Source organism: Hyperoodon ampullatus (assembly GCF_949752795.1).
Source record: "Hyperoodon ampullatus genome assembly, chromosome: 19".
NCBI classification, from domain to species: Eukaryota; Metazoa; Chordata; class Mammalia; order Artiodactyla; family Ziphiidae; genus Hyperoodon; species Hyperoodon ampullatus.
The window spans coordinates 23,578,980-23,651,068 of NC_136932.1; the positions used below are offsets into that span (position 1 = coordinate 23,578,980).

The 72,089-nt window shown below is 41.5% G+C and overlaps 1 protein-coding gene across 1 annotated transcript; it reads right to left on the reverse strand.

Moving 5' to 3' along the window:
- Positions 1-12,276: 12,276 nt before the first annotated feature.
- On the reverse strand, positions 12,277-47,985 carry MAP2K6 (mitogen-activated protein kinase kinase 6; the record flags this gene model as incomplete). Its single annotated transcript, XM_079725748.1, has 11 exons — positions 47,921-47,985; positions 36,921-36,969; positions 36,230-36,343; positions 34,764-34,883; positions 33,829-33,945; positions 33,104-33,155; positions 30,048-30,175; positions 28,818-28,895; positions 27,238-27,377; positions 19,042-19,087; positions 12,277-12,354 (listed from the first exon to the last, which is right to left on the reverse strand). Exons 3-11 carry the CDS (start codon positions 36,266-36,268, stop codon positions 12,277-12,279), a joined length of 798 nt encoding a protein of 265 aa, XP_079581874.1. The 5' UTR covers positions 36,269-36,343; positions 36,921-36,969; positions 47,921-47,985.
- Between the last annotated feature and the right edge of the window lie 24,104 nt (positions 47,986-72,089).

A 72,089-nucleotide genomic window follows, 5' to 3' on the forward strand; every position in this document is an offset into this window, starting at 1 on the left:
TTGACATTGTCACTGTCTTCTCCATCTTCATCACGTTATTCGAGTCAGTTTATAGATTGACCCGACATGGAAAACAACACCCCTGGAGTGAAGCCTTACACACGAGCACAAACCTCCAGAGACAGATACAGTGTCTGCAGCCCGTTCCTCAGCAGCAGTAGGAAACCGAAGAGTATCCTGAGATAGGAAATCAGTGTCAGCTCTTCATCCACAGAGGAATCCAAGTGTGACCTAATCTCCCGATTTCATTTTCCTTTGAAAATTCTCATTTTCCTTGAGGTGGTGGGAGGGAGGCCAGAGCGGTCGCCATACAAGCCACGTAATAATCACGTGGTTCGACACCTCAGCCATTTCCTTGGTCAAAAACACAGATTGAAAGAACTGTTTCGCGGCACATCAGAACCTTGTTCTTCGTTTACTGTGCTCTCAGATCAGAAAGGGTGGGGGGGATTATAAAGTTATGCTTTGTGCACGATAGTCTGATTGGAAATTTCACCACTGAATAACCTATGTCAGAGAAAATTACGCCCACCTTTGGCAATTATTATAATTCCTTGTTTACTGACTGCTAGGGGCCAACCATCCAGGCTATGAAGTATGCCCACCAACGGCATTTACATGAAAAGATGAATTTCTCAAGAATAAGGACCTAGGACAGGTGGCTTCTCCCAATATTAAAAACAACCATGACCTCTTTAAAGCCACTTTATCCCTCAATCCAGGATATTTCTGTTAACTCTATTAAAACTTAACCTAGGGCCTCCCTGGTGGCGCAGTGGTTGAGAGTCCGCCTGCCGATGCAGGGGATACGGGTTCGTGCCCCGGTCTGGGAGGATCCCATATGCCGCGGAGCGGCTGGGCCCGTGAGCCATGGCTGCTGAGCCTGCGCATCCGGAGCCTGTGCTCCGCAACGGGAGAGGCCACAACAGTGAGAGGCCCGCATACCACAAAAAAAAAAAAAAAAAAAAAAAAAAAAAAAAAAAAAAAAACTTAACCTACATCAACGCTAATACTTGCATCTACCTCAAGTCCTGCGCGTTAGCTTCCGGGAACGAACTTTTTGGCCAGCCCAGTGTTTCCTTGGTTTCGAGATTTTGAGATAACATCACCAATTACAATAAGCGGTAGTTTAAACGAAAACAACAACAACAATGCACACAACCTGGGTAACAGGAAAGCTAGGCTAAAATGAAAATGCCTGCCTCCCCGCCAAAGCTAACAAGGGAGAGACAACAAAAGGTACACGTCCCCTCAAAACAGGTGTTTTTAAATACAATACTGAAGCTTTGGCTGGAAGTTATCAATTGATATTCATAATTCCCCTTGCCCTATACAATGGTTTAGGAAGGTTTTCCCCTTAAGGAAGCTGCCGCACACATTTCCATGTAGAAGAACACACACAGAGTTAAGGATAGACCCCCAAGTTCTTCTACCTTCTTCTGCTCACAAGCAAAAAGTCCCCAAGGCCAAAACACAGATGTAACATGCACCTCAAAGGCATGGAAACATTCTACCCACAGTCTTCAGAGGTCTTTACTGTATAAACTTATAATGAATTCCATACTTTACAGCCCAGCCCACCTCAGCCATAAAGAAAAGATATGGCAATCCACAAAGAAGAGATGAATTTCACCAGGAAAGGTAGCAGTGTGCTCTACATGGCAGGAAAGATGAAAGAATCCACAAAATGGGAGTCAGTCTTCTATTTCACACTCTCCAGAGACACAGAGCCAGAGACGGGTTTCGAAAGATAGGGGTGAAAACCTCTCCGATCTCCTTTCAGAATATATCAGGTTCCAGGAAGAGATAGCAGGGCCTCCTAACTAGCATCTAGAATTACTTCCTTCTAGCATCAAGGGATTGTAAAGACCAGGCATGTTTCCACTTGCCCAACAGCTGTCTTTACAATAAACATGGCTTAAAACCAAAGTTGGGGTGCAACACAGGAAAACAATCAATCATATATACAAATAAAAAAGGTCTCTCATAAAATTCACACAAGGTAAGAAAAAGCTGGGTTTTTTTTTTTCCATACGAAGACCAGATTAATAAATGAAAGCAGCATTTTCAGCAGTAAAACTGAAGCACAAAGGAAGCTGGGGAACCCCACTTATCAAACTAAAGTTCTTGTAAAGTTCAGTTCCATATAGTAGGTATATATCTAGCATCTCATCAATATTTTCACAAAATATATAGAAAAATGTTCATGTATTTAAATAAACAATTTGAACTATTGATATACCCCAACCCCTCTTTCAGTTTTAAATGACCCCATGTGATGATTCTGTAGCGTAGGAAATATGTCCCAATTGTGGAAGTTAATTACAGAAGGAAAACATTTTTCCTCTAAAAATACCTATTTTATTAAAGCATCACTTCATCATTCCAGTTCATAGAGAAAAATCACTCCACTCAGAAAATAAATTTGAGACTAGAGAATAAAACAAACACATGGGTAAGGTGATGGATAAATTGTCTGAATTTTCTTAATCGCACCTCCTCGGGTGGCTTTCACACAGAGATTGGCTGCGAATGCGACAAATTGTTGCCAAATGTAACTTTTTGACACAAATAGTTGTTCTGAAATGGCTGCTATGGAACCCCAGCTGTTAAATTTGGTTTGATGGCAAAGGTACCACTGTCAGAATTCACCGCAGATTTTTGATGAGTGTGCAGAAGGCACCTGATAACGATCCGTTTGATGTCTGAATGTTCCCTTGCGTTCCATTCATGACAGATACACTGTCTCAGTTTCCAGCTCCCAAGGGCCACCCTGGGACCCACTCCTGTTCTCCACCTGTGCAGCCTTTGTAAAACCCAGCAGTGGTGGCCTTCAGCTTGAGCCTCAGAACGCACCCTTCTCCGTGCTAACACTGTCCAAAGAGCTTTATTTTTTTCCTTTGTGTCAGTAAACAAAAATGACAGTTCCCGCCTCAGCAAATGGAGAAATTTAGAAATTCCACTGCCCATCAAGATCCCAGTGACAACACTTCCTTGTCACTGAGATCAGGTTACTCTAAACCACTTTACAGTAATAACCAACTTAAGGATCTATATGCATTGCCATCACAGATCAACGTCTGCGTTTTCTTTCAAATGATTCACACTTAAAAATGAAAATACATGACCCTCTCTTGCCCTTCTGCTTCCAAGCCCTGTTAGCATACTCAAGACAGCAAACATCAGGGACACACAGATATTGTTGAAGACAGCTCCCAGATTCTTGGGCTGTTTGTGGTCCTCGATGGGTCATTTCATCCTAAGTTCCCAAGACTTTAATAGCCACAGAGACTTCCAGTTAAAGGGAACAATATTGATAGCCAAATATTCTGATTGGAGTTTGACAGGGGTTTCAGATAGGCAAGGTTGACCTTTATCACACTCTCTTCCCTCCCCCTTCGACAAGAGACCCCTTCCCCCCCAGAAGCACCAATGAATATAGTCTGGAAACAACTTCTGTGCCCTTAACTCTTACCTCCCCGAGAATTGAACATACAATAGGCCATGTGAGATCAGAAGAAAAGAAAATAGAACAACCACTTCTTCCACACTGCTTCAGAAAATTCAAACTAGCTTTGAGTGTTTTTTTTTTTAATTATAAATTCTAGCTCTTCTGGTGAAGACCTGTAGTGTATTTCTATGAACATTCACAGTTCTCTGCATTGTGAAAAAAGTATGCTCATCAGATAACCTTTGGCGTCCACCTTGCTTAAAAATGTTTGCCCCCGGAACTAAACGTTAGGAGGCTCGGTTTTGTGTTCATTTTTCTTTACCGAGAAGGCAGCTGATAGATGGGTTGCATACTCTCAAAATGCTTTATCACCCCTCTAATCATGTACCTTTTTTTCTGGGTGCCATCAGTTTAAATGGTCTCTGTAGAATCAGTAACACTAGGGAAACAAGAGAAAATTCTCTGATATCCAAATCTATGCCACTCTCTGAATCCTCTTATAGTTCAGTATTTTGAAGAAAAAAAAATAATAAAGGCTTGGCTTTTTGATGGATTTTCCCATAGGAGATCATCTTTATAGTATTACTGAAAATAAATTAAGGGATATATCTGTCTGCTTCTCTTATCAGCTTGCTCTTCCATGGGGGTGCCAGCCCTTTGCATTTATCTTTTCTTCGAGCCCCCAAGCACAATTTCACATCACTGTTCAGCCTTAAACTACAAAGTCCAATGACAATCCCCTAGGGCAGTGGCTTGACTTGCTCTGTTGAAATAGCTTGCAGGCTCCAACACAAACACTGGTAGTGACCAAATGATGCTAATTGTTAATTTCTGGCTACAGTAGAATATGACTTCGGAGGAAGACATATCCAACCCAGCTGCTCTTCTTTAAAGGCCAAATGGAAGTTTTATTATAAGGCCTTATACTGTGAACGAGAGCTTTGCTACAAGTTCTCTTAGCTGTCCCTTACCATTTCACAGTCTGAGAACAATAGAGTCCGTGTAGGCAAGACCAATGCAAAACTGCTGATTCTGACTTTTGATATATGAAAATGGTTGGATCATTTCCTTTCCACGGAAATGTTAAGTCAGCCCAGTTCATCTGTAACCGGCAGAGGAATAGCAAGCAAATGCACTCAAGAAAAACAGAAAAGACCCTAATAGCCTGGCCGAAGCCACAAACCCTGGGGATTACTTAGGAAGTTCCATTTTGTTTTGTTTTTTTCCTATATTAAGACACAAGTAAGTGCCTAAACTGCCCCGTGCTTTCCCTGAACTCAGTCTCCAAGTCATAAGAGCATTAGCCTCATTCCTCGAAAGAGACCTTGAAACCCAGAAATGCAAAAGTGTAACCTGGGCAAAACTCATGTGTGTCGAGATTAACTGTGCACAGAGACATATGTCCATACTGACAACTGTAAGAAAGAAATACAATGCAAATCTCCCAAAATCTAACTGTAAACTCCCAAGAATAAAGGGCTTGATATCCTAGTTCACATGACAAATACAAGCGATGTCAAGATACTGACAGTCCAAGGGAACAAGGCTGGATATTTTTAAATTCTGTTAACACATGTTTGTGTTATGAGGTGCTATCGGCTTCTTTTTAAAGAAAAGAATCCCTATCACAAAGTCCTTGACCTTGCTTTATGTTTTTTCTGAGGCCCAGTTCTCTTCCCTCAGATACAAAAAAGACTTTTAGAGAAATGTTGCTTGCAAAAGGAGTTTGGGTCAGGAACTGAAAAGGTAAACCCCAGCTGAAGTCTTGATTCCAAATGGCTCCATTAGAAAACCTGCAATGGTAGAATGATACTTGTAGAGCTGTAAACACAGACTCTCTAAACCTCAGAAAAATGACACATCTTCTTTGCAGACACCAGGAGCAGGTGGTGAGTGATGTATTTGGTGGCAATATGCTTCCCCCAGAAGGATAGTTTCATTTTGAAGGCTCTGGAATTCAGGTTTTATTTCCCTAGGTGAAGAGAAAACATTCTTTTAGGTAAATTGCCAGATCAAATACTTAAATATGCTCTCTTAAGGAGTTTCCAGGTATCATTTTAAGTGTACTTTATGTTTGCCTGATGATGTAGCAGGAAAAAAAAAAAGTGTTTCTGAATAGTAAAGAGACTATAGCTTTAAGGAAGATGTGTTGCCCTGGAAGAAGAAAATAGAGACAGCTTAGGTAACTGGCAGGCTGTTATTTGTATAGCATTCTGTACAGCAAAGAGGATAATTACTGACAGAAGCAAAGCAAATTATACAGTTGTTACAGTCCCATGGAGAAAACAGAGCTTTCACCAAGGGCTGTGGAGCCCAGAGATTCAAGCAAGGCTGGCAACCCAAGACAGTCACATCGGAAAGGAGGCATCCAGCATAGACCCCTTAAAAAAGGAGTAAGGTAAAGCGGTCTTCTCTCTCCAAGCCCAGGGACAGCACTCAAGGGGTAGGTCTGCGTCCCCTATAGCTCTAAGTCTACCTGAGAACAAGTATTTTGACCCCAAACTATTCTTTATCACTCTCTTCAAAGACAGCCAAACAGATAAGGTGGATGAATTGGAAGATTTTAACAATTCTATCTACCTTCTACTTCTGAGGTTAAAGTGGCCTCCCAACTTCTCAAATCCTGATGCAGTTCAGGAAGAAGGAAAACCGAATGATTTGTGTCTGGGTTCATGATTCTCCGTGGACATGAATCACACCACAAAGAGAAACAAAATGCAAAGCTAAGAGACAAGAATGCAGTGAACGTCTAGGAGAAGTGTGCCTTTATTTCCATGTTACGAAGTTATTGCATAGAAATGCAAAAGGTGGATACTCAATTTAATCTGAAGAAAATTGTCCCATTGGCTTCCAGAGCAGAATACTTACCTGAGGAAATTAAGAGGCAATTTTCATGGGATTGAACAGTCCCCATCTTTTCAGAATTCATTTTCCTATGTCCATCTTCCTAATCTGCCTCAACAGCAGTTGAGCTAAATACTCACTAAATGGAAGAACTCTATACATAGAATTAATCAATTGCAGTTTTGTATTTGATGGTCTAGAACAGGTTATGGAAAACCATGGCCTGGCCCACTGCCTGATTTTGTAAATAAAGTTTTATTGGAACACGGCACTGTGCTCATCCATTTACATATTGTTTATGGATGCTTTCACTCTCTGACAGCAGACTTGAATCGTTGCAACAGAGACTGCGTGGCACACAAATCCAGAAATATTTACTATCTGGCCCTTTATACAGAAAAAGTTTGCCAACCCCTGGTCTAGGGTGTCACCGTCCACATTCTACAGAGCAAGAAGTTATTGATCATATGGGATTGTACTCTGTTCCCCCCTCCCACAACGAAAAATGTTTGCACAACTATGTACAGTGTACATTTTTCTAGGGAAAATGTCCTAGCTTTCAACAGAGTCTCAAAGCAATCCAGAGTACCCCACTTAAAGCCAAACAAAACCAAAGAATATCCTTAGCACATTAAACAGTGCTACACACACACACACACACACACACACACACACACACACCTAGATAAGAGGAACATGGACCTTCTACAGTAAAATACCTTTTGTCTATTCTATCAGGTTTGGTAACTTCCTCTTCCTAGATTTTACTCTGGCATTTTTCCATCTGAATATGTAAATCATCAGGGGTTGGATTGAAAACTGCACCTTCTACTTGCTAATAAAAATGGAAGATTCCCTTAAGCTAGGAAATCTCCCTTTAAGCTATAGATAGACATTAAGAAGGCAAAATCCCCAGCACAGTAGAGGTTTAATTCATTTTACTAGATGTGACCACCAGCTTCAATGAATTTTATGAAAAGAAGAATAATCCTTCAAGGTCAGAGGGCGCTACATAGCTAAAAAAGCATTGGGGTTGGGAAATTAAGAAGTAGGTATCCACTGCACTTTCAGGCCAAAGATAAGGTGTTTTGTTCGACACCTTTGGGAGAAACAGAGTAGTTTCCCTGAGCAGAGCTGGTGAAGCCTCTTGGTCAACAAAAGCATTTTTAGAGTTAAACTACAAAAACATTCGCCCCTCTCTGCCTCCTTTGTGATTCTGTTCCAAAGACACTAAATCAACTGCATTCGCAGAAAACAGTGCCTCTTTAGCCTCAAGGCTGACCTCCTCCAATGCTGGGGCAAAGGAATGTTTCACTTTCTAGACCATGACATCAGGGTCTCAGGGCTGAGGAACAGCAAAGAAGGGTAGGGCCTCAATTAAAAACCTAATCAATGAGAGGCAAGCAACAACAATAATGAGACACAAAAGTGAAGTCGTACAGAGGACCGAGTAACCAAGAGTTGCGGTTTCAGGGTCACGAACTGTAGACAGAGCAAAAAAAAAAAAATCAGTAAAACATACATCTGTGGTTCCCAAACTGTGTGCTGAGACACCCTGAGACTCCACAGAAAACTCCTAGAGACACGAGATATCGTAACTTTTCAAGGGAACCACAGTGGCATCTGTAGGACATCCTGCAAACTACAGTTAAGTTGTGTAGACCTAGTATGGGAGAATGTGCACAGGTTATATGCAAATATTATACCATTTTATAAAAGGGACTTGAGCATCCATGGATTTTTGTATCCATGGGGTGTCCTGGAACCAATCCCCCAAGGGTACCAGGGACAACTGTGTAAGTCCTCCAACTTTGCTCTTTTACTTCAAAACTGTTTTAGCTATTAGAGATCTTTTGTGCTTCTATATAAATTTTAGAATCAGCTTGTCAATTTATATATTTTTAAAACCTGCTGGAATTTTTATTGAGAGTGCATTGATTCTATAAATCACTTTGGAAAGAACTGATATGAAAACAGTATCTTCCAACGCAGGAACATAATATTTCGTTCCATTTATTTAGGTCTCCTTCATTTCTCTCTGAAACATTGTACAGTTTTCACTGTCAGGTGTTGTGTCTGTTTTGCTAAATCTGTCCCTGAGCATTTTGAGGTTTTTGATGCTCCTGTAAATGGTACTGTTTATCGTCATTTCAATTACCAACTTCTCCTTGCTAGTTTAATAAACTGTTTTAACATGAAAAAAAAAAGTTTTGTGGACCTAACGACTTAATAAATGGAACTGTTAAGTATTTCTTCTGGCCTAGGGCACCGTGGAAAAAGTTACTAAGACAATCAATGACACCCTGCACAGAGGGTGTTTGGGAATCGCTGGCACGTACACTTTGGGGTTATGCATGGCGGAGATACGAGCGAGGTAAAAGGCGAGCAGTTCTGAGCTGTACGCACACTTACTCATTTTCCGTCTCAGACTGTGTAAGCAAGAGAGAAGCGGCTTATGTAACCAACTTGTTCTGATTACATCAGTGTGAGCAAACACAGACGCTAGAAGAACGGACGGTTCTTCTACATTGCGGCTGATAGGAGTTGCCAGGTGGGAAATAGGGGACTATCTGATATTTTATCATGAAATACACACATCTATGTGATTTCCTTCTCCTTTAGTCACCACTGGGGAGGCTCTGCACTTATTCCAGGGAGGTTGACTTTGCTTCAAAACGAACACGTGCTTTTTTGAGAAATCTACATTTGAAATTATCTTCAGAGCCAATGCATGGTCTTTTAAAAAGACATTTAAAAGTTTTCAATGGTAAAACTCCAGCTCTGAGGGCAAATTTGACTTCTAGAAGTTGCCAAGCACAGCTTGGTGCTAAGTCTGATACACAAGGTGGGGAAAACAAAGAGGAAAATGCCTGGTAAGGATTTTTGTAAAAACAAACAACTGAAGAGTAATTATAAAATGATGATTCCACATGTAACACGTATGGGGGAGGAAGTGGATTCTGAAGCCTTTTCTGAAAGAGAAGTGGCCAAGATATTTAGTAGCATTATTCACATAAATAATCCTGAAAGTGTTTCCTCTGAAGGGCGATCCTTACTGATACACACACATCAACGGCAATTCTCCTAAAAGTCATTCACATTACTTTTTTGGCATACCTCTGAAGCCAACAATATATAGAGAAATGGATATTTTTATCAACATAAAGACAGTATATAATGTGGGTAATTATATCACACCAAATCAAATACATTTGTGGAAAAAAGAGCATGATCTCTTTTATAGAGATATATTGACTTTCTGATACACTGATAATTATAGGCAAGGCTAATATTCAGATGGTCCATGCTGATAGCACATGAAATATTTTGAGTATCATCCCTGGACAGGGATTTCTTCTCTCTCTCTCTCTCTCCACACGCACACACACACACACACACACACACACACACACGTATGTATGTACAGGAGACTCCCAACTTACATCAACTTAAATATGGTTTATGCATCTCTATATTTATTTTAAAATTAGTTGTTTAGAACTTATAACACAGTTCTAAAAAAAGTCTTAAACTTCAGACTTGTAAGGCTATCAGGCCATTCTACTTTAGGTATCTTAGTACATAAGATACCTAATCACCATGTAGAACATCGTTTCTATGGGGAAAAGGTATCCCAAATTTCAAATCAGTATTCCATCTCTCTCCTTAGGGGGTAGTTGACCATGTTGTCAACCCTGCTGCACATCAGAATCACAGTTGTGGCCTGTAAAAAATGCCAGCTCCCAGGTCCTACCCTGACCAGTTCAGTGAGACTCCCTGGGGCCTTGGCATTAACCACGTTCCCAAGCTCCCAGTGATGCCAGCGTGCACCAGGGTTGAGAACCACTGACTAACTCCTCTCCCCGGGTGTGCTTGTTTTGCGAGTCCAGGCCCTGGGCTCACAGACTGGAGAGGGGTACACATGAGACACACAGTTAGTTAAGAAAATTTCAAAGTAGGAATCACAATGAACAAGAGGTAAAAGTAATCTGACCCAGACCAGATAGATGTCTTGCTTTACATATTTCACCAAAAACTGTCATGAAATGGCCTCAGATTTTTTTCTGCTACTTTCTTTTCTCAGAAGATGAATGAATACAGTTGTGATTTTTTTCTCTGGGTCTCAAAGAGAGAAACTTCCAGACTTAGAAAGAAGGGTAGGAAAGTGAATGGCAATAATAACTGGGATAATACCCTTTTTTTCTGGCTGGAAAAAGATGAAGACCCGGGTAGCATCAAAGCAGATGAATTTGATGTTTATCAAATAGGTATGTCTTGGAACTGAAGATGAAGAAGTGTATGGATGAGCCATACCCTCTCTGGGCATGAGCTGGATGCCAAGAACAAGGGAAACATGCAAAGAGAGAAAAAGATATGATTGCACTTCAAAATCTAAAAGGGAAAAAAGCGGAGTATTCAAGGGAGCAGTCTTCTCCCCATATTTGTGAACTGGAGGCAAAGAAAGGAACAGAGTGTGTTCTTTTTTCTTTTAATAAAAATCCTCTGCCCTTGTGCTGCAAGAGTAGCTTTGTATTAACACAGTGTCCAAAAGCAATGCTTCCTGGTGGTTATCAGTTGTATTTTCCCTGTGGGCCACTTCACTCTTTGACCTTTGAGGAACCTCAAGCCCTAAATCAGAGAACCCATGGGTGTATCTGGCCATGAGAAAGAGCTTTTGTTGCTTCGTCAACCTGTTAGGAAACCACCATGGAGCTGGCCTCCCACCGTGGAGCAATCCACTGCTGAAGAAGGACGTGCCTTGAACTCAGCCTGTGGAAATGTGGCCTCTACTTCCAGGAATTCATTCATCCCTTCCCATTATCTTCTCACCTTATCAGAGAATGACTCACTGCCTTTAATTTTCTTCTACTGCAGCCCTTGCATTTATAGTAAGGCTTCTTCATTGAACAGAAAGCAAAACCAAAAAAAAAAAAGCAAGAGTACAGTAAAGGCAATCCTTGGGGCTTATACATTGTAGGAGGGGGAAAAGCAGAGGAAGGCACTGATTCTCTGTGTGGTTTGACTTATTTCCCCGTAGGACTGACAAACGTCCTCCTTAGATGTTATTTATAGACATTAGACGTTATTTATAAGAGCCATTTGGCAGAATTTGTGACATCAAACACAAACACGCATGCGTGCACACGCGTAGAAGGATAGACAGATGATAGAAAATCACATCACAAATCACATTCCATTAAAAGTGTAACACAAATGTCAAGAGAACCAAATCTGTGACTCTTTGAGCTGTGATAAAAGTGATTTTATGTTTTCCAAAGTTGGGAAAAGAGTATGACCAGGATACCTTGCCACTTCACCAGAATATGTGGTTATTACCCAGGATGGAGCAGAAATTTAGGAACAAGGCAGCAGCCACAACAGCTGGGACAGATACTTCACAAGAGCTCCTGGTGGATACTTTTATAATACTCTTAAAGATGCACACTAAATAACTTCTTCTGGACCACAGACACGACTGAACTTAAAAAATGAAAAAGCCTATAAATACTGCCAACCCAATCTTGTCTTTTGTCTCTCCCTCCTTGCATAAAATGGAATCTTTTCAACCAAGCGCTTAAACATAAATATTAAAATAATAAGTGGGACAAACCACAGATCTACTTACAATTTCATCACCACTGTAGCACCTTTTTACCAGGGCCAATGCATTCATTTTGTAAAGAACAAGAGAAGTCTGAAAAGCCTAAGGACTCATATGATACATCATTAAATATTTAATCACCTTTTTAAGTCCTAAGCCTTTATCATATTTCTTCCATCTAGACAGTTCATTCTATACTATAGATTCCAAGGCCCCCTTTGGAGGGGGGAAAAAAAAGGAAATGGGGAGAAAAAAAACCTTCTGAGAGGCAGGGTTAAATTATCTCAAAGATGAGTTTCTATTGGCGCTTTAGTGAACTTGCTTCACCCTGTTAAACCCACCAATCCACAGGAGGGTCAACTGATGGAGTCCATTGTTTTTAGTCTCCAAGAATCGATTTTACAAAAGATGCCACGTCTGTCGCTTTGGATTCGTGTAGGGTGAAAAATGGATGTTGCTGGTAGAGAAAAGAAAAATACCTGATATTAATACCTGTCACTGACAGTGCATGAGATCACCAAATTAACAGATCTGGTTAGTCAACAAGTTAAGTACCCCTATCAGGGCTAAACTGGACTCTTCCTACCCCCTCCCAAACCAAGTACACATTTAGTGATGCAAACTTTTTTTTTAATTGGAGTATAATTGCTTTACAATGTTGTGTTAGTTTCTGTTGTACAATGAAGTGAATCAGCTCTGTGTATACATATATCCCCTCCCTCTTGGACCTCCCCCCTCCCAATCCCACCCTTCTAGGTCACCACAGAGCAGCGAGCTGAGCTCCCTGTGCTCTACCGCAGCTTCCCACTAGCTATGTATTTTACACACGGTAGTGTATTTATGTCAAACCTAATCTCCCAATTCATCCCACCGTCCCCTATGCAAACTTTTTAAAGATATTGCTTAGCTGCTCCTCCTCCCATTTTGGTATATATTTCCATGACAGTGTATCCACTGCTTTAAAATATACACATGTAACTAGCCATATACATCCATCCCGGGTAAAATACAAGGAAGAGCAAAGATGGTCCAAGGCTCCGAGTTACAAATAACCCTGTCCCTTACAAAGTAATTTTTAGACAGATACAGCAGTAAAATAATTAGACATTTCAGAGGCTTATGTACATTCAGTTCTCAAGAAGTGGGTGGCAGAGTGAGAAACCCATTTTTAAAATACCAGGCGAGCTGGTTTGGACTGAAACAGTTAACAGTGCTACTTTTTAAGCCACATCTACAAGTGATACATATGTCTCTCCATGATGATTTGATCCATTTGGAAAATAATGTAGGCTGCCCAACTCGAGGTATGGGCAGAGAAAGTTCAACTTGGAATTTAAAAACTGAAAAGCAGGGCTTCACTGGTGGCGCAGTGGTTGAGAGTCTGCCTGCCGATGCAGGGGACACAGGTTCGTGCCCCGGTCCGGTAAGATCCCACATGCCACGGAGCGGCTGGGCCCGTAAGCCATGGCCGCTGAGCCTGCGCGTCCGGAGCCTGTGCTCCGCAACAGGAGAGGCCATAACAGTAAGAGGCCTGCGTACCAAAAAAAAAAAAAAAACTGAAAAGCAAAAAACTGCAGCTCCAATTAAGTAAACTTGACATCAAGTCTTGTTGTTTGCTGGGGGAATAAGCACGGTCCAACACAGGAAGCCACACATTTCAAAACAATTCTGAAGGAAACGAAGCCATTTGCTCTGCAGCAGGGCAGTCCTCCCCAAATTGCTCAATTTTGTTACAGGAAGTGCCTGGCTGTCACACTGGAACCTTACACCTCTAGTTAGAAGTAGATACATCAGCTCATGATCCACAGTTCTCCCAGTGGAAACAGAACAAACCGAACAAACCAAAAAGGACAATTCCTTCAGGTAGAACCTAGTGCCACATGCCCCCGAGCTCGGAGGGCCCTCTCCCTGATTGTCTGGGGGTATTGTTCTCAAGGACTACTTGAATAGCTAAATATGAGTATTTTTGCACGCAGACATTTAGATGACTCACTCGGTTTCCCCTGACTTTGAGGATTTTAGTTTACAACCTTCATGTTGCCTAGCTGTAGGTTTTCTAATTATGTTTGTTTTAAACCTGACAGCAGAGGGCTGGATGAGTCAGCCCTGTGGGAAACTGAATGTCCACCCATGGAAGTTTTAGAAAACAATGCAAATGGGAAAGGAACAAAGAAATAAAGCCCCAAAGAAGGTTGGTGGTCACCATTAAGTATCGTGACTGAATAAAAAAAAGAGGTTTTTCTGCCTTTGCCCATCTGAAGATACAGGTTGGGTGCTGCTCCAGAGTTTCATATCCATGGTATTAACTGAAGCTCTAGGTGCTGGGCCCTTCCTCTTGAGCTCCTTGGATAAATAAATAGAAGCATTACTTTTGATTACTAACCACTTACACAGCACACTTACCAAGTGTTTTACCATCATGCTTATTAGCTTTCCCACATCATCTTGACACTTAGAGATCATTTTATGTCCTTTAAAGCTTTTTACTATCAAAACAGGACACGTCATGCCTGGGATTGTCTCAGCGGCTGCTTTCAATGCCTGCCAGTCCTGTCCTACCTCTGGTTCTGCTGGTGGTTATTAGCTCAGTGTCCATAGCCCGGGTCTGTGATTGAATTCAATAACCTGACCTGGAGCCTTAAAAAGTAAAAAAATCCTCAGGCATCTTTCAGTTTATTCTCAGGCTGGGAAAATGCTGTGAGAGCCAGAGGGCAGGGGCAGGGGAAAGCTGGCGGGCAAGCGAAAATGGAAAGTGTGGCTCGTCTTCTTGTGTGGGTTTTGAGGCTGTAAAAGGTTGGGAGGGAACCAGTCCCTTCTATAAGCAATCAGCTAAGAATAGCAAGGACAGCAACCAGGAGACAGCGAAGGGGCACCGTGGAATCATCCCCAGACCATAGGCCCAGGCTGAGGTTCTCCAAAGAGGGGCCAGGTACAGGAAGGGAGGACTTGAACATACTGCCGGGAGCATCGCTCCCATCACCAAGGGTCTCCAGATCCCCTGCAGACACCTCGTCCCTCAAGACGATGGTTTTCTCTGTGTTTGGTCGTACTCGTTTAACACTGTGATTCAATCTAGGACTTCCCAGGACATTCAGAGAACATAACCACCTCACTGGGCAGTCACCTGGTTTTCACTTCTGGTGGTTATCATCTAGGACAGGGGTCAACAATTGATGGACCAGCGGCCATGTCTAGCTCACTGCCTATTTCTGAAATAAAGTTTTATTGGAACGCAGCCACACCCCTTTGTTTACCTATTGAATATGGCAGCTCTCACACTGAAACAACAGAGTCAAGTTGTTGTGACAGCCCACAAAGCCTAAAATATTTACTGTCTAATCCTTGACAAAAACACTGGCTGGTCCCCTACCCCAGAAGAACAATTCCTACTGAGTCATGTTCCCCCATGGACATTTGAGAGAATAAGCAAATGAAATGATCTTAAAGCATGTCCACTCCTCAATCCAAACAGGGAGCAAAATATATGGAATTTCTATAAGAGGTACATGTCTGGGTTGGGGCCTTAATTATACTGTTCTTCACCTGGAAAAAAGGAGTTTTTTTTTTTTTTCCTTTCTACCTCTTCACCAACTCCCACAACCTAAACGATAGCCTCTCAGCATGTGTTTTCCCAAAGCTACAGTCAAAGAGTTTGGACTCAGATTTTCCATTGAAAAACCTCAATTCCACAGAAAAGCAAGGAGCAGTTATGGCCTTAAAAGGCAAGTCCATTTTCAGGACCACAAAGATGAATGCCATAAAAGGCGGGGAGTGGGGGAGGGGAGACCCACATGATCTTACAACATTAATATGTAGACCATAATAGACCATAGTGTTAGAATAAATGGGAAAAGTAGAATTCAGCATCAGCTACCAATGGATATTAAGCTAGGACTCAGCATTTTTTCTCAAGGGTGTTCCATTGAAACCTCTGATAAGAAGTCACTTGGAAGGGGGAAAAAAATGTCATGTATTTTAAATCGCCAGACATATACAGAAAATATTCTTTTATCTAAAAAGACTGACAAACAAGGCAACTTTAAAATAGGAGTACAGGCTCCATAGGACCCCACAGGAATCGCTCTGTGCCTATTGCCCTTTATGTGAAATTAATTTTAAAATACTCTGGGGGTTGCAGAAGAATACCAAAAAAGAGTAGCCAGGGTTGAAAAGGCCCCTGACTGGCTATTATAAACATAATCAGAGAGGAAGTATTTAACCCAAACATGCAGTATGCTAAGATTTTTTCAAGCATTACTCATCTCCTTTTCTGCCTCAATTGCGGGTATTAGTTGAATAAAGCTTAGTTGAATGCTGAGTCCCAGGGGCTGCCTTTTTAAAGAGGACAAAGAAGCCCAAGAAGGATGCCTTGTCTCTTGTCAGACTCTTCCCAGAATTCTTTCACAGTCGCCCAGTCGATGCATGGTTCAGACTTAAATCCAAGCTTAACCAACAGAACTAAAAATCCACGTGATAAGCTGTGACTAACCAGATATGCTTTCTACTTTCCTGGCAACTTTCGAATATATATAATAAATACAGTGTTGTCAACTCTAGTCCCCATGCTATATATTCTACCCCCAGAACTTATTCATCTTGTAAATAGAAATCTGTAGCCTTTTTTTCTTTTGCTGTACACGGGCCTCTCACTGTTGTGGCCTCTCCCGTTGCGGAGCACAGGCTCCGGATGTGCAGGCTCAGCGGCCATGGCGCACGGGCCCAGCCGCTCCGCGGCATGTGGGATCTTCCCAGACCGGGGCACGAACCCACGTCCCTTGCATCGGCAGGCAGACTCTCAAGCACTGCACCACCAGGGAAGCCCCAGAAATCTGTATTCTTTAACCACCTTTATCCAGTCCCCCAACCCACCCACCCCTGACAACCACCAATCTACTGTTTCTTTAAGTTCAATTTTTTTAAGATTCCACATTTAAGTTAGATCATACAGTATTTGTTTTTTTCTGTCTGACTTATTTCACTTAGAATAATGTCCTTAGGCTTCACCCGTGTTGTTGTAAATGGCAGGATTTCCTTTTTTAATGCTTGAATAATATTCCATTGTGTGTGTGTGTATATATATATATATTTTTTTTTTTCTTTATTCATCCATCATTGGGCATTTAGATTGTTTCCACGTCTTGGCTGTTATAAATACTGCTGCAATGAACATGGGGGTGCAGATATCTCTTCAAGATAGTGATTTCATTTCCTTCAGATATATGCCCAGAAGTGGAATTGTTAATCATAAGATAGTTCTGTCTTTAATTCTGTGAGGAACCTCCGTAACTGTTTTCTATACTGGCTGTACCAGTTTACATTCCCACCAATCTTGTACAAGGACTCCGTTTTCTCTGCATCTTCACCAGTCTTCATCTCTTATCTTTCACACCACTCTAACAGGTGTGAGGTGATATCTGACTGCGGTTTTGATGTGTATTTCCCTGATGACTAGTGAGTGATACCTTTCCAGGTACTTGTTGGAAAAAATCAACAAGTGGGACTACATCAAACTAAAATGCTTCTGCACGGCAAAGAAACAACAGAATGAAAAGGCAATCTGTGGAATGGGAGAAAATATTTGCAAACCATATCTCTGATAAGGGGTTATTATCCAAAATATATAAGGGACTCAAAAAAAAAAGAAAAGAAAAAGGGGGACTTCCCTGGTGGTCCAGTGGTTAAGACTCCCCACTTCCACTGCAGGGGGTGCGGGTTCCATCCCTGGTCAGAGAACTAAGAACCTGGCATGCTGCATGGTGCAGCAAAAAAAAAAAAAAAGAAGAACTCATACAACTCAATAGCAGAAAAACCCCAAATAATCCAATTTAAAAATGGACAAAGGACCTGACTAGACATCTTTCCAAAGAAGACATACAAATAGGTAACAAGCTGTACTTTTCCAGGCTGGAGCCACTTCACCACCTCATTTGTTAAGAGACATCAGGAACCTGTACTTCTGTCACCTGCCCGGAGTTGGTCCTGAAGATTGAGCGCTGCTTGTGGGTGGGATGGGATGGGAGCAAGCATTTAACGCCTGCTGAATAACTACGCTCCAGTTAGAAATGGTGCTAAGGTTTGCTCTTATGTCTTTTGCAATTGTGCACGAACAGAATTCTTCCTTTCCTTGCTAAAATTAAAATCTTAATAATTGGACTTCCCTGGTGGCGCAGTGGTTGAGAGTCCGCCTGCCGATGCAGGGGACACGGGTTCGTGCCCCGGTCCGGGAAGATCCCACATGCCGCGGAGCAGCTGGGCCCGTGAGCCATGGCCGCTGAGCCTGCGCGTCCAGAGCCTGTGCTCCGCAACAGGAGAGGCCACAACAATGAGAGGCCCGCGTACCGCAAAAAAACAAACAAACAAACAAAAAAAAAAACCTTAATAATTGAAACACATCGAGGGAGGGATTAACACAAATCAGTAAATAGGCTCTCCCGCATTCAACATATTCATAGATAAGAATGCCAAGTATAGGTCCCTACTATGTGTATTAAAGAATCATCTGTAACTAGCTTAGAATTGCAGTCTCCATGATTTAAAAGAAACTATTTAAAAACAACAACCCTGAGGTCTTATTTTCACCTTTTTTACAGATAGCGCAAATAATAAACTGTGAATGCTGAGGTAGGATAATTCAAATTAATAAGGCTTTGTCTTACTTTTTTCCACTAAAGTGAAACCAGGAGAAAACAAAGTGATTCTTTCCTCCCTAAACTCCCACCAAAAAGAGGTTCATCCAACGAATCCTAAATATTTTATCAAAAGTTAATCAGTCATGTAGCACTTAAGTTTCTCTCATTATTGAAATCCTTTAAATTATGGTTTCCTTCATTTTGTGTTCCTTGGTGACTCCTAATGTCTGTAAAATTTGAAAATATAAATTTCACAGACATAATTTGGTCTATAGATGACAGGTTTTATTATCATGTAAAAAATTGCTAAGACTGGTGACACAGCCCGGTTATACTAAGGACGAGTATAGGGCACACAAAAGCCTCAGCTCTTTTTTTCTTAGTTTAACCTCACTTACCAATGTCTCAGTGAATCAGCACTTCCAATACAGCTGTTTGATTATAATTTAGGTGTCAGTCATTTTCCCTGTACTCGCTATTAGTCTGGACATATTTACACCACTAACAATACTCACCATAAGCTCTGGATATGTTGGCCTTTCTTTGGAATTCTTCTTCAAGCTTAAAGAAAAAAAGAAGAACACATTAAAATCTAGAAACCATCTGTAGTTTCACTAGACTAGGATTTCAGAACCTGTATGTAGAAGACTAAACAGAACCACCTTTAAAAATGTACTGAAGGGCTTCCCTGGTGGCGCAGTGGTTGAGGGTCTGCCTGCCGATGCAGGGGACATGGGTTCGTGCCCCGGTCCAGGAAGATCCCACATGCCGTGGAGTGGCTGGGCCCGTGAGCCATGGCCACTGAGCCTGCGCGTCCGGAGCCTGTGCTCCGCCACGGGAGAGGCCACAACAGTGAGAGGCCCGCGTACCGCAAAAAAAAAAAAAAAAAAAAAAAAAATGTACTGAAAACATAAATCTCCCGTCTTGACTTTCCTCTTTGGTTAGTCTTACCAATTATGTTTTAAATCACTCTGGGTGTACCTTAATGGGAAGAATAAGAGAGAGAGAGAGAGAGAGAGAGTGTGTGTGTGTGTGTGTGTTTACTTTCTTTATGACACTTTACCAATGACATAAAAACCAACTTTTATTATATATCAAATACATGTCTTCAAAACAGCGTTTAATCCACCCCCACTTGCAAAGAAATTGGCAGGTATTTCTTATATTACATTCATTATCTCCTATCTTCAGTACCTCGTTCTCTTTGCCTCTGACCCCTTGCTTGTAAAATTTGCTTTTATCTACTCCCTGCTGAACCTGCTTGAGAGAGAAGCAATACACACGTAAAATGTCTAAGGTCACGCTGCTGGTTTACGACCTCTTGGCTGAGGAAAGAGAAAGAACACGCAGCCAAGGACTTAGCAGTTATCTTCTTAGAAATACCAATACTTGGTGGTCATACACTACTGTCAAGTGGTTCCCATTCATTCAGCTGTGTGTACACACAGACATTTTAATCACATTTGATACTGGAGGCAATAGTAATAAAACTGCAGTATGAAGACACCAACCCCTCACCCCTGTTCTTGACCCACCCCTTTATCCACCCGCGGCCTTAAAATGGAAAAAAAAAGAAAAGAAGCAGTTATTTGGAGTTGGAATCCCAGGTTACAGAATGGAGAAAAGAATGATTTTGAAAAGTATGATTTGCAAGGCAACCTACAGACTCTTCTGCCCTGGGCCATAAAATCATACATGAATGGAAAGGAAGTTTGCCTGGCGTTGAAGGAACCAAAAAGTGACTGATTATTGGGCGGCTGGGATTTGTGCTAATGGATCATTTTGAGAAAATGAGACCTAGTATGTGTGCCATGAGCTCTGTTCCACCCACAGAGGCTAACAGTTGAGGGGAGGGCCAGATACAGAACCAGAGAGTGAAACAGCTGAGATGCTTGGAAAAACTATGGTTTAAAACAACACGAAATGAAAAAAAAAAAAAAAAGGAAGCCTTTGAAGCAGAACAACTTAAAGCAGCCTACCCGTCGACTCCAGGCAGTGCTGTGGGTAGAAGCCAGGGGACGTGAGACAGGGTACAGGTAGATGTGAGGACAGAAGTTTCAACCTGGAACTGAGGGCAGATCTAGGACCCTAGTGACCTCACAGCCCAGCCAACCTAAGAGAGAACGTTTCATCTCAACTGAGGATAAAAATAAGAGCGAATTAGAAAGAGGACTTATCAACTGTCACAGCTGGGTTGACATGGGAAGATGTGCCTGAGTGAAATGAATGAGACATTGTAGCTCCCACTGATGACGCCACGTGCACCTGTATCCTGAGATTCTAAAAGGCTCTGTTGGTGGTTCTCAACTGCAGGTGGTTTTGCCCTCCAGGGTACATTCGGCCATGTCTGGAGGCACTTCTGGGTGATGCAGCTGGTGGGGGGGGGGCGGTTATTGGTACTAATAGGTAGAGGCCAAGGATGCTGCTAAGCATCCCATAATGCACAGGACACCCAAGGATAAAGAATGATCCAATCCAAAATGTCACTAGTGCCGAGGTCGGGAAACCCGGGCTATGTGTCCTAGGGCATTCCTCCTCACTGCCCCCTCTAGCTCCTTCTCTGAAATGAAGTTGGCTTACAGTCATCTCCAGCTGATTCGTCTCTCATTTGGGCAGATCCTCATGTCTACCTCCCCTCCCTGCCTTCCACCCCAGGAAACAAAAGTCTTTCTTTCTAGGTTCAAGAGCTAGTTCATCTAGAAAGAAACACAGAAGAAATGTGATCCCAGGAGCGTGGCTGACTTGCACAGAGACCCTAGGAAAAATAGCAAACAGACTAAGGTACAAAAGCCCTGAATTTCAGCTATTGTTCAAATCGAATCAAGAACCAGAAAGTCTTCTCTATAATCTGAACAATTTATCTTCCTAAAATCAGTAAGGAAAAGCACACATGCAATGTTAAATCCACACTCAGTAGTCAAGTGGTTGATTTCAAGCGTCCTATTTAGATGGACCATTAGTCAAGCATCAAACCCTAAATCTACACAGACTCTGAAAAAGTCTCCTTGAAGACCACATCCCAACTTTCCATTCCCACCTCTCCCTGGTCAACCCTGAACCAAGGAAATGATAGAAAGAAAAGCTTGCCTCTCAAATAATTCAAACAATGCCCTCTTCTACCAACCTGAGTTCTCTGTGATATAGCTGATTTTTGACCTTCTATTTAGTACATAATGAAATGATACTCTCTCTTCTCATCACGTAGAAGAAATTAAATACTTAATTTTTTTTAAGGAGAGGTCATTTTAAGTCAGGACGTCTTGTCTTTTCACTTGTGGAACAGTTTATGAAAATTTCTCCAGATTTTTTTGTATAAAGGAAATGTAGGGAAAATACCCCAAGTTGACTGTCATAAAACGTTAAGAATTCCTAAAACCTCCGAGATTGCTGTCAATAGACTATTTCTTGACTTACGGCCTCTGATTAGAAATCTCAGAATGTACCACAAGCACTACTGCAGAGTATTGATGGAAAATATTTACACAACAAACCAAGGCTGTTTATTGAATTAATATAACTGATATAACCCATTCTCGCCATCTTTTAAATCAAGAACACTTCAAAGCATGGGCTAAGAATAGCAAAATACTCAGGATAAGGTTAGGAAAAAAGGCAAATTTTCCATGTTTAATAGGAAGTGCTTGAAATTCAGTACAAAATAACAACTGTGGAGTTCAAAGCTACACCAATTTCTTTTTGGATTGGAGTCAGACTTTTGATTTTCAAGTGGCTTGTCATTTTCAAGCGTGCAATTAGCTAACTGCCCGAATTCCTCTTCCAGATGCCACAACACACACTCCTGACCGTAGCTGACACTAAAAAACAGCTTTATGCCGCCTTGAGAATTGCTAGCTTGAAGTTTGTGCTGACCAGAGGATTTCTGCCTATTTGAATTCCCCCTGACTGTTTCCAAGAAGGGCTCTTTGGTGCGTCCACAGAATAAAAACACAATGCGCCTCCCGAGCCATACATGTGTCTTAAGCTAAATAAATATCCAGTGCCTCTTTTTACTGTCCTTCCTGAACAAGTCAGGAACTTGTTTTGATTGTGTCTCTTTTGTACTAGTTCACACAGTATCAACGTCTGGGTGGGCCTCTAACCATCTCCGATGGACATCGGGCTGGTGGACTGGGCGCCGAGCTCTTCAATAGGCCTAAAGGCACAGCAAGAAGGAAGTCAAGCTGTTTGGGCCCTTCGCAGAGTTGGTCCCCAATGACCTTCCCTCAGTCCCCACGCCTATAACCTATCGAAAGAGGTTATGGTGAAAAACTGTAAGCCTGCCAAGATTCCATTTGCTGGAGAAAGTCAGTTGTGAAACTTTCTGTAGGACTAGAATGTAAGGCTTTTCTATTTGATTTGTCTACCGTGAATCCCAAAACAAGGCCTAGATGGTAAGCCTCCCTGGCTCCAGGAACTCTTCAAAAGCCCTAAGATAAGAAAGCCAGGTGTAGGGAAAAAAGAGGAAGAAAATGTCATTCGCTGGTCCTGTTTCAAAATCAGTACAGAAAGGAGGGGTTTGTAAGGTATCGTTGCTGTTGTTGTTTTCTTCAAGTTCATAAGGAATAAATGCATTAACTTTCTTTTCTTTTTTCTTTTCTTTTCTCTCCTCCCCGCACCCCTTACCCCAACTCAGAGGATGACGTTTCTCTGATGCTGCTACAAAAGAAAGATAGCAGCCCGATCTCTGGGCTCTATCATATCATAACTTTGGATACGACAGTGATAGCCAGTAAGTGCCTCTACTCCACCCCTCAAACCCCACTGTACTGTCAACTGACCAGCAGTGACCAGAGGAGAGTGACTACCAAGTTGACGCCCTGGATGAAGGTGCACGGTTGCAGCAGCACTGCGATGTCATCAGATGCTTACGGTGGACGCTTCCCACAGAAGGTCACAGATACCCTGACAGGTCACCTAAGCCGTGAGTAATGCACCCTTTTTCTTCTTGTTCTACATTTAACCCAAAGACAGATGTAGGAAAGAAAAACACAGATGCATCTTTCTCAAAATTTGAGATTTAAGTTTTTCACTGTCCAAATCTGTAGTCCTTCCTCCCCACTTTCCACAAAGAGTTGGGCTTTTTGAGAAGTCCTGAAGGATCGTAGCCTGACTATATCATAAAAATACAGAATACACACAGAGGTCGCTCAAAAAGGGGTCCTTTCATGAAGATGTGCCTCAAAAATACACAGGAAAATGGAGGAACCAGGTATAAAAGGGAGATAACACTCATAGGCTACATCTTTCTTTCATCAAGAAATAAAAGAGGTGTTTTTTAGGTAATGATCATTTTTCCATTCTTTCCACCCGGCCCCAAATCAAACTTAAAACTGTCAGTAATAAAACAAGTGAATACCTAGACTGCTATTGTGGGCAGGTGTGTATCTGTATGCTAATACATGTGAAAAATAAAGTGGCTTCCATAAAGATCTAAGCCATTCCTAAAATTCCCCCAAAAATCAATACTCTTTTTCGAAGTATTAGACAACTTTCCCAACTCAGTTGACTTCAAAACAATGTTCACACTAAGGGGGTATCAAAGAAAATATGTTGGTGGTTTATGGTAGGCAGAAAACGATGCACCTGGCATCTGAAACAGGAGAGCCTGGGACTCTTTAAAAATCCGACTGAGGATAAGTAGGAATGCTCATAAAATTCAGAATTAATGCTCCACTTCAACTTCTCAATTCTCATACCAACAAAAATGACTATTTTACACAATTGATCTTAGGTATCAGATTCTACAGGAGCTACCACACTCAAAAGTCTGAGGAAGAATTTATTCTTTGACAACTTCAAAGTCAAAGCAATTTGAGTTTTGTTTCAATTATTATTATTATTATTTTAAGTAAGCCCATAAACAAGCTAGACTGGCTGACTTGAGTGCAAATGAAATGACAAAGAATCAACAGTATTAACGGAATTAACAATTCCGAGAAAGCTGGAAAATGTCTATGGCTCAAAATTTTTAAATTAATGAACCATAGTAGCTGGGACTAAAAATGAGAGAAAACGAGAGGGAAACAGAGACCTCAGAGGGGTGGCCATGAGGACACTCTTATGTTCTGTGGCGGGGAGGGCAGGCCAGGGCAGCTGCTATATAAAGAGCAGTAGCACAAGTATCTGCAACTTCCACAAATGTGTGCATGCGCTAAAATTAGAAAACATGTATTTTTTCCAAAGCTTTCGTTTTTAAAATATCTGTAAAAAGCTTTAACACTCCGACTCTTCAGGGGAAGTTCTAAGTAAGAGAAGAAAACTGGTAAAAGAAAAAGCCATCCAACGATTTTTCAATAAATTGCAGATGAAAAGGAGCTTTCTCAATAGGAAGCAGTTAGTAACGGGTCCCTAGAGCATAGATGTAAATCATGGGTTCTCACGGCAGCCCTAGAGTAGAATGATTTGAGAACATTTGAACAGGACTGATATTCAGGACGCTCCCCAGGCCAATTAGATCAAAGTCTCTGAGGCCGAGGCCTAGGTGACGGCACATCTTAGAAACGAGCAGCCAGAGTTGAGAACTATCAGACTAAACTGCTGGTTCACAACAGGCAACGTGGCTTTCTCAGACTTTTCACACCAGCCTTGTTCTTAGCAAGGTTTCCTGAAGTTCCCAGAACCTTGGGAAAGGGGCCCAGGTGGGAGAAAGCTTACAAAGTAGAGAGCTTGAAAAGGCTTCCTTACAGAAGGTCCTTCTCCATCATCACCCTTCTTGAAAACTATCGCTGTGAACTATCCAAGATGACTCAATCCATTTTCCTAGGTGACCTTTAAACATTTGAGGATAAGGAAAACAAAAATCAAAAACAAAAACCAAGTTCTCAAAACCGGAAGGCAAAATCCGGAAGCCATCTCAGCCTGGCAGGTGTACCACCACTCCCGGCATACTCAGGCAAGGAAAGCAGAGGGGAGGACGCACCCCCAGAGCCCAGAGGATGCACGTATTAGGAGGACCCAGCAGCACACTGTCCTACAGCCCTCTCTGGCCATTCAGCCAAAACTACACCAGAAACAAACAGTGGCAGCTCAGCCTCATATATCCTTCGGGAAAAGTACCCGGGGTGACATGGGCTTAGAGCCGATGAAAAGTCTAAGGGCCTTAGTTTCATAAGCAATAGGCAGCTGCTTGGTCTTAATCATGTTTCCTAATAAAAGCCATATTCAGAAGGCTTCTTCCAAAGGGCGTGGAGGCCAAGGATCGATAACCTTGAGGAAGCCAGACTCTCAAGCAGCCTTCAGAACACCAGCCCTTCCTTAGCAGCCGGCGGCCAGACTGCCCCTCTCTGAGGATCGCAGCTGGGCTTCTCGCCACCTCTGAGTCCCTTCCTCCAAGTCTCATCTGCTACAGAGGCGCCCAAGTAAACCACCTCGGCTCCAACACAGCCTCCTCTTTCCAGCATCACTTGCGATGGTCATTAGTATCAAAGCATGCCAAGCATCATGGTCCCTACGCAGACAGAAATCACTAGATTTTCTGGAGAAAACAATCCCCTCTCCAGGTTTCCTCAATTCCACTGTCAATTGCCGTGAACACAAAGTTTACAGCATTAGCACGGTTCCTTCCAACTTTTTTTTTTTTTTTTTTTTTTTTTTTTTTTGTGGTATGCGGGCCTCTCACTGTTGTGGCCTCTCCCGTTGCGGAGCACAGGCTCCGGATGCGCAGGCTCAGCAGCCATGGCTCACGGGCCCAGCCGCTCCGCGGCATATGGGATCCTCCCAGACCGGGGCACGAACCCGTATCCCCTGCATCGGCAGGCGGACTCTCAACCACTGCGCCACCAGGGAGGCCAGAGGTTTTTTTTTTTTTTTTTTTGCGGTACGCGGGCCTCTCACTGTTGTGGCCTCTCCCGTTGCGGAGCACAGGCTCCGGATGCGCAGGCTCAGCGGCCATGGCTCACGGGCCCAGCCGCTCCGCGGCATATGGGATCCTCCCAGACCGGGGCACGAACCCGTATCCCCTGCATCGGCAGGCGGACTCTCAACCACTGCGCCACCAGGGAGGCCCTCCAACTTTTTTATTTTCCCTTCTCAGACCCACACCCCCCCAGCCCAGTACTGTCCACTGTACGCTTATGGGCAGGCACATCCTTAAGTTAGCAAGTGTTCTGTAAGAATCAGCCTACAGACCCTAGAACTACTTTGTAAGACTTCTAGGTACCTAAGGAAGGCTCTGAAAGTAGCCTCTGTCTTCTTATCCAGGGTGGTTCTTTGTGTCATATCTACTCTTCATCCCTAACCCTCCGGTGGGTCCACCCATCTTTCTCTTTATGCTCTGGTCAACATCACATGGCTTAAACCTCCCATAAAAGAGTTTCTCCCTTTTGCGATATGATGCACAGTGTCCCTTCTGCCTGGAATACCTCTTCCTCCCCTATTTCCCTTTCGCTTGGACGTACCTCACAGGGTCCCAGCTCAGCATTTATTTCCTCCAGAAACTCAACCCAGCGCTGGTCCTCCGCTTTCCCCAAATACCCTATGCATGTCTCCATGTCTGGACTTGCAGTATGGACTAGAGTGACTGACTGTGGACAGCCCCTCCTTGGCTCTGAGCTCAGCGGGGGAGGGGCAGAGCCATCTTTGTTGCTCAGCAGCAAGGACAGGCCTGTCAATGCTTTGGGGATGGATGCATGCATCGTGGATTAAAACGACGGGGGAAGGTCATGAGAACTCTTGTTTCTTCACGCTGGCGTCTGAGAGACAGGCTCTCTTACCACTGTGAGGTAAAGTCAGCAAACTCTTCGGAGAACTTGTCTGCGGGGAGTTGTGGCGACGGCTCCTCCACCACCTGTTTGAGCTGCTGAAAAGGAGTTCCCCACGAATCATAGGGAAACCGAAGGATGGCCAGCTCGATCTAGAGGGGAGAGGGACACAAGGAGACCGGAGCTTACACGGGGCTGCTTAGGTAAAGAGGGGGTCCGCTAGGGAATCCACTTGGCTCCAGGAGAGCCAGAGGGAGGCACGATGGTGACCATCAGGTAAACTGTTCGGGGCGGGGGGTGGGGGGGAAACTAATGCTGTGTTCTCTAGCAGTTTTCCTCCAAGTCCCAGTGCTAGGGCTTTTCAGATAACGTCGTACCGGAGAGAGCCACTTAAGCCTACTTAAACTGGGTCCTCCCTAAAACCCGGTGTGGCACTTCATAAAATTGTAAGCCAGCAGTATGAAACTTCAGGATGTAAAGCGACCAGGTTTTCAAATGTTGAGTCTAAAAAGTAATTCTCCCTGAGACTCTTACAGAGCTGTACATCTGCTGCCATCTGCTGGGCGCATGCTAGAATTAAAAACAAAAAAAAACTAGGACCAAATGACTGATCTTTTTTTGGACTTGAGTAAAGGCCACTTTGCTGTGACAAGATCACGTGCTTTCTGGGCAGGGATGTAAAATAACTCACAGGATTTAATCAGCTGCTGTGTCTGGGAAGGAAACAGGACCACCGTGGATCATTCCAGACCTCGGTGATACACTGAAAATTTATTATCAGCAGAGTTACAAATCAGGCACTCATTGTGTACTTTTAGGGCTGTGCCTGAGAAAATTATCCTATGCGCTACTATGTGTTTGGGCTATACCTGTACTCAACAGCCAAGACTTCTGTCATAACCATGTTCTGGGAAGCTGAGCCCATGTCCTGGATAACAAAGCTCTATCAGGGTCTGGGCGGGGGATAGATTTGGAGTTTGGGATTGACATGTACACACTGCTATATTTAAAACAGATAACCAACAAGGACCTGCTGTACAGCACAGGGAACTCTGCTCAATATTCTCTAATAACCTAAATGGGAAAATAATTTGAAAAAGAATAGATACATGTGTAACTGAACCACTTTGCTGTACACATGAAACTAACACAACATTGTTAATCAACTATGCTCCAATAGAAAATAAAAATTGAAAAAAAAAAAGCTCTATCAGGGTCCACACACATTAGCACTCTTTGAGTAGCTTAAGCTTCTGCATGCCTTGATTAGAATAATTTAATTTTAAACCATAAAGAAAACTATCAGGAACGGTAGTCAGACCCTCTCATTTTACAGATGAGGACGGTGAGACCGTCTGTGTGATTCCATCAGTGAATCAGGGGCACACAACTACTTGGAAGTAGAATCAAGAGAACTGTGTTTTGTCCAATCCCAGTTCCGTATTTCTGCTACACCACACTGCAAACAATGGTCGCTCCAAATCTGCTCTTTCAGACCAGCATCTCAGGCACCTGCCTCTTGTTCTCCAGGCCCACCCCATTCCAACTTCATGCCCCAAACACCCTGGTCCATGATGATTATCATACACTACCATGGTGATGCCCAGACTCCAAATGTCGGACTTCACGCTGTATCCCTTCTGGTTGAGCTCTGGGTTTATTCTCTCGGGCTGGAAAGGAGACAGAAAAAGACAGCTGAGATGACATTCTTGGCTCCATAAAGGCTCAGGGGTGAGAGTGTCACCAGCTGCCCAATGAGTTGCTGTGAGCTGTTAACATACCTCCCAGGCCAAGAGGCTCACTAACTACAATAAATAACAACGTCTCCATGGGATTTTCCTCATTCTCCACACGTCTTTTCTTGGAGACAGTAACGGATCAAAGTCCCCTCTCAATTCAAAAGCAATTTCAATTCTGCCTTATGAAGAACATGATATACATTATAAAATTACTTTGTCAGCCTAAAAGTTTCCTTGTTTAAAAGACCAATGGTCCAGAACTCAGTAAAAAGAGTCAACAAGAGTCACTGGGCTACTGTCTGGTGTTAATAGACCTCAAAACTTTTAGCTAAACATGGACAGAAAGCTTTTAAATTCCAAGAGCAAGTTCATTTCCAAGTAGAATATTTACAGTTAGAAGTCCCTTAAGTTAAAGGGAGTCCCAAGGTCTCTGCTAATGACAATGAACCTTCATAGCTATGAGGTTCCTTCAGGACTCACTTAACTGACTTGTTTGGGGAATTTAAATTCTTCTGTTCTGTTCTCAACAAACAAGGCAACATTCCCCTGCAACACAGTGTGGAAAATTGTGTGGGCTCTATGTATTACCCACCTGCTTTTTCAAAGAATATACCTCTTTGCCTGATATTTTTAAAGAGTGATTTGTAGAAACATAGGCAACGTAATTCATTGCATATTTTAAAATTTTATTTTATTTTTCCAGCTTTATTGACATATAGTTGACATAAAACATTGTGTAAGGTTTTTTGTTTCGTTGTGTTTCTTTGGCCACACCAAACAGCATGTGGGATCTTAGTTCCCCAACCAGGGATCAAACCCGCACCCCATGCATTGGAAGTGTGGAGTCTTAACCACTGGACTGCCGGGGAAGTCCCCTTTACCTGATTTTTTTTTTTTTTAAAGAATACATATGAAGCAAGGGATTCAGTATTTCAGACAGGAAATATTAAGAAAAAAGATGCAGAATATTTCTTGCATCTTAGGCACATCTCTGTTTTCCCTCCCTGGCCGTCCCTTTCCTATTTCCTGGCATGGTTTGAAGGCAATTACATTCTCGATGCTACCCCCAGCTGCTGTACTTACGGCCATGTACGGTTTGCATCCTGCATCAATAGTTTTAGCGACGGAGTCAACAAGGTAGCCGCTGATTCCAAAATCGCACATCTTCACCTGGCCCAGGGTGTTGATGAGCACATTGGAAGGCTTGACATCTGAAAGCAAGAACAGTCAGGAGCGCAGTGTGGTACTAGCATCCCTCTACCACCAGGGGCCCTGCACCCTCCCTTCCTCCTTCCCCTTCACTTTCTTCTCAAGACCCAGTGCAGAAGTAACCGCCACCCCCGTGATACAACATTGTAAATCAACTCTACTCCAACATAAAATAAAATTTTTTAAAAAAAATAAAGAAAAACATCAAAGCTGAGAAAAGGGGGGGGGGAAATCAACTTGATTTTCTTCCTTTTTAAAAATCATTTTCAAATGTTTTATTTCAATTTACAAAAGTAGAATTTACTAAGTTGATTTGGATTATGGAAAGCTTAGGAAGAAAAAGAAAGGACATTCTTATATACATGGAAGATAGACCATAAAATGATTTCAACAGTATTCAAAATGAATAGTCACAAAAATGTTTTTCATGAGTTCACTCAGTCTAATGTCATTAATTCTTATTCTGCTGGATCTTGGGTTAGTAGTCTGCTTTCTATTTCAGCGGTCCCCAACCCTTTTGGCACCAGGGACCGGTTTCGTGGAAGACAATTTTTCCACGAAAAATGGAAATGGGGGGGATGGCAGTGGGTGGGGATGGTTCAGGCCGTAATGTGAGTGATGGGGAGTGATGGGGAGTGGTGGGGAGCGATGGGGAGCGGTGGGGAGCGATGGGGAGCGGTGGGGAGCGATGGGGAGCGATGGGGAGCGGTGGGGAGCGGTGGGGAGCGATGGGGAGCGATGGGGAGTGGTGGGGAGCGATGGGGAGCGATGGGGAGCGGTGGGGAGCGATGGGGAGCGGTGGGGAGCGGTGGGGAGCGATGGGGAGCGATGGAGAGCGATGGGGAGCGGTGGGGAGCGAAGGGGAGCGGCAGATGAAGCTTCACTCGCTCGCCCGCTGCTCACCTCCTGCTGTGCGGTCTAGTTCCTAACGCGCCGCGGACCGGTACCAGTCCAAAGCCCAGGGGTTGGGGACCCCTGTTCTATTTCACGTTGTGTCCTTCTTGTTGGATTGGGAATCCATCAATGGAAAAAACTATCTCCTCTGTCTAATTTCTCATCTTCGTTGCCCTCGTACATGCAGTAAGAACTTAAAAATTGATGACTGAATCAAACGCCTAGCCCCATGGGCCAGTCATCTCTGTTATGTTAGATAAATAAGTTCTAGAGATAGGCCATTACAACATTGCCCCTGTAATGAACAATTCTATATTGTGCCCCTTAGAATTTGTTATGAGGGTAGAGCTCATGCTAAGTGTTCTTGTGACAGTCAAATAGTGTTTTAAAAGCCCGGTTCATAATCTGTTGCGCATTTAGTGGAATGAAAAGGCAGACTGTGACATAACGATACACCAAATACGATCAAAGCAACCAGTTTTGATGGATGCTTCTGCCGGAAGTGTGTCAGAGGTCACAAGGTATTAACTCATCATAAACCCAGATATTCCAGACCAGGAGGCAGGTCACAGAATATACATGTGGATAAAGAGGTTTCATTCTACAGTTCTTAAATGAATCCTTCAGTCTCGAGAGAGATAACACACTCCCCAAATAGATGAACCATTGTTATGTCTCGATAATGGAATTAGAAATTACAGTTAATGTTTTTCCCTAGTGACACTTTTCACAAAGGGCATGTACTCAAAAGAAAAAAGTTATTCTAAAAACTTTAAAAACTATCCTTATAATTTTTCCCTTAAACTAAACAGCAGATATATAAATTTCATTTTATTATTTTTTATACTTTATAAACATTCTCTACTATGAATGAAACATTTTATAATTTTGAAATAAGCCTTTAAAAATCAGTTTCACATTTGTGGATAATCCACATACTTCTTCCTATCTGAATTTCTTCCCACTTTCTTCTTTTCCTCTTCCTCCCTATTTTCCCCATTTTTAATGATAACAATGAATAATAATAACAATCATAATAGGAATACTGTTTGAAGCATCTTACATTACTTTCAGGCTCAGAGAATGTAAGAATTATCAAATCACAATACCCTACTAGCGATCAATACTTTCCGTAAATTTTTTCAGAGACCTGATTAAACATATCTCTTCCAAGAAGCTTTCCTTGACTATGGTTACCCAGTACTAATCATTTCCTTGTTTTGTATTCTACCTTTACTACTTCCATATGTGGTACATTCATATTTCTAATGTGTTTTCTTCCCCAGGTGTTTGTTATATATTTCTTATTTCCCTATCAAGAATCCCTATGTAGAATTTGAGTAAGAATGTATTTTCTTCTCAGATACCTGTCAGGGCATCTATTATAGTGCTGTATAAACATAGTGCTGTGTAAATGTTGGACAATGATTGCAAAAGGTATACGGATGGTTGAAGGCATGGAAGAAAGATGGAAGAAAGAATGGATGGCTGGCTGGCTGGATGGATGGATGGATGAAAAGATAACAGGAAGGGAGAAAAGGAAGGAGGGAGAAGAGGAAGAGCCATATCTTCCAATTTTTTCATCTTATCCTGACTCCTGCTGTCTGAAAGGGCTGTGCTTTATACCACTTTCATGTGCACAAGAATCACCTGGGAATCTTGTTAAAATGCAGATTCTGATTCAGTGGTCTTGGGACCCATGATTCTGCTTTTCTAACAAGCTCTCGGGTGACGGCCAACACTAGGTGAATTTTTATCCTATTCTCTAAAGTTCTCAATGGGTAATACCACAGCTCTGCTTGGTAACAGGCATTTTATATTTAAGTTTTAATATAAAGCCCACGTCTTCTGATGCCCTCAGATAAGTTAAAGAACAGCTACTTGTATATGATTTGCTATCCAGTCCCAAAGAAAAACCCCTCCATTCTCTTGCCTGACTCAATTCCATCCACTGGGTAGGAAAAAAAAAAAAAAACTCAGGTAAAAGAAATAAAATTGATAAAAGGAACAGCCAAGGCAGCTCCATGGATACTTACCTCGATGAATGACAGAGAGCTTACTGTGTAAATGTTCTAATGCTTTTACAATCTGCAAGAGAAACACAAGGTGGGTTTATTCCCCCCATCACTGGAAAGAAACTGAATGTTAAGCATATCCAGGTTTATCATCCCTGGCTTAAGGTCACAAGGAGAAGTATCTTCTCAGATAGTGGTGTTCCTATCCAGGAAAATACACAGGAAGTCATACAAACTGGATTCCGCACACCAGAGACGACTATACCCCGTAGCAGAGAGGATGTCTCACTCATACATTTTGATTTTCATTTGGCCTCCAGCATTTTTTTCTCTCCTCCCTCCTGGCCCTCAGGAACCATGAAGGGAGCAGCCCTTCATTTCATTTTCTCCTGCTTCCTCCTATGCCTATTGATCCTAAGAAAACATTTAAAACTCTACAAATCAAAATCAAAATCAACTAATATCAGGACAGAGACACCAGGAACATGGTCATAACAGATGAATGTACTGCTTAGAGGCACTTTAACTGAGAGTTTACCCAGCCAAGTCAGGAGTAGATTCTTTTACATAATGCCCAGAAAGTAAAGCGTTAGTTGATCCATCCACAGATGCACTCATGCATTCAACAGACAAGTACGGGATGGGATCTATGGTCCAGGTAGTGTTTCCCCATACTGGGGGTACAGGGACACATAAGGCCCAGACTTCTCACATGCTCCTTGAAGTAGGGTTCCTGATGTACTCACAGAAACTGCTATTTTCCCTAAGATGTCCTCTGGAATTGTTTGGCCTTTATCAATCACTTGTTTGTAGAATTTATCTAGGGACGTGTCCATGAGCTCCATGCAGATCCAGACATCCCCCTAGAGGCCGGTCGGTTCAGAGGTGGTTAGAGAGGATAGAAAAGGGAAAAAAGGAGGAAACAGTTAACACCTGTCAGGAAGAATGGACCGTTTCTTGCTTGAGTTTTGGAGGAAATATACTAATCCCTTCAAGCTCTCAAAGGGATTTATAAACAGGCAAGATTACCTCCAAAGAACAAACTAACAGACAGCCAAGCCGACTTGCAGGTGATCACCCACTCCTTAATGAAAACTAGGATCTACACACTAATAGCCACGAGCAATAGAACTCAGAAGTCTAAGCCTTTACTGTCACTGCCCTCCAGGAGTTAAGTCCAGATACCTACTCCATGTCTGACCTCCCATGCTGACCGCTGGCGGTCGTTTATCAAAAGGCTGGTTTTAAGAGGGAGATGAAGCATCGTAACCCACATCACCGTGAAGTGAAAAAGATAGGCAGAACAAAGAGGTAAATGTAAGCCCACGTGGTACACAAGGCTACCTGAAGTATAGCAAGAGGCCAAAAGACCAGAGGATTTCAGATTTTAAGGAATCTATCCAAATCAGTCTACAGACTCTCGATAGAGACAGTTCTGGCAAAATAGACAAACCAAAACAGAAAGGAGAAAGGGGGCCTCAGCATTTTAAAAGGGCTAAACGCATTTGAAAATATCGTGGTTTCAAGCCAACTTTGCACCAACATTTCACAAGCATGAAACTCTACAGAAGACACGTCAAACAAGAAAGAGCACTGTGACTGTGTGTGGCATTTATGTGATAAGGGAAGCTTCTTGTTAAGCCATCGCTCTCCTTGGAGTTTGAAGAGAAGCATCACCTACCTCGCGGAAGAGTGCGCCATAAAAGGTGACCGTAAAAGGACAGTCCACGGTCCTCATGGAAATGTCCAAATCCATCAGTAACCTTTTCTGCTCCTGGCTATTTACTGTGGCCCGGATCCGCTGAATGGGAATGCATGAAAAATGTATGGTTACTGCTCCGAGGATGAGTCTGGTGATAAGGCAGGGACCTTGAAGCATCCCATCCTGAGAATAGTACCAAAATCCACAGCACAACTTCCAGCAACAACCCTTCAAATATCTACCCTACAGGATTAGCTATTTGTAACGAATGAAAAGTAAGGAAGACGGTTATTCATTTGATTTCCCGAATAATCCCCAGTAAGGAGCAAACTGATAATATATTTTGGAGAGTGCAAATGTTTGGGAATGCATTTCCAAGTTACAAAAACAGTCTGATTTATTATGTGGGTTTAGTGCAAAGAGGTCAGAGTACTAATTGATTTGGGGCCGATGTGGGGTCCTATAAAAAAAGCCAAAAGCCCCTCTTTGTGAACAAGTAAGAATATTTGGACTGAACAGCAACTGTAAGAGAATTGATTCAGGAAAGGAAAGAGGAGGAATCAAACCGAAATGGAGAAACTGTTCATTCCTACCCCAGGGCTTCTGAGAGAAGAGAAACTTGTCACACCAGCAAATGTAGCCTTATGGAAACACGATTATGTCATTAAATGACAAGACGATATAATATCATGAGGCTTTCACATTTTTTGCCTATGTAGCAAAGAGCCTGCAGAAGAAGAAACTGAAAAATCTACAAGGTAAGGGAAAGATAACTCCATTCTCCAAAAAAAGAGGCATCCCAGTCATCTGACCACCCACATTCCTAACAATTCATCTAGAATTAATACATTGGTCATTCTCCAAGGTCCTTCCAACATCTACTCAAGAAATTTGCAATGATTCTAAATTTATTTTTATAGCTCAAAAGCTATGCAAATTTGCTCAAGATGATTTTACCCTCCTTTTTCCCACAAACGGAGACAATTTCCTCCCTCAATTGGTGTTTCCTGATTTTCAGGGACAATTCTTTAAAAGCAACAGAATAAGGGTTAAAAAGACACTTGGGAGACACAAAACCCAAATGCCATATGTGAGCTCTTGTTTGGATTCTGATTTGAAAACCAGCAGGAGAAAAAACAGTAACAACTATTAGATGACGTTGAAGAGCTGTTATTGATTCTTTGAGGTGTGATGATGATGTGGTGGTTGCACAAAAAATTAAAAGGAGGGGTTGGATTTATCGGTTTAAAAAACCTAGTTGATGCAACTCATGCCAAGGAAGCATTTTTCACACATTTGGAGGGAAATATTGTTCCCTATGAATAAGCTTTGCTGTTTCACCCCACGGAGGATTGTTTTGCTTATATGAAAAGAGCTGGTTTGCGGTTGAGATGGACAAACACATAAATCAGGGATGGAAAACGTTTGGGGAAGGGGAACTCTACCTTCACCGCCATGATCTGCCCGCTGGGCACATGCCGCATCTTCTCCACCACCCCGTACGCCCCCCGGCCCAGCTCCACTATAGGCTCCAGGTCATCTGCCTTCACCTCAAAGTTCTGCAGGAGAGAAAAGCAAGAATACATAGGAAAAAGGGAAATAAACTGGACACAGGCTACCTTGTCCTCTCTCTGGTTTCTCCCAGCGTTCTAGGGGTTCTTTCTAGTCCAGAACCTTCTGGTCTAGAAGCTTTTCCAAGCAGCCACTGAAAGCAAGAAGTGCATGGGAGATGGGTAGACCCTACTGCACCTGCTCATCACGGGCAATACAGAGATCCAGCTCCGACTCAGCCTCCGCATTGCTCGGTGAAGGCTAACTCTGCACCGTGGTTCTTTAGCCCTGCCCCTCGTTTGCTGACTGATGGCAGCTAGATCTAGGCCTGAACTTCGACGAATCTACCCCAAAGAGCACCAACTACTCGCCTCAAATACCTTCCCTCAGGACCACAACAGCCCAATTTCAGTTCGACATTCAAAACAGCAAGAGCTCCACAGACCACTTCCGTTTACATTCAGACTTTATTGACCCACAGCCCCTGACAGCATGTTACAGAAAATACAGTTTTTTTGTTGGCCACTTGGAAAGCATCCATGTAAAATGGTCACGATATTAACTGGCAGACATGATTTTTCTCACCTGATTTCCAATAGAAATGCAAGCTTTGGAGTCTAAATCTCGAGGTGGCCTAAGAAAGAGAAGGGGAGGGAAAAAAACATGAGACATTTAGTCAAATATGACCTTCCCAAATCAGATGCAACTGGAGAGATCTTTCCTTAGGAATAAGGTGAAAGCTCGTGAGTAAAATAAAGCAGCATAAAGGGGTTAATAGTGTGGGAGTTGGAATAAAATACATTTGCATTTAAATCACTTAATCTCTGAACTTCCATTTCTTTTTTAAATTTATTTTAATTAATTTATTTTTGGCTGCGTTGGGTCTTTGTTGCTGTGTGAGGGCTTTCTCTAGTTGCGGTGAGCGGGGACTACTCTCCCTCACGGTGCGCAGGCTTCTCATTGCGGTGGCTACTCTTGTTGCAGAGCACGGGCTCTAGGCGCATGGGCTCAGTAGTTGTGGCTCGCGGGCTCTAGAGCCCACGGTCGTCAGTAGTTGTGGCTCGCGGGCTCTAGAGCTCAGGCTCAGTAGTTGTGGCGCTCGGGCTTAGTTGCTCCGCGGCATGTGGGATCTTCCTGGACCAGGGCTCGAACCCATGTCCCCTGCACTGGCAGGCGGATTCTTAACCACTGCACCACCAGGGAAGCCCCCGTTTCTTCTTTAATACAAAGATATTAGTACACTACCTCATGGAGTAGGAGTGGGTGTTAAATGAGATATTCTAAGTAACATGCTTAGCAGAATCCCTGGCATACAGTAAATATTCAGTAAATATGAGTCTCATATATATACTTATGTGGATAATTACACTACTCTAGTAAGCCCCTGTATAAGTAATTATATTTTTATAAGGAAGTAAAAGTACTAGACTCTTCTTTCATCCGAGAGCATCCATGTGCCCAATTATCCCACCACTTTTTCTACAACTGTTTTATTTTTTTTTATTTATTTTTTGTTTTTGTTTTTGTTTTTTTACTTGTTGACAGTTTGCTTTATTTATTTATTTATTTATGGCTGTGTTGGGTCTTCGTTTCTGTGGGAGGGCTTTCTCTAGTTGTGGCAAGCGGGGGCCACTCTTCATCGCGGTGCGCAGGCCTCTCACTATCGCGGCCTCTCTTGTTGCGGAGCACAGGCTCCAGACGCAGGCTCAGTAATTGTGGCTCATGGGCCCAGTTGCTCTGCGGCATGTGGGATCTTCCCAGACCAGGGCTCGAACCCGTGTCCCCTGCATTGGCAGGCAGATTCTCAACCACTGCGCCACCAGGGAAGCCCTCTACAACTGTTTTAACAAAAAGAAACAATAATATGGTTCTGTTTGTTAACTCACAAAATTCATAGATCACAGGAATTCCAAATCTATCTAATCCTGCCTTTAAGATGGAACAAAGGTCCAGACAGGTAAAGTGACTTGCCCAAGGTCACGACTAACCCAGGCCTCCTGATTTTCAGGTTAGAATCCTTTCTGTTCTACCAGGCTGGCATACCCAGTTGTGATATTTCTTCTATACATAGTGTACTCACTATCCAGGGGTCATCTCAGCAGCTGAGGTTCGCTGCTTTTGTGTCTCCATTAGAGAAAATAGAGTCATCTCATGTGTATTTATTTCCCCTACTTCATTGCTACCTTGGCTGATAACAGTCCATGTACGAGAAAGATATTTGGCTTTGGCTGTGCACCTAACTATAAGCCTAGAGAAGCCCTTTCTTCAAATAAATACACCAAAAGCATACTGACAAAAGTAGTAAATGCCAAGAAACACAGAAAACATAACATACAACAAACAAAGCACACATAACAAACACAACATAACAAACTTGTTGATATGATCAAACGAATAAAGCGATAGGAGGCTAAAGACAAAAGAATCCTGGTGTTGCCTGAACAAAGGGTGACCAAAAAGGGTGGAAATGCAGGTGTCCCCAAGGGGACATTCCAGGTCAGAATTATACAGAAAAATACAAGGGAAGAAGAAAGGAAGAGAGAGAAAAATCCTTGGCCAACGACAATTTTCCCCTTCCCTAATGTATTATAATTCTACCCCTCCTGCTGAAACTGACTAAATAAAGCAACAAGTAAAATGTAGGAACATAAACACAGATACACACATGAATCTAAGGTTTTAATGGCAAGCCTTCCCTCACCTTAAAAATCTCTTTGAAACGTATAGAAAATCTAAAATAAAGTTTTTCTATAGTAACTTAAAACCAGGACTGAGAGGGAGGGATAAAGAGGAAAACACACACACACACACACACACACACACACACACACACACACACGGCAGTGATGTTTTCATATATCTTGTGTTTCTGAGCAGGGGATTTTTCTTCAGAAACACTTTCCAGAGGAATTAAATTTCTGAAAATCTGATTTCTCACTCTTAAAACCTCCAAAGCTCTTTTTCTTTAGTTGTCACAATTTGTTTGTAGTAATTGCAATGGAACTTTGAAATAAAGACAAATATTATTTGAAACGTGACTAATCGAAACAGTAAAAAATCCTTTGCAATTGTTCGGACGCTTCCTTTTAAAAAGAATGAAGTAACAGAAAAGGTGACTCGTTATTCGGGGCTATGTGCACGTGCTTGCCATCCAGCGCGAGTGCTGGGTGAGACCTCCTCCAGGGCTAACATTCCAGTATTCATACCAGGGCTCTGCAAATTACAGTCCATGACCCAGCTGTGGGTGAATTCTACACATTTAAAGGGTTGGAAAAAACAAACGACAAAGCATCTTCGGCAGAGGCCGTGATGGCCTGGGTAGCCCCAAATATTTACTATCTGGTCTTTTGCACAAAAAGTTTGCTGACTCCAGCGTTATTCTAACCTTGCATGACAACTTTACCTAACAGGAGGGTTTCACGCCATTTTCCAGAAAGAGAAAAACAAAACCCAGAAAAAATCAGTGATATGCTGAACAGACAGTCCTCAACAGAGCTGAAAATAAAACTCATGTCCCCCAAGTCTCGGCCTTGACCTAAGGAGAAGGGGATAGAGACTGAAAACTGATCTAAGTGCTTTACCCGCTTCTTCTATCATTAAAACACACACACACACACACACACACACACACACCCCTACCTATAAGTGTCATTGTTCCCATATTCCAGATGAAAACCTGTTTGGTGTCGACTTGAGCTAACTTGCTCCCAAGTGGTGAAGCTATGATTCAATCCAAGTCTGACTGAATCACAGAAAACTTCCCCCACACCCAGGCCCCCTCTAATGAAAATGACCACCCACCCGCCATGAGGCCTACAGGCTCAGCGAGTCTGCCAAAAGCATCAAATGATGGACTGAAATGGACAGCTTGTATTGGGTTAGTTGACGCTGTATCCTGTCCAGGGCTGGGCATATCCATTTGCCTGGGGCACCAAGTCTGTGCAGGAGGTTTAAACTGTGGGTGGACATTCTCTGTTGCTTATTCACTATTTCAGTGTTCTGGGGAAAGAACCAAACTTAAGGAAACTCCTAACCCTGGAAGGCCAAAGGTATTCCAAAGGTCACCTGCTATTACTTTTTTATATAAACAACCAGCTTTGGTTTATTAAAATAATTATTTATTAATAATTCTACATGAGTAATGAGTTTACTGGTTACTATTATAATTATTATTCACCTATAATAATGTTTATTAATAACAATATGTACTTATTACCTAATGATAATATTTATTAAGCATCTACTTGGGTCAGAGACCATGTGAGACCCTTTACATCAGATATCTTCTTTAATTTTCACAACTCTTAGAGGTGTTAGCTCTATTTTAATGTGAAGAATTGACATTGAAACAGACTAAATAATTTAAGAGATATCATCAAAGAGATGGTGACACTGGAACACAGAGCCACGCCACGAAGTCTTCTCAGCTGCAGAAGTAAAAAATCCTGCCTCTCATGGATAGCCATGGGTTATTTGGCTATAGTCACGAGCAGTCTAACGTGTGGCTAAGAGCACATGCTTGAGGGTCAGAGAACCCTCAGTTTGTATGCCACCTCTTGCACTTATTAAGTGAAATAATAATGATAATAACAACAACACTTAGAGCGACATTCATTGAGAACTTATATTGGAAAATGCACTAAACTTGACACTTAATATGGACTGTGACATCTAATCCCCATAGCAACCCCATCAGTGTTTGTTCCCGTTTTTCACAAGGGGAAACTAAGGCTTAGAAGGGTTAGGTAACTTGCCTAAGATATCCAACTGGGGAAGTTCAGATCTCAGATGTGAACCCAGGCATTCCAGCACCAGAACCTGGGCTCTTGGAGCTCAACTGCTTTGAGCAGGGCCCCTGACCCTTGTATAGGTCTGTCTTCTCACTTATGAAGTGAGAGGAGTAACAACTGCCTCTGAGTTTCTTGTGAGGATTAAGTGAAAGAATACTGACTAGCATGGAATCGATTTAGAATTAGTTGCTGCCAATCAAGTGAGGGAACAGCCCAGAAACCTGAGTCAAAGACACATTGGCATCAGTGACTCAAAGAAAAAACTCAAGTGAAGAGACCACACACGCAGTCCTAAAAAGAATGGGGCTCTGTCCCGGTCTATTTATTTGTGTGTACTCCAGCAGAAGGTGGCAGGGTACATATAAATGGCAAGAGTCACCAAGCCAACCTCACAAAATTGCCAAGAAAAACTCACAATGAGGAAGCTTCTTCTTTAGGAGTACATATTTCAGCCTCAGTATTAAAATAATAATAACAACAACAGCAGTAATCCTGTCCATGAGCTAACGTGGGACAGTCTACAATCATGAAGGGACCTTGGCTTTACAGGATGAAGTAGAAAAGTACATTCAAGGCTTATTCTACCACATGAGGGAAAGATAACAAAGAAACTACTTTTACCTTTGCATAGGTTTTTATTCACTTTTTTATACCAAGCAAGGATTTATGGTGGTTTTCAAAAATTCATTAAAAAAACCCAGAAAATTAATATAAATTAGACGGTGAAGACTAGCAAATTTTAAAGGGAAGGAATAAAAGACAGCTGGAAAGTGGATATGAGAATATATCCCGAAGGAAATGATAAAGAGCAGAAAAATATCAATACACCATTCAGATGGCTACAACAAAAAATAGTGGCATCACCAAATCTTGGACAGGATGTAGAGAAACTGAATCACTTATACATTGCTGGTGAAAATGCAAAGTAATATAGCCACTCTGGAAAACAGTTGGGCAATCTCTTAAAAACTAAACATGCACTGCCACCAGCAATTCCACCAATGGGTATTTTCCTCCCAGAGAAATAAATGTTTATGTTCACACAAACACCTGTACATGATTGTTCATAGCCTTACTTATAACAGCCATAAACTAGAATCAGCCCAGATGTCTTCAATAGGTGAGTGTTTAAACTCTGCTGTCTGCATGCACACTTACAGATGTACATGAATAACTCAGCAAGATATACTACTCAGCGATTAAAAGGAGCAATGTATATATACAACATGGATCAATCTTCAGGAAATTATGCTGGAGTGATGAAAGCCAATCCCAAAAGATTACACACTATAATCCCACTTATATAATAATATTTTTTAATGAGAAAAATTAATAGACAACAGATTAGTGGTTGCCAGGGGTGAGAAACAGTACTGGGAGAGGTGAGGAGGGAAGGCAGTCATAAAAGGGCAACATGAGGGATCCTACTGGTTTCAGAACCATTCAGTTTCTTGACTGTAGTGGTGAATGCATGAACCTACACAGGTGACAAAAATGGTACAGAAATTTAAGATCACACATACTAGTGAATATAAGTAAAACTGGAAAACCTGAATAAGATGGGTACATTGTATCACTGTCAATATAAATTGAGCTTACAATACTATAGTTTCACAAAATGTTACCATTGGGCAGAGAATATAAAGTTTCTCTATATTGTTTCTTACAACTGAATGTGACTGTACAATTATCTCAATAAAATTGTCAATTTGAAAAGTCAAAGAAAAAAAGATCAGAAATCAATAAAATTGAAAGCAGGGAAATAAAACAAAGTTGGCTCTTTTAAAAATTCAATAAAAATTGATAAACCTCTAGCAAGACCAACACAGATAAAAAGAAAGAAGACACAAATTATCAATATCAGCAAAAAAGGGGGGTATCTCAATATATCCTGCAGTCATTAAAAGAATAATCAGGAAATACTATGAGCAACTTTACTTTCATAAATTCAACAACTTAGAAGAAATTCCTTGAAAACTGCAAACTACCAAAACTTAGCCACAATGAAATAGATTATCTGAATTGCCCTATAACTATTAAAGAAAATGAATTGGTAATTTAAAAGCTCCAGAAAAAGGAATATATAAGCCCACTTTGTTTCCCTGGGGAATTTTAGCAAACATTAAAAAAAAAAAGAATTGCATATATCGAATCATTATTTTGTACACCTGAAACTAATATTATACGTCAGTTATAGCTCAAAAACATTTTTTTAAGAATTACCGCCTATCTTATACAATGTCTACCAGAAAACAGAAGGTACTCTTGCCAACTCATTTTATAAGGTCAGTATTACCTTAAATACCAAAACCAGAACATAGTAGCTCAGAAACACACACACACACACACACACACACACACACACACACACTACAGGTCAACATCTCTCATGAATTTAAGACACAAAAATCTTCACAAAAATATTCACATTTTAGAAGATTATATCCAACAATGTATAAAAAAATGTAGTATACCACAACCATGTGGGATTTTTGGGGGGTATGCGAGGCTAGTTCGATATTTTAAAAATCCATCAGTGTAACCCATATCAACGGGACAAAGGAGAAAACCCCAAGATGACATCAATTGATGCACAAAAAAACAATCAACAAAATTCAACACACATTCATGATAAAAATGTTGAGTACACTTTGACCAGAGAGGAATTTTTTCAACCTCATAAACAACATCTATGAGGACTTAACATCATGCTTAATGGTGAAAGATTGAATGCTTTCCCTCTAAGATGGGAGACAAAGCAAGGTAGCCTGCTCTCACCAATCTTATTTAACATAGTATTGAATATCCTTGCCACTAAAATAAGGTAAGGAAATAAAGGTTAAAAAAATAAAAAAACAGGAAAGGAAGAAATAAAACTGTCTTTTTTGCAGAAGGTATGGCTGTCTACACAGGAAACTCTAAGTAATCTACTAAAAAAGCTCCTAGAACTAATAATTGAGTTTTAGTAAGGTCACGGGGTATGCAATCAACGCAAAAACCAATTGCATTTCTAAATACTGACAATAAACAAATGCAAATAAAAATCAAAAGTGGAATACAATTTTTATTGCTTCAAAAAAAGGAAACACTTAGGTATAAATCCTAACAAAACCTGATGGAAAGAATCTGTATGATGAAAACTATAAAATACTGTTGGACGAAATCAAAGAAAATCTAAGTGCTTGGCGAAATCTACCACATTCATGGACTGGAAGACTGAGTGCAGTAAAGATGTCAATGCTTGCTCAACTGATCTATAGGTTAAACACAATTCCTACCAAAAATCTGAGAAAGTTTATTTGTAGACATAGACAAGCTTATTCTAAAACCAATATGGAAAGAAGAAAGCCCTAGAGTAACCAAAATAGTTTTGAAAAAGAAAAACAAAGTGCGAAGAATCACTTTTCCCAATGTGAAGGCTTACTATATAGCTGCAGGAATCAAGACAGTATGACAGACTGGCAGAGCAACAGACTCAGAGACCAATGGAGCAGAATAGAGAACCCAGAAATAGATCCACACAAATACGCCCAATTAATATCTGACAAAGGTGCAAAAGCAATTCAGTGGAGGAGGGATAGTCTTTTCAGCAGATGGTGTTGGAGCAACCAGAAATCCATTGGCAAAAAAAAAAAATAAAGCCCAACCTAAACTTCACATCTTGTACAAAAATTAAACTCGAAATGTAACATAGCCTTAAATCTAAAATGTAAAACTAAAACACTTCTAGAAAAAACATAGGAGAAAATCTGTAGGACCCAGGACTAGGCAAAGGGTTCTTAAACTTGTCACCAAAAACATAACACATAAGAGGAAAAACGGATAGATTGGACTTCATCAAAATAGAAAACGAGGGCTTCCCTGGTGGCGCAGTGGTTAAGAATCGGCCTGCCAATGCAGGGGACACGGGTTCGAGCCCTGGTCCGGGAAGATCCCACGTGCCGTGGAGCAACTAGGCCTGTGCACCACAACTACTGAGCCTGCGCTCTAGAGCCCGCGAGCCACAACTACTGAGCCTGCGCGCCTAGAGCCCATGCTCCACAACAAGAGAAGCCACCGCAATGAGAAGCCCACGCACTGCAACGAAGAGTAGCCCCCGCTCGACGCAACTAGAGAAAGACTACGCACAGCAACGAAGACCCAGAGCAGCCAAAAATAAATAAATGAATAATTTTTTAAAAAAAATAGAAAGACAAAAAGACCCATTACAGACTGGGAGACAATGTTCTTGAATCACATACCTGACAAACTCTGTGCATCTAGGATATATGAAGAACTCTAAAAACTCAACATTAAAAAAAAAAATCTGATTACATAATAGGCAGAGAAGTGCACAGACATTTCACCAAAGAAGATATAGGGATGGGAAATAAATGCCAGAAGTATTCAACATCAACAGCCATTAGAGAAATGAAAATTAAAACTGCAGTAATATCTCACATCTACCAGAATGGCTAAAATGAAAAACAGTGATGACGCTGACAGGGATGCAGAGAAACTGGGTCATTCATACATTTTTGGTAAGAATGTACATGGGTAAAAATCACCCTGGAAAATACTTGGCAGTTCTTTCAAAACTAAAAATGGACTTACCATATGACCCAGTATTTGCACTACTGGACATATATCCTGGAGAAATAGAGACTTATTTCTATGCAAGAACTTATACATGAATGTTCACAGCAGATGTATTCATTACAGCTCAACTGGAAACAACTTATGTCTCCTTCAAAGGCTAAAGGGTTTAACAAACTGTGGTATATCCATACCATGGAATGGTATTCAGCAACAACAAAGAATAAACTATGGATACATGCGATAACTTGAATGAACCTCAAGGAAATGATGCTGGATGAAAAAGGCCAGTCTCAGAAAGGAGATGCATGATTCCATGTGCACCACAATCAAGAAGTAATGAGGGCTTCCCTGGTGGTGCAGAGGTTGAGAGTCCGCCTGCCGATGCAGGGGATGCGGGTTCGTGCCCCAGTCCGGGAAGATCCCACATGCCGCAGAGAGGCTGGGCCCGTGAACCATGGCCGCTGAGCCTGCGCGTCCGGAGCCTGTGCTCCGCAATGGGAGAGGCCACAACAGTGAGAGGCCCGCATACCACACACACACGCAAAAAAAGTAATGAAATGGAAAAGGAGAACAGATCAGTGGTTGCCAGGGATTAGGGACGGCAGGGGTGGGGGTCAGAGGTGGGGAGTAAAATCAGAGGGTCTTGTAGTGCCATACACTTGGGTATCTTGATTGCAGTAGTCGTTATGCAAGGCTGCACGTGTGATACAACTGCACAGAGTGACACACACACACATACACACACACGAGGTCTTATATTGCTGGTGAAATGTGAACACGTTCTACAGTTTGCACCAACACCACTTTCTTGGTTTTGATATGATACTAGGGTTGTGTAAGATGTTAACATTGTGGGGGCACAGATGGGGAAGGGTACAGGGGACTTTGTACATTTCTTTGCCACCTCCTGTGAATCTACAATTACTTCAAAATAAAGTTTTAAAAGTATACCCCCTGGGCTTCCCTGGTGGCGCAGTGGTTGAGAGTCCGCCTGCTGATGCAGGGGACGCGGGTTCGTGCCCCAGTCCGGGAAGATCCCACATGCCGCAGAGCGGCTGGGCCAGTGAACCATGGCCGCTGAGCCTGCGCGTCCGGAGCCTGTGCTCCGCAACGGGAGAGGCCACAACAGTGAGAGGCCCGCGTACCACACACACAAAAAAAAGAAACCCCAGTCTTGGTAGTAGATATGGAAAGAATTCCTCCTGCAGATCCTCATGAAAGGAGCACTCTCACTTGAATGTGGCTCTGCAGTCCAGGGCGCTGAAGAACAGCCCTCCCCTCTGCTCTGTCCTTAGAAGTTCTTCAGTGGAAAGTGTGTTTACATGGTTGCATAAGATGCAATGACCAAAGTCTTACAGAACATGATCATTTTTATTAGCACATTCCAACACCAGGGGTGCACTGTCCGATAGGGAATGATCACGGTTAAGGTCAGAAACCTCTACAAAGGGAGGTGCTTTTTTATAGATGAGCAGAAGCCTGAAACATTTAAGTTTCCATTGGTACGGCCTCTCATTGTACTTGGTCTGCTTTTATGGTACCTCTGCTGTAATTGTTTTTCTTGGAATTTCCATTCCTCCCATGCAGATGCTTTGATAGGTGGTCATACCCCCAGCTAGGCAGGAAATACCCTCCCCACCCAACAGAGAGACAAAGAAACAAGATGGAGGCTCCAGGAGAGGGTGCCCTGCTTCACCAGGACCAGAGCTCCCTTAGGGATTTGGGCCAAAGGCTCAGCTAACAAAGGAGTGGTCCTTCGTCTCATGTTTGCCTTCTGTTTATATGGGCAGGATTTAGGTGTCAGGATGCTGAGTTCTCAGCAAATACCATCTTTCTACCTCAAACCACATTTTATAGTAGTGGCTCTCTCAGGGGTTTGCTTGTTTGCTCAGATCTATATGGAAAAGGCAGAAAGTCCATGTCCAGTGACCTTTTCGGATTTACACAGGACCCCATCTGCTGAACACATTTGTAGAATCTTTAACCAACTAGTAATGAGTTCAAAGCTACCCATTCCATATAGACTGACCGACTATGATTATTTTTTTCAGGTCTCAGAACAATAAGTATTTGGCTTCCGCCTTTCAAAGGCTCTCCTTTCTAACAACTATCTCCATAGCCAAGGTATTGCTCACCAGTCCAAAAATGAACTCCCATTCCCTGGAAATCTGTAAAGTGCAAGCATTTGGATTAAGACGATGATCCTGCCAGACTTACGTGGAACTGGTCTGAGGTTGTTCAAATGCTTCTTTTGGGATTTTAAGGCCAGGGTTTCTCTTCTTGCCTGTTGGGAAAGATGGAAGAATAAAGTTAAGGTCTGAATCACAGCATGAGAGCCGGGACAGAGACTGCAGCAGAAAAAAGGACGGAACTGGGAACGCAGGTCTCATTTCCGCATTCAGAACCCCACTTCCTACCAGGCCGGCTGTGAATGACAAGCACCAGTCACCAGGCTGAGCAGAGCTTCCCAAGTGCAGACTGAGGTCACGGATGAGGTTTTTCACCAGTGCAGGGTGCAATGTCAGTATAATAAGTCCAATCCTCTTTACCCAGGAAGACCTGCCCTTTTCTCCCTGCTGGGAGTTGGGCATTCCAACTTCTTCTTTATTTTCTTGTACACAACAATGGTAATGGTAGACGGTGTTCGTTATAGGGTTTTTTCCTTTATAATGTCAGTCAGATGTACTCACACTTCTCTTAGTGTACCACAGTTTTCTAAATTGGTCTTTGATTAGCTGACAGAGTGAACCACGGAGGTAGAATAGAACATACTTCCCCACTGTTCTCCCCTTCCTGTTCTCAACCACCTGCCGTAAGTTAAAACACCTAAGCGAAGGGTAGAGTAATACTTATTTACTTTTTCCCTGTTCCAAAAAAGGCTTATGATAACAGATGGGCCCACGCAAGGAGGCTGTCGCTTCTCTGGGGGCAAGATGGGAACATAATCAGTGTGTTCATCATCCCCGGGCTGAAACCACAAGAGAGCTTGGCTCAAATACTTTTGTTGATGAGTTTAAAAGAACAGACTGAAAAAGGACGGCTCAAGAAGCGATCAGAGAATCCAGTCTTGTAAAGGCTCGGGATTTTCCTCATCTAAGGACATCCTGTATCTCTTCATGCTTGGCAGGAAACGCCAAAGCAGAGCTGGATACAACACCCGTGGGTTTACATTCTTTCTCACCTCTTCTCTTCTCGTTGCAGGGAGCATTACAGAGCTGACACAAACCCTGCTTAAGGCTCTGAATAGAGATCTGAAGCTGCATGGAAACTGCAGAAGTCACATTCTGTAGCCTCTTGCAGGAAAATGACATCCAAAGACTTCAGTGACTGCTCACCACCAGAGCCAGCACTGACCCAGTCAGAATCAGAATCCAGGTCTCCAAACACTCAGGTGGGAACTCTTTCCTCTATGCCACAATGGATGAAGTTTAGAGGTGACCAGAGAGAACGGGAGAGGCCACAGCAGTGAGAGGCCCGCGTACCGCAAAAAAAGAACAAAAAACAAAAACAGATTACATCCAGTTCCTTCACTCTCCAAGAGACCTTCAGGGTCACTTTTCATCTGACTCTTGATATCTTCAACTATAAAATGGTGTAGTAACATCAATACCTACCTTATCAGACTGATGTGAGAACCATGGGATAACACATATGAAAGAGCGATGAAATAATAATCATTATAATCATTATAATCATTTAAAAAAAAACAAGCTGCACAGTCTCATAAAAGAAAATGAGTCATTTAAGAAACTCAGGAACAGGGACTTCCCTAGTGGTCCAGTGGGTAAAGCTCCGTGCTCCCAATGCAGGGGGCCCGGGTTCGATCCCTGGTCAGGGAACTAGATCCCGCATGCGTGTCACAACCAAGAGTCCTCATGCCGCAACAAAGATCCCGTGTGCCGCAACTAAGACCCGGCACTGCCAAAATAAATAAATAAATATTTAGAAACTCAGGAACAGAATTGGTATATTATCATAGTCCAGTGTAATGTATAATTGCGATCTTTCTTTCTATGCCTTCAAAATCCAGAAATCTAGATCAATTCTGCCAAGTTGCATAAAGCCAGGAAGCAACATGCTTGGCAGTAATCAACACAGAGAAAGCCTTTCAGACCCACCTTCACTGAGTGAAGTTAAGTCAGAGAAAAACAAATATTGTATATTAATGCATATATGTGGAATCTAGAAAAATGGTACCGATGAACCAGTTTGCAGGGCAGAAATAGAGATGCAGAGAACAAACATATGGACACCAAGGGGGGAAAGTGGTGGGCAGGTGGGATGAATTGGGAGATAGGGATTGACATGGATACACTGATGTGTATAAAACAGATAACTAATAAGAACCTGCTGTATAAAAAAATAATAAAATTCAAAAAGAAAAAGAACCACCTTCATTTTAACAGGTCTTCTCAGTTCCCTCCTCATTTGGACTTACCTATGCATTTTACAAAAATTCAAAACTCACCATTTACCTTCCTATTCCTGGAGCTCAGATGGCCATTGAGCACATGTCACTGAGTTAGTTATTGACAATACACAGAGCTGTACTATGCTGGATCTGATTGTGAGAAGCCAAATAGATAAATGGCCTAATTCCAACAATTCCCATCCATGGGCCTCAGGCAATACATAGGGAAGGCTATTTTAAATGAGATACTCTAAGGAAGAATGAACAAGTTTGACTTGTCTCAACATCATGCAGATTCAAACACAGGTGACAGAGAATTCAGGTAATCCCAACAAATACAACCCTGTAGTTCTCCCAGATAAAACGAAACAAAATGAAACTAAAATATATTTTTCCTGCAAAAAAGCCTCCCCAGATGCCATTTAAGCAAGCCGAAAGCAAACGTTACTCTTAAGTTCCTACATCTCTCTTCTTCATTTCTAACTCAGCTCTTACAAGATGGATGTCAAGAGAAATACCTATTTATGGAGGAAAACACCTTTGAAAAACTTTAACATAGCAGTGAATTATTACACCATAGGAATTAATTATTCGTAGTTCATTAATAGCAATCGACTATTAAGCTATAACTCAACAAATCATCAAAACATCTACACAAAGAAATAGCAAAAGAAAGAGAGAAAACTTTTGGCACAGAGACTAAAGAAAGAAATGACCCAAACAACAATAAAGTCTTCTAGGTGCGGGAAAAGAAGACCCCTGGTTCTCCTCTGACAAAAAAACAAGAAAAAGAGTTCCAGCAGACACAAAACCTAGTTGAATCAACATTAGAAAACACCCTGCCTTCATTTTTCAACAGTAAATAAAATAAAACAAAAATCACAAAGGCACGCACCAACATTCCATAATTCACTTACTTGACCATCACTGGAAGAACAGCCCCGTAAAAGACCAGCAGAGGTGCCTCTAATAAGGGTTTCAGGGCTGCTGGGAGAGCGAGCAGAAGAAAACCCCAGAGAAGGCTTCTTTACTCAGCTCGGAAGACCGCACTTCAGCCGAGCAAAACGGAGCTGCACAGACTCCACCCCTCCTGCAGTGCCGATCACCCCAAACCTCTGCAAGTTTATTGTTCCCAGGGAAACTCCCACTTCAGGAAGGGAGAGTCGAAGTGGGTCCATTTGAACACCAAGGTGTGACATTAATCATTAACCAGACTTGGAGGAATAAATCTATAAAGTAATTCTGGATAGCACAGTGTTCTCCAGCTTTTCTATAAATGCCTCTTTCATTTCTTAAAAGAAAGGAAAACAATATGTGATCAGTTTCCAGCTGTGTTTATTTCAAAGCAATCTGTTCCCCTTGGCAAGGCTGCCAACACCTGACTGTTAACATTTAACACTGTGTTAAAAAAAAATTAAGGAGAGGCAGCAAAATGAATAATAAAACTAAGTGGCCAACTATGATAAGTGGCCTTTTTGCTTGACATTCAAAAGCAAAAATGAAAAATACGTCAGAAAACAGGCTCTATGTTATGTCACATGCTAGTAACAAGCCTTCTCAGAAGGAGAGAATTCTGTATACGTCTGCAGATCTCAACCAGCTGTGCCCTCTTACTGGCACAATCTGCAAAGGGTAAAAACCTCCTTGGCCTGATGGAGCATATGTGGTACCATATTACATCAGCCTGTGTCACACCCATGCCTGTTTTCTCCAAAAATATTGTAGTCCCACTACACACATGTATTTGCAAAATTCATCTTAAACCAAAGCTTTTCCCCAATGGCACTGGGGAAAAAAAGAAAAAAAACCTTGCCAGTAGTTAGAAAACATTTACCAAGCCACAGAAATGTTCACCAGCTCTGACCGTACTGAAAATGATGGGGTACACAAGACCTCTTGCTCAGCACCGCTCAGAGAAGCTAAGCACAAAGGGCTTCTCTCATGTGCCTTATTACATAAAACAGAAGATCGCGCTCCAGCGCCAACCCAAACAGCAAGAGAAACCAGAGGGGTGGAATCCGGAGGCTCTCCTGACACCTAAATGTTTGTCAGCCTGGCCAAGGGTCCGGGGACATGATTATGAGGGTTTACGATTATTGACACAGCTTTACAAAAGGATGGCTTTGCTCCCGGTGCCAAATTTATTTTAAAAATCTGTTTCCCAATGTGAATGGGATTTCCAGCCAAGTAACTGGCAACCTGAAGGCCCTGGCTGCCCTTGCCTTCATACTTGCATCTAGGCTTCAGTTCCAGGGGTAGCTGGCACTAAAAGTGGCGGAGAAGTGTCATTAAATGTTATTAAGTCACAATGATCAGATGTAAGGCAGCTCACAGAGCAGGGCAGAGTGAAGGGAGAACAGAGAGATTGCTGGCTTAAAAACAGCGACACGGAAGTGGACACAGAAAATTCCCCCAAACCACTGGATCTCACCCACCACTGAGACTCCAACCAGGATGCCAGATTTCTTTGGAATTACATAAAATTTAGAGAAGGAAAGCTGCAAAGCTCATTTTAAAACGTGCAGTCATTTTTATTTCAAGGAGGCAGATGAATCTCCTGAAACCACAGCTTTACCTCCGTGTCCCTGGGCTTAGGGGCTCCAGCCCTCCTGTGGACAGGAGCTCAACCTTCTAAATTCAGCCCATTTATCACACGCCCCACAGAACCTTCCCAGACCTTCCCAGACACTACTTAAGGAGCACAGTCCACACCCACCAGCTTCCACAGGCCGGCATCTCAAACACAATACGAACTCAATGCAACTTCACTCAACTCCCACTATTTTAATTTAAAATCTCCACTCTACCTAAGATAGATCTCCACGACCGTCTTCTATTTATATTCCTCATACCTTGTCTCACAATCTTGAATCACTTCTGCATTTATGTGTTCGTTTTTTAATCTATTTACTACTTATTTATTATCTGTCTCACCCAGAAACGTTCAGCTACGGCAGCAATTTTGCCCAGGGCTTGTACACCGTCAGTATTTGTTGACTGAACATTTGTTGTTCTCTTCTCAGCTGTTTTGAACTTTGGTACTGAGGTCTTCAAAAAAATTTTAAATAGTGTAGTCTGTAAAAATATTGAATCACTATGTTGTACCTCTGAAGCTAATATAATATTGTATATCAACCATAATTTTTTTAAAAAAAGCACAGAATGGAGTAGAAAGAGTTCAATCCTGAGCATACACGTGAGAGCTCGTTTTAAGCCCCCGCTGTGCCACTTAACACAGGGACCCTGAGGATGCTTCTGAAACTCAGTTTCCACAGCGACAAGCTGGAGACGGAGACTCTGGCTGCTGAGAGATGTAGTTGGCATAACCTACGGGAAGGAGTCCAGCACACAGCAGGTACCCACTGGCTAGCAGGTTCTTGTCTCCCTTCCACGGTTGTGCTTACATTTTTTAAATAGGAACGAAACAGAATGTCCCCTCTGTGGGCAGGTTATTTCTTCAAATGCCATCTCTGTTCTTCCCCTCCTGTGTTATTTATGTGAAAATGACATTTTCAAACATCTCTTCAATCGTGAACCGTATACTCTTGGTCCCCACTGACTATGGGAATTGTTTAAGCTCTATAGGATCAGGATCTCTGAGAGAAAACCCTCAGAATCCATATTTTTTATAAAGGACTTCAATTTTTTTAGAGCAGATTTAGGTTCACAGCAAAACTGAACGGAAGGTACAGAGATTTCGCACATACCTTCCTGTTCCCACACATGCAGAGCCTCTCCCATTATCGGCACCCCCCAGAGTGGTGCATGTGTTACACATGATGAACCTATATTGACACATCATCACCCACTCACTCTTGGTGTTGTACATCCTAGGGGTTTGGACAAATGTATACTATGCATCTATCATTATAGTGTCATACGAAGTAGTGTCACTGTCCTAAAAATCCTGTGCTCCCCCATTCATCCCTCCTTCCCCCCAACCCCTGGCAACCACTAATCTGTTTACTGTATCCATAGTTTTGCCTTTCCCAGAATGTTATATAGTTAGAATCATACTCTGTGTGTGTGTGAATATAGCCTTTTCTGATTGGCTTATTTTACTTAGTAATATGCATGTAAGATTCTTGCATGTCTTTTCATGACTTAATAGTTCATTTCTTTATAGCACTGAATAATATTCCATTGTCTAGATATACCACAGTTCATTAATCCATTCACCTACTGAAGTGCATCTTGGTTGCTTCCAAGTTTTGGCAATTATGAATAACGCTGCTTATAAACATCTGTGCGCAGGTTTTTGTACGAACGTTAGGAGTGTCACTGCTGTATTGAAAGAGCTAGAGAATAAGACAAACCAGTTCCTGTAACATCAGAGAGCATGTGTGATGTGCAGTAAAAGTATCGCACCATGAATACATAAGAGGTTCAAAGAGGGAGAGAGAAACTCAGGCAAGGGAAATGAAAAAAAAAGTCTCACAGAGGAAGTAGTATTTTACATGGTCCTTTGATAAATGGTAGGATTTGAGGGTACATGATGGCTCATTATACTATTGTCTTCTTTTTATATATATTTAATGTTTCCATAATAAAACATGAAAAGGCAACAGTAGGATTCCAAGAAGGAGGAGGAGGAGCTCACAGTGGTGGCGAGAAGGACGTTGTGGCATCTTCAGAGTCTGTGAGTTGTCTGCCTTGGACAAAGTGCAGGATGGTGGCAGAGGGAAGGAGAGATTGGAGCCAAAGACTGAAAGATTGTAACTAACAATTTTTAATTTTCAGATTTAGGAAGAGAAATCATCTTTTTTTAGTAGAGGAGTATCATGCCATGTTATTTGTGTTTTAAAAACAAATAATGTAACAAGATTAATCTATCTGCAGGATGTTTTGAAACTGTGGTACACATGCACACACACAGCACCTGCCTACGCACTCACAAATCCACATACAAACACCTTGGTGGTTTAAGCTTTTGGGTCTCTGCTCATATTTTCCCTGAAGTGTTATCATCTTTCTCCCCTGGTCAGTTGCAACACACTCAGCTCAAGTGTGTTCTCCTCCAGGAAACCTTCCATAAAAAACATGCAATAAATGTCCCTTATTTGTGTGGCCACAGGACTCTACACATTATCTTCCATGTCTTCCTTCTTACACTGATTGATTGAACCCACCTGCTCACCCATCTCTTCCACTAGAAGGCGAGATCTTCGGAGCCAGACCCCATGCCTTACCCAGGTGCAGAGTAAGCACTAGACCCAAAAAATGAGAGGCAGAGACCACAGCAACTTGGCTAATAAATTAAATTGCTTAAACTTCACAGAGGCAAAATCTATAGGCTCTGGTAATTTCCTGGATAAGAAGTGTAGAAGACCAGAAGCTAAGCTGTAGTAGGAACAGTGGTAGCAATCTGGCTTTTCCCCACCTAGATAAAATTAATTAAAAAAGGAAAGTCAGGCCAGTTGGGGTGGGAGGTGGGAGAAGGCAGATAATGAGCTCCAGTCCTTAGATGTGCTAGGGATAAGCTGAAGGAACATCTGGCAGATTTCAAGCAGGCACATGGAGCTTCAGAGAGGGATGGGGGGGTGGGGGTGGGAATATGAAAATCTGTGAGTGACAGAGAAGTAGAAAGTTGAATGAGACAGGCAGGGAAACAAGAAGAGAAAGAGAACGGAAAGGAGCCTATGCAAGAACATTTTGAGAGAATGAGATGTAAATGAAGAATCAGCGAAGGACACCAAGAATCTCTGGAGGTGTCCAAGGAGAAAAACAAGCGAGTGCAGAGCAGCACCATCCACTATTCAGAAAAGGGGCTATTTTCAAAGGATGAGAGCACTCAGAGAGTTTTCTTACAGCTTCCCGGGACTCAAGTTCTTTTTTCAGACCCAGTCGAGCTGAAGTATATGCTTAGTCACGTTAACCATTTGGTGCTGACTTTGTGCTCTTGAAAGAACCTAAAAGCAAATCACAGCCAAGGCCCTCCCGTTGTGGTCTGGGGCCCAGTGAAAGCAGGGGGCCTGCGTGGGCGGGGAATGCCCACCGTCTGTACTCATCTCCTTCCTCGTTTACATGCCGCTTCATTCATGAGTCTTATCAAAAGGAAACGCAGTCACAGGGTGTTAAAAATACCGCTTTACAATAAAAATATGGCAGCAGTGGCAAAGAAATTGAGGGCTGTGTCTCATCTTTTCAAAATGCATGCTCCATTCTGGTTAGGTTTAAAAATTGCACTTATATTTTAGAGAGAAATATTGAAATGTCTCCAAGTGGAATAATATGATTCTAGGATATGCTTCAAAATAATACGGGAGTCGGGTGGGGTGGAGATAGAGGTGAAATAAGCTAGTAATTGTCAAAGCTGAGTGATGGACACACGGTGCTCATTATATGTCTGTCTTTGAGTATGTTTGAAAATTTCCAAAATGTAATGATTTTCTTGAATAGCTACTGAATCACAGAAAATTCTCTTTTAATAGTTAAAAAAGAGGGATAGTAAGAAGACTGCATTTTTCTCTTGGGAGAAGGGGATTCTTTTTTCCCTTTGGTCTAAGATCACAATATTTTAAAAAGTTTTATTGGAGTAGAGTTGATTTACAATGTTGTGTTAGTTTCAGGTGTGCAGCAAAGTGAATCAGTTATACATAGACATATATCCACTCTTTTTTTTTTTTTAGATTATTTTCCCATATAGGCCATTACAGAGTATCGAATAGAGTTTAAGATCACAATTTTAATAGCACTGTGATCACCTCCCTTTAGCCAAGGAAAACTACAGGGTCATAATTTTGATTCAACCAGCTGCTTGAAGACTAAGAAATGCAGAGAAATACAGAGGAAAGTTCTTGATCTATATGTCTTCTAAGGGTGCTACAGTACAGTGCATTCTGCTTCTCGCCCAGATTTACCTAATTTCTTTCAGTGAGCTGCATTCTACTATGATGTCATTGACCCATGTTGAGGTCACCTTAAAAAGGAGACTCTGGGGCTTCCCTAGTGGTGCAGTGGTTGGGAGTTTGCCTGCCAATGCAGGGGACACGGGTTCGAGCCCTGGTCTGGGAAGATCCCACATGCTGCGGAGCAACTAGGCCCGTGAGCCACAACTACTGAGCCTGTGCGTCTGGAGCCTATGCTCCGCAACAAGAGAGCCCACGATAGTGAGAAGCCCAAGCACTGTGATGAAGAGTGGCCCCCGCCTGCCGCAACTAGAGAAAGCCCTCGCACAGAAACGAAGACCCAACACAGCCAAAAATAAATAAATAAATAAATTTTTTTCCAAAAGAGGGGGGACTCTGAAATTCATCTCTGTAAGGTTGTCTTTGATTACCTTATATAATGTCTTCTTTTTCAAAAAATTTTATTTTTTATTGGTCTACAGTTGATTTACAATGTTGTGTTAGTTTCAGGGGTTACAGCAAAGTGATTCAGTTACACATATACATATAGCTGTTTCTTTTCAAATTCTCTTCCCATTTAGGTTATTAAAGAATATTGAATAGAGTTCCCTGTGCTCTACAGTAGGTCCTTGTTGGTTATCTATTTTATATACAGCAGTGTGTACATGTCAATCCCAATCTCCCAATTTATCCCTCCCCCCCCACCTTTCCCCCTTTGAATAACCATAATGTCTTCTTTAATAAAGACTCTTGGGGTAAAAATATGTGTTATCAATAACATGAAGAGTTGGTTTCTCCTTTATAATCTCTGCCGATGGATGATGTGAATGTTCTTCTAATGTGTTTCCTTCCTTGGGTTGATGGCTAAAAAGCTTAAGGCCAAATCTGGACTCATATTCATACTCATTTCTTTTTTTTTTGCAGTACGCGGGCCTCTCACTGTTGTGGCCTCTCCCGTTGTGGAGCACAGGCTCCAGACGCGCAGGCTCAGCGGCCATGGCTCACGGGCCTAGCCGCTCTGCGGCATGTGGGATCTTCCCAGACTGGGGCACGAACCCGTGTCCCCTGCATCAGCAGGTGGACTCTCAACCACTGCGCCACCAGGGAAGCCCTCATACTCATTTCTGACTCAGTGTTTTTTGTGGCTCTGTTTCTGTCTTACCCACCCTTTTAATAACATTTTATTGTGGAACATTTTATATATATGGGAAAGTAAACAAAACAGTTATAATCAACCTCTGTGTACCTATTCCCCAGCTTCAAAAAATACCGACTTAGACCAATTTTGGTTCATCTACACCCCGCCCACGTTCCCAGACATCAAATCATTCCATCCATAACTATTTTATCAAATATCTCTAAAAGGAATTGACTATTAAAAAATAACCATCATACCATTATCACACAGAAACAAATAAGTAATTTCTTAATATCTACTCAGTGTTCAAAATTCTAATTGTCTTGTGAAGAGGGGTTGTGAGAGGGGTAAGATAGGAGAAGGGGATGAAATGTACAAACCATAGGTATAAAATAAATAAGATACAAGAATGTAATTAATGTATAGGACAGGAAATCTAACCAATATTTTGTAATAACTTCAAATGGAATATAATCTATAAAAATATCAAATCACTATGTATACACTTGAAACTAATAGAACATTGTAAATCAACTATACTCCAATAAATAAATAATTCTAATTGCCTCCTTATAAATAATTAAGATAAATAATTATCTTGTTTATAAATATTCTAAATACTCTTAAATTACGCTGTGTTTGAATCAGGATCAAAATTAGGTCCTTGCTATATAAAAAGCAAAGGGGACTTTCCTGGCAGTCCCGTGGTTAAAACTTCACCTTCCAGTGCAGGGGGTGCTGGTTTGATCCCTGGTTGGGGAGCTAAGATCCCACATGCCTTGCAGCCAAAAAAACCAAAGCATAAAACAGAAGCAGTATTGTAACAAATTCAATAAACACTTAAAATGGTCCACATCAATTAAAAAAAAAAGCAAACAAACAAACAAAAATTAAATGAGCAAACCAAACCAAACCAAACATGTAGATACAGAGAACAGAGCAGTGGTTACCAGAAAGGAAGGAGAGAGTAAAATGGGTAAAGGGGGATCCACCCTATGCTGATGGATGGAAACTAAATTTTGGTGGTGAACAGACTGCGGTGCACACAGAAGTCAAAATACAATGTTTTAAGATTAGGTGATAGAATTTCTTAGGTCCCTGTCAATCTATAAGCTCTCCCTCCATTTCTTGTTTTCCACCCCTCCCTACCTAATGCGATTATTTTGCTGAAGAAATCTGGTCATTTGCCCTATACAGTTCCCCACTAATTCTGAGCGCACGCCTTGTGGGCTTGTGTGCCCCTTTGTTAGCTAGAGTGCGATCAGACGGAAACTTGACTGCTCTGTTTGGCACAGCGGCATAACAGGTGGCCTCACCTGCTTTTAACTAAATTGCTGAATTCTTTGCATCCTAGTAAACGCTCCTAAACTCTTAATGGAAAAAGGAAGAAATCAATAAATAAATGAATAACCCTTCAACAACACTGGGTAGTCAACAAACTTTTTAATCTTTGTCAATTTGATAAGTAAACAAAGGTACCTCATTGTTTTTAATCACCCTTTAAAAATGTGTAATGAAGTTGAATATTTTTAACATGTCTACTGACATCTGTAGTTATGTTTCTATGAACTGCCTGTTCAAGCCATTTGCTCATTTTTATGTTAGGTTATTATTGTTGTTTTATTTGTAAGAGAAGACATTGCCCCTTCTGTAGTTTGAATCACAAAACACACACACATGTGGGTGTGTCTACCCACTTGGGTTGGGTTTTTCCCCCCTTTTTGATTGTACAGAATTAAACATTTTTACATTACTTCATGGCCTCTGCACTTTTACAAGGCAGGAACATTCTTTCCTTTTCCCCAAATAGCTAGATAGTTGTCCCAATACCACCTATTAATCTGTCCATTTTTTTCCTCCATTAATTTTACACATCTTTATAATATTTATACCTCTTATATAAGTTCATTGGCTGCTATGTCTAAAAGCTGTTAAATATTCATGGCATTGAAAGGCAACTTCACTCAATCCTGACTTTAAGAGAACTCTTTCTAGCTTTTGACCTTAAAAAAATTATGCTGGTTTTAAGAAACTGTCATTTGCAGAAACATGGATGGACCTGGAGACTCTCTTACAGAGTGAAGTAAGTCAGAAAGAGAAAAACAAATAACATATATTAACGCATGTATGTGGAATCTAGAAAAATGGTATGGATGATCTTATTTGCAAAGCAGAAATAGAGACACAGATGTAGAGAACAAACATGGATACCAAGGGGGAAAGGGGGGGTGGGTAGGGTAGGATGAATTCAGAGATTGGGATTGACATATCCACTACTGTGTATAAAATAGATTAACTAATGAGATCCTACCCTATAGCACAGGGAACTCAACTCGGTGCTCTGTGGTGACCTAAATGGGAAGGAAATCCAAAAAAGAGGGGATATGTGTATCCATATGGCTGATTCACTTTGCTGTATGGCAGAAACTGACACAGGAGTGTAAAGCTATGCTCCAATAAGAAAAAAAAATTATGCTGGTTTTAGATTCAGTTTGACAGAAGAAGTATAGAGCCATCCATATTTACTGAGTGAAAAGTCTTATCAAGGCTCTCAAAGACTTGCCCATACTGTAATCCTTAGAACTTGTGAGTGTTAGCATGCTCAGGTTTCAGCAGATGTGATTAAAGGAAGGGTTCTGGGATGAGGAGATTATCGTGGATTATCCAGTTGGGCCCTAAATGCCATCACAAAGCTTCCTGATAGTAGAGAGGCTGAGAGACACGAGACACGGCAGAGGAGCAGGAGCAGACGGAGGCAGAGGCCGGTGATTCAGCCACAGCCTGAAGAATGCCACGAGTGCCGGCAGCTCCTGGAAGCTGGATTCTGTATCCCAGAGCCTCTGGAGGGAGCCTGACCTGCTGACACCTTGATTCTGGATTTCTGGCCTCCAGAAATGTGAAAGAATAAATGTATGCTGTTTTAAGCCACCAAGCTTGTGGTTCCTTGTTACAGCAGTTACAAGAAACTGGTACACTGCGGGCGGACCTCGGAGATATTGTGGGTTCCGGTCCAGCCCAGGGCAATAAAGCAAATATCACAAAAAAGCAAGTCACACGAATTCTTTAGTTTCCCAGTGCATGGTAATGTTATGTTGACAATATAGAGTAGTCTATTAAGCGTGCAACAGCATTACGTCTAAAAAACAACGTTCATACCTTAATTTAAAATACTTTATTGCTAGAAAATGCCAACCATCAGTGAGCAAATGCTGTGGGAAAAATGGCGCCTATAGACTTGCCCGATGCAGGGTTGCAACAAACCTTCAATTTGTAAAACATGCAATATCTGCGAAGCACGATAAAGCAAAACCCAATAAAACAAGGTATGCCTGTATTAGAAATGGGTGCTGAATTTTACCAAATTCCCTTTCAACATTTATTGAAATAATCCAGTGTCCTTCCTATTATACTCAAGCTGCCACGCTCTCTAACAAATGGATTTCTTACTTTTTCCCTTTCTGTTTTCTTTCTTTCACCAACTCATTTTCACTCTCTTTATTTCCTCCTCAGCAGCTTCTGCCACTAAGCCTTCCTGAGGATCCTGTGTTCCTGCATTGCCTGTGGTGGTAGAAACTTAGAGCCTGCTAATCCCTGGATTCAAGAAACATCTAGAAAGTCTTAACGTGACAATACAAGGGGGCAAAACAAAGTTAAGAAATGAAATGCAAACAAGAAGGAATAGGGCTTCCCTGGTGGCGCAGTGGTTAGGAGTCCACCTGCCGATGCAGGGGACACGGGTTCGTGCCCCGGTCCGGGAAGATCCCACATGCTGCAGAGCGGCTGGGCCCGTGGGCCATGGCTGCTGGGCCTGCGCGTCCGGAGCCTGTGCTCCACAATGGGAGAGGCCACAACAGTGAGAGGCCCACGTACCGCAAAAAAAAAAAGAAGGAATAGGTATTAGTAAATGGTCCTTGGTAGATGCCTTTCTCTGGAACAAAGGAGATGGTGCTGGCTTCCTTTCATTTCTCTCTAGCTTGGTGCCAAGGAAGAAATGCACCCTTTCCCCAGGCCTGTGGCACATTCTGAAATTCCTCATGTCCCCTGTCAACAAGAAACGAGAAGGTAAAGAAACCAGGGCCAAAGCAATCTCAGAAAATATGGCAAGATTCCTCACCTTGACACTCCAACCCTGCAGCCTGAAAAAACTCAGGATCATCCTTTTCCCCATGGCTGTTTCTGCAGTATCTCTCACTTTTCTCTCCCCAGGGAGGCTGGACGCTTTTGAGAGTCATGTTTTACAAACCACAGCCTGGCAGAAAACCAGTGGCCTCTGTCTTTTGTTTTGCCACATACTTTGCTGGCTTCATGCATCCCCCACTGGTGACACTTCTGATTAGAGGTTCAGGATGGTTGATAAAAAAACAAAGACTAAGAAATAGCTTCAAGAAAACCACAAAACTTAAATGTGAGGTTTTCTGAAAAGAGAAAGCAACTTTTTTTTATGCATGTCTACTCATATTTCGTTACTATTTCAGGTCCTCATGGAACCCTTAAGGGAAAATTCCACAGTCCTATAGAAGGACTTAGGTCTTATCTCACCGTAATTAACAAATATTGCTTCAGGCAGTGCCATAACTCTGGGTGTCAAAGAAGTGGAGTTCTCTAGTCTTGGTCATATGTCTAGAAATTGTTCCAGGCACTCACCTTGAAACTTGTAAATCAGTTCATCTCTAAGACTAATTGCAAAATAAAGTACAGTTGACCCTTGAATAACACAGGTTTGAACTGCACCGATTCACTTATATGTGGATTTTTTTTCAATATCCGTATTTTCATTTTATAGCTCTTTAAATGAACTAAGTGTGGGGGAAAGTTTGTGCTCAATCAGAGCTCACAATATGTGGAACCAAAAGAACTAGGGTTTGAGTTCTGATTCTACCCAAACTGTTTGAGCTTCCTGCCACTGGGTAAGTCACTGATCAATTCATTTGTTTTTCAGGCAGAGATAGAAGTCTGCAGATTTTTGACTGTGTGTGGGGTGGGGGCAGGGGGTGTCAGTGCCCAATCCCTTCGTTGTTCAAGTGTCAACTGTACATAAATTCCCTGTTGCACCCATAGAATGATCCACCTACCTATGTGATCAGAAATGGGAGTGAAAGGTATAAATTTAAATATGCATCATGATGCCTTACACACAGTTACCTATACGGTTTCCCCAAACTGGTTTTAATGGCTAACCAAAAATTCAAGGAGATAATTTATAATGATCCCTGGATATACTAATTTTATAAGATTTTCTTTAGAAGAATAATTACAATCCTGCAGCCTGTGGAACAAAAACCACCTTCACAGAAAGATAGACAAGATGAAAAGGCAGAGAGCTATGTACCAGATGAAGGAACAAGATAAAACCTCAGAGAAACAACTAAATGAAATGGAGATAGGCAATCTTCCAGAAAAAGAATTCAGGATAATGATAGTGATGATGATCCAGGACCTTGGAGAAAGAATGGAGGCAAAGATCGAGAAGATGCAAGAAATGTTTAACAAAGATCTAGAAGAATTAAAGAACAAACAAACAGAGATGAACAGTACAATAACTGAAATGAAAACTACACTAGAAGGAATCAATAGCAGAATAACTGAGGCAGAAGAACAGGTAAGTGACCTGGAAGACAGAATGGTGGAATTCACTGCTGCAGAACAGAATAAAGAAAGAAGAATGAAAAGAAATGAAGACAGCCTAAGAGACCTCTGGGACAACATTGAACGCAACAACATTTGCATTATAGGGGTCCCAGAAGGAGAAGAGAGAGAGAGGAAGGACCCGAGAAAATATTTGAAGAGATTATAGTTGAAAACTTTCCTAACATGGGAAAGGAAATAGCCACTCAAGTCCAGGAAGCACAGAGAGTCCCATACAGGATAAACCCAAGGAGAAACATGCCGAGACACATAGTAATCAAATTGGAAAAAATTAAAGACAAAGATTATTGAAAGCAGCAAGGGAAAAATGACAAATAACATACAAGGGAACTCCCATAAGGTTAACAGCTGATTTCTCAGCAGAAAACCTACACCAGAAGAGAGTGGCATGATATACTTAAAGTGATGAAAGGGAAGAACCTACAACCAAGATTACTCTACCCCGCAAGGATCTCATTCAGATTCGATGGAGAAATCAAAAGCTTTACAGACAAGCAAAAGCTAAGAGAATTCAGCACCACCAAACCAGCTCTACAACAAATGCTAAAGGAACTTCTCTAAGTGGGAAACACAAGAGAAGAAAAGGACCTACAAAAACAAACCCAAAACAATTAAGAAAATGGTAATAGGAACATACATATCAATAATTACCTTAAATGTGAATGGATTAAATGCTCCAACCAAAAGACATAGGCTTGCTGAATGGATACAAAAACAACACCCATACATATGCTGTATACAAGAGACCCACTTCAGACCTAGGGACACATACAGACTGAAAGTGAGGGGATGGAAAAAGATATTCCATGCAAATGGAAATCAAAAGAAAGCTGGAGTAGCAATACTCATATCAGAAGAAACAGACTTTAAAATAAAGAATGTTACAAGAGACAAGGAAGGACACTATGTAATGATCAAGGGACCAATCCAAGAAGAAAATATAACAATTATAAATATATGTGCATCCAACATAGGAGCACCTGAATACATAAGGCAGCTGCTAACAGCTCTAAGACAGGAAATCGACAGTAACACAGTAATAGTGGGGGACTTTAACACCTCACTTACACCAGTGGACAGATCATCCAAACAGAAAATTAATAAGGAAACACAAGCTTTAAATGACACAATAGACCAGGTAGGTTTGATTGATATTTATAGGACACTCCATCCAAAAACAGCAGATTACACTTCTCAAGTGTGCACAGAACATTCTCCAGGATAGATCACATCTTGGGTCACAAATCAAGCCTCAGTAAATTTAAGAAAATTGAAATCATATCAAGCATCTTTTCTGACCACAACGCTATGAGATTAGAAATCAATTACAGGGGAAAAAACGTAAAAAACACAAATACATGGAGGCTAAGCAATACGTTACTAAATAACCAAGAGACCACTGAAGAAATCAGAGGAAATCAAAAAATACCTAGAGACAAATGACAATGAAAACACGACGATCCAAAACCTATGGGATGCAGCAAAAGCTATTCTAAGAGGGAAGTTTATAGCTATATAAACCTACCTCAAGAAATAAGAAAAATCTCAAACAATCTAACGTTACACCTAAAGGAACTAGAGAAAGAAGAAAAAACAAAACCCAAAGTTAGCAGAAGGAAAGAAATCATAAAGATCAGAGCAGAAATAAATGAAATAGAAACAAAGAAAACAGTAGCAAAGATCAGTAAAACAAAAAGCTGGTTCTTTGAGAAGATAAACAAAATTGATAAACCTTTAGCCAGACTCATTAAGAAAAAGAGGGAGAGGACTCAAATCAATAAAATTAGAAATGAAAAAGGAGAAGTTACAACGGACACGGCAGAAATACAAAGCATCCTAAGAGACTACTACAGCAACTCTATGCCAATAAAATGGACAACCTGGAAGAAATGGACAAATCCTTAGAAAGGTATAACCTTCCAAGACTGAACCAGGAAGAAATAGAAAATATGAACAGAGCAATCACAAGTAGTGAAATTGAAACTGTGATTTAAAATCTTCCAGCAAACAAAAGTCCAGGACCAGATGGCTTCACAGGTGAATTCTATCAAACATTCAGAGAAGAGCTAACACCCATCCTTCTCAAACTCTTCCAGAAAATTGCAGAGGAAGGAAAACTCCCGAACTCATTCTATGAGGCCACCGTCACCCTGATAACAAAACCAGACAAAGATACGACAGAAAAAGAAAATTACAGACCAATATTACTGATGAATATAGATGCAAAAATCCCCAACAAAATACTAGCAAACAGAATCCAACAACACATTAAAAGGATCATACACCGTGATCAAGTGGGATTTATCCCAAGGATGCAAGGATTCTTCAATATATGCAAATCCATCAATGTGATACACCATATTAAATTGAAGAATAAAAACCATATGATCATCTCAGTAGGTGCAGAAAAAGCTTTTGACAAAATTCAACACCAATTTATGATAAAAACTCTCCAGAGAGTGGGCATAGAGGGAACCTACTTCAACATAATAAAGGCTATATATGACAAACCCACAGCAAACATCATTCTCAATGGTGAAAAACTGAAAGCATTTCCTCTAAGATCAGGAACAAGACAAGCATGTCCACTCTCACCACTATTATTCAACATAGTTTTGGAAGTCCTAGCCATGGCAATCAGGGAAGAAAAAGAAATAAAAGGAATACAAACTGGAAAAGAAGTAAAACTGTCACTGTTTGCAGATTACATGACACTATACATAGAGAATCCTAAAGATGCCACCAGAAAACTACTAGAGCTAATCAATGAATTTGGTAAAGTTGCAGGATACAAAATTAATGCACAGAAATCTCTTGCATTCCTATACACTAATGATGAAAAATCTGAAAGAGAAATTAAGGAAACACTCCCATTTACCACTGCAACAAAAAGAATAAAATACCTAGGAATAAACCTCCCTAGGGAGATAAAAGACCTGTATGCAGAAAACTATAAGACACTGATGAAAGAAATTAAAGATGATACCAACAGATGGAGAGATATACCATGTTCTTGGATTGGAAGAATCAATATGGTGAAAATGACTATACTACCCAAAGCAATCTACAGATTCAATGCAATCCCTATCAAATTACCAATGGCACTTTTTTTACAGAACTACAACAAAAAATCTTAAAATTTGTATGGACACACAAAAGACCCCGAATAGCCAAAGCAGTCTTGAGAGAAAAAAGTGGAGCTGGAGGAATCAGACTCCCTGACTTCAGACTACACTACAAAGCTACAGTAATCAAGACAATATGGTACTGGTACAAAAACAGAAATATAGATCAATGGAACAGGATAGAAAGCCCAGAGATACACCCACGCACCTATGGTCAACTAATCTATGACAAAGGAGGCAAGAATATACAATGGAGAAAAGACAGCCTCTTCAATAAGTGGTGCTGGGAAAACCAGACAGCTACATGTAAAAGAATGAAATTAGAACACTCTCTAACACCATACACAAAAGTAAACTCAAAATGGATTAAGGACCTAAATGTAAGACCAGACACTATAAAACTCTTAGAGGGAGCTTCCCTGGTGGCGCAGTGGTTGAGAGTCCGCCTGCTGATGCAGGGGACGTGGGTTCGTGCCCCGGTCCGGGAGGATCCCACATACCGCGGAGCGCCTGGGCCCGTGAGCCATGGCCGCTGAGCCTGCGCGTGCGGAGCCTGTGCTCTACAACGGGAGAGTCCACAACAGTGAGAGGCCCATGTACCGCAAAAAAAAACTCTTAGAGGAAAACATAGGCAGAACACTCTCTGACATCAATCAAGGATATTGACAGCAAGATCCTTTTTGACCCACCTCCTAGAGAAATGGAAATAAAAACAAAAATAAACAAATGGGACCTAATGAAACTTAAAAGCTTTTGCACAGCAAAGGAAACCATAAAAAAGACGAAAAGACAACCCTCAAAATGGGAGAAAATATTTGCCAATGAAGCAACTGACAAAGGGTTAATCTCCAAAATATACAAGCAGCTCATGCAGCTCAATATCAAAAACAAAGAACCTAATCCAAAAATGGGCAGAAGACCTAAATAAACATTTCTCCAAAGAAGATATACAGATTACCCACAAACACATGAAAGGATGCTCAATATCACTATTCATTAGAGAAATGCAAATCAAAACTACAATGAGGTATCACCTCACAGAATGGCCATCATCAAAAAATCCACAAACAATAAATGCTGGAGAGGGTGTGGAGAAAAGGGAACCCTCTTGCACTGTTGGTGGGAATGTAAATTGATACAGCCACTATGGAGAACAGTATGGAGGTTCCTTAAAAAACTAAAAATAGAACTACCATGTGACCCTTCATTCCCACTACTGGGCATATACACTGAGAAAGCCAGAATTCAAAAAGAGACATGTACCACAGTGTTCACTGCAGGACTATTTACAATAGCCAGGACATGGAAGCAACCTAAGTGTCCCTAGACAGATGAATGGATAAGGAAGATGTGGCACATATATACAATGGAATATTACTCAGCCATAAAAAGAAACGAAATTGAGTTATTTGTAGTGAGGCGGATGGACCTAGAGACTGTCACAGAGTGAAGTAAGTCAGAAAGAGAAAAACAAATACCATATGTTAACACATATATATGGAATAATAATAATAAAAAGAAGAACCTAGGGGCAGGACAGGAATAAAGAGATAGACGTAGAGAATGAATGGACTTGAGGACATGGGGAGGGGGAAGGGTAAGCTGGGACAAAGAGAGTAGCATTGACATATATACGCTACCAAACGTAATACAGATAGCTAGTGGGAAGCAGCCGCTTAGCACAGCGAGATGAGCTCGGTGCTTTGTGACCGCCTAGAGGGGTGGGATAGGGAGGGTGGGAGGGAGACGCAAGAGGGAGTAGATATGGGGACATATGTATATGTATAGCTGATTCACTTTGTTTTAAAGCAGAAACTAACACACCATTGTAAAGCAATTATACTCCAATAAAGATGTTAAAAAAAATAAAAATTAAAAAAGGGAAAACAAATCTGAGAGGCAGAGGAAAAAAAAGTCCTGGATTAAATCTCCTCTACAGATTTTCTACTTCTGTGTGGAGACTTCTCTAGACAAGAAATGCAAGCTATAAAGCTGTTTACCAGGAACTATCGTGACATGACCTAGGTCTATCGGGAGATCCAGACTCAACTGAAAAGCCATATTGCCATAAACTTTGCCCAAGATATTTTAATCTTTCTGGACTTTAGTTCCCCTGATGCTAAAATGGAAAACATTCCATCTGTAAACTAGGTAATTTTCTCATTAAATGGCACCCTGGTATTTGACAGGAGCAGTATTCCAGCTTTATTGATAACATCATAAAGTTTCCTACTATGCGAGAGCTCGGTGGTGTATTTATAAACTAACACCCCTTGATAAGCCTATTCCCTATTCCCATAAATTACATTTAGCAGGAGGGTATCAGTCAAGTGACGCTTTCAAAGTTGTGACTGTGGCTACTGTTTGCAAAACGCTGTGTCTCAGTGATACTTGTGCTGTGTGTGGTGATATTCCTCTCAATAACAAGGAAGGGGCTCTTAGTCCACTAGTGAATTCCTTGATCACCTCATCCTGACAGTAATCTCACCTCATGCTTCTTACTTCCTCCTGGCAGATTCACCAGTCTCAGGCTAAACTAAACACTCAAGGCCACTGAGCCTCGTAAATCTAGCTACATGCCAGAAACCTTAACATTCAAAATAAAATAAATGCACAAAACCAAATACATCTCCACAACCATCTTGGGGCACTTTCTGCGTAGGAAGAACTCCTGTCTCTTACAAAGGATAGTATTTTCTCTCCCGGAAGCCACTCTGTTCTCCAATGCCTAAAAAATAAACAAACAAACTAGGGCTTATACCAAATAACACTCTCCCTGCATCTGTCCATGTAACCAGAACACGAGTCCACATGTGGTCATTGGGCTTCGAGCACAATGCCTGGGAAAACCATTTAGAGAATTCTCTCTCCTCCTTGCTGCAGTGTCATTCTACGTTCCCACCCAGAATTGTTCCAGGTGTGATATGTTCTAGACTTAATTTTAGCACAGGGCTGGTAGCTTTGAAACCTCAGGCTCTTCATCAAAAGTACACATCAATGAAAATAGGAAAAGACACAGACTTTCCCAAAAAAAGGTTACTGTGGGGGGAAAAAAAGAGAACATAGGATATTAAGGAAGAAATCAGGATCTAAGGGAAGTTTTGGTGTTGGGTTTTTTTGTACTTTTGTTACTGCTTTCTAAAAAATGATGGGAAATTTGACCAAGAATCCAGCCAAGGAAAGAAGCCAGTGGGAGACAGAGACCAGAGAAACACACAGCACTGATGGGGCAAAATCCCAGGGGACGTGGTGGGATCCATAGCCCAGAGGAGAGAGATTAGACTCAGAGAAAGGAGTGGAGGGTCCCTCTTTAAGACACAAAAAAAGAAGGACATTAAGAGTGACAACAAAGACAAAATTCTATGTGAAGGGAAGTACTGACACATAACGGGGGTTCTGCCACGATTTCCCATGGGGTCCAGGAAACACGAGGCCAAGAAACATTAGAAACAGCCAGAATAGGTCAGCAGAGGAGTTCCTATAGTTTCAAATGAAATCTTACCAAGGACTCTTGCAGTATATGAGCTCCTGAGGAAGTAGCTAATATTCTATGAGAAACATAGAGAAAATTCCAACAAGCAACTCAGTTATGTAAGGCTGGATAGTAGGTAGATGTGCTCTAAACCCTCCTTATTTCTTCTCAGAACCTCCTCATTCCAAAGCTGCTCACCATAAAACCTGGAAACAAAAGAGTCAGAAGTGGTTCCCAGCTCAAGAACCATCCATGAGTCTCAAAGGCCATATGTGAGTACACGATGCATTTTACTCTTCAATAAGTTTTAGGAAGTTTGCTACTAAAGAGTTGGAATTCTTAATCTCCACAGTTGCAAACCCCAAGGTCTACAATAGGTCCAGACATTACCTTTTTTGAAAGTGCCAAAGCAGTTAAACCATTTTACATTTTCATCAGCAATGTATGAACGTTCCAGTTTCCCTACATCCTTACCAACACTTATTTTCAGTTTTTTGGACAACAGTCATCCTAGCGGATATGAAGTGATATCTCATGTGGTTTTTATTTGCATTTCTCTGATAATGACATTGAGCATAATTCATGTTTATTGACCATTTATATATCTTCTCAGCGAAATGTCTGTTCAAATTCTTTACTTGTTTTTTAATTGGATTACTTGTCTTACATTATTAAGTTGTAAAAGTTCTTTATATATTCTAGAACAAGTCCCTTACCAGATACATAGTTTATAAATATTTTCTCTTGTGTTGGGTTGTCTATTTACTTTCTTGATGGTGTCTTTTGCCACACAGAAGTTTTAAATTTTGCTGAAGTCCAATTTCTCTCTCTTTTCATTGGTTGCCTGTGGGTTTGTTGTCATACCTAAGAAACCATTGCCTAATCCAAGGTCATGAAGACTTACACCTTTGTTTTCTTCTAGGATTTTAGAGTTTTAATCCTTACATTTAGGTCTTTGATTCACTTTGAAGTAATTTTGTATGTGGTGTGAGGAGGGGGTTTAAATTCACTCTTCTGCATGTGGATATCCAGTTGTCTGAGCACAATTTGTTGAAAAGGCTACTCTTTCCCTATTGAATTATATTGGGACCCTTGTTGAAAATCAACTGATTGTAATCAGGGTTTATTTCTGGGCTCTCAATTTGATTCCATTGATCGATGTTTATCCTCATGCCAGTATGAACTGTCTTGATTACTGTAGCTTTGCAGTAAGTTTTGAAATTAGGAAGTGTGATTCCTCAAAGTTTGTTCTTCTTTTTCAAGGTTGTGTGGCTATTCTGCGTCCCTTGAATTGCCATATGAATTTTAGGATCAGTTTGTCAATTTCTGCATAGAAGCCAGCAGGAATTCTGATGGGATTGCATTGAATCTGTAGATTAATTTGGGAGTATTGCCATCTTGACAATACTCCATGTTCTGATCCCTGAACATGGTATATCTTTCTAATTACTGAGGCTTTCTTTAATTTCTCTTGACAATGTAACTTTCAGAGTATAAGACTTGCACTTATTTTGTTAAATTTATTCCCAATTATTTTATCATTTTAACACTATTATAAATGGAATTGTTTTTCTTAATTTCATTTTCAAATTGCTTTTCAAATACACAATTGATTTTTGTGTATTGAATTTGTATCCTGCAACCTTGCTGAACTTGCTTATCAGTTCTAATAGTTTTTTAGTGGATTCCTTAGGATTTTCTATATGTAACAGTGATATCTTTACTTCTTACTTTCCAATCTGGCTG